Consider the following 72,089-nt stretch of genomic DNA (forward strand, 5'->3'; position numbering starts at 1 on the left):
GAGGAGTGATCTGTAGAATCATAGAGTAAGAAAAGTGCCTAAGTGGGAGAGGAGGACAGAAGGGAGTGGCAGGTGGACAAAAGCAGACTGACAAAAATACCTTGGCATATTTCTCTAATGACACCCAATCCTTAACCCTGTTACTGAGAGTGCATTTTTTTTTGTGGCTGATATATTCATCTATGGGTATGAAGACAGCATTCATCCATGTCTGATGTTTCTCTTCTTCACACTGACATACCAGTGCCCAGCCTGCTGTTGGATAATTTGAAATAATGATCTATCCCACATTCGTGATTTTATGAAATTTGTTCTATTTTTCTAAGATCTACACTTTTAAGATAAAGAACTTCAGCAAATTAGTGATGATTTAAAGTGAAACTTTTTAAAGCCAATGACGTATTCATATAGAAGCTGATCATTTCTCTTCCTATAGATGAACTATAAACCTACTTCTCTTAACCTCTTAAGTACTCTGCTGTTCATTTGACAAAAACCTAATCAATATATTCCAGAAAAGATTGATTTGAGGATATATTTTCTATAAAAGGGGAAATGTTACACTTAACTCAAGGTGATCACAAATCTGGAAACACAATCAGAAGTCAGCTACCCAAGTGACCATAACTGAGATGCCATTCGTCTGTCTTAGCAGGCTACAGCCATCCAGCAGCCACTCATCATACACTTTGGGGGTATATTGTTCACAAATCTAAAATTAACAAAAGGAAGGCTTTATAACCATCCTACCCATGCTGCATAGATGCATGTGGGAGCTGAGGAACTTGTTCTGTCTCTCTCTCTTTCTTTTTAATGACCCCAATGTACATATTCTGAACTGTAAATGGAAGACCTACACTAATTTTGTTATATTTTAAATAATTGCTATTTTAATAACTGTACTTACATTTATTTTACAATAACAGATAAGACATATAGCTTTGCCACTTTTTAGGGATTTTCAATTCATGGTATATTAGCAGATAAATTATCACATAATTTATCTTTTAAAAAAATTCCGTTAGTATCATCTCAGAAATCCTCTGCATGCTGAGGGAGATTTTATATATTTATGTGATATCAAATTGAATAGTGGCTACTTTACTCCTTTTCCTGACACTCCAGTTAATAATCAATTATTTCTTAGTGATCTATGATTTTATTGCTGGGTACATTGCTGTATAAAATTGAGGATGCATTGTTTGAAGAAACTGCATTTATTAATATGTAGCCGAAAATAATTGCATTAGTTAATGAAAGATGTGGCTATGTTAGGTATGAGAGGTTAAGTTTTCCACAAATTTGTGTTCATTTACTGCAAGCCCTGGCCTTTCTGTCCTTCTTATACTCAATTAACTGGTATATAAAGATGCTCATCCCATTATTAATTTAGGGGAAAAAAATCTGAAAACCTTCTTTCCAGAGTTATTTTCAAAAGCAAATCATATGTGATTCTAATGTAGTTTACTTAAATTACTAATTAAAAAGACAGTATAAGATCTTATTTTTTCATAGGTCTACAATGTTTAGTGATTTATTTTAAAAATGTGCTTATTATGTATACTAAATTCCTCTTGCTTTTCAAAATTCTAGTCAATTTTCTTTCATTTTTTTCCTCAAAGAAAAAGATTTTGTTAGTCACCAATTTAATAAAACAATTTTAGAACTCCTCGTGGAGTGTAATTAAGCTTTTCCCTTTTCACATTAAGTAATACTGTGAGTTCAAACCCTAAGCCACAAGCACAAGTCTTAGAAAGAACTTCTTTTCCCTTATTAACTATAAAATAATTAGAGGTTGAGGAAAATGGCAACTGAGGGTTATGAGGGCAAATGGTGAAAAGAATTTTTTCTTTTCATTTCATTATTATAAGAATGACCTTTGAATGGAGGAAACTATTAAGGATCAATATATCATTAAATCATAAAATATTATTAAAATCTCACAAAACATGTATTTTAGCTAAAAAGTTCTGCTCTGCTCTTTCAGTTGCACACCTTTTGGTTCCTTGGCACTGTATGATATAAGTAAGTTTCTCTTTTGGGACAAATCTGCATAATGGATAGGATTGATATGTCAATATTCTCTAAGTTATGTTGCAAACACCACCTTCAACCCTTCAGTCTTTCTCTTGATTTTCAAAAATCTGAAGAATAGATAAGTAGAGAGAAAAAAAAATAATTTGCTGCCTTGTTCTACCAATCCAGAGAAGCCTTTCTTGGTTTAGGGTATCCAGCCTATGTTTTCATTCTTAACCATCCTCCTCAGGGGTCAGCCAGTTGTTTTGAGATGCCCAATTATTCAACATGTCCTGGCAGGCTTCTACTTCTGTCTTTTTCTTTCCACATTATTTAAGTGCTCTGTAACCTGGAACTTATGAAGATGGACAGCATAGAACAAGAAAGTCATATAGAAACTTTTAAACAAGGACAGTAACTCTTTCAGTCACTGCATGACAATTCCAGGAAAAGTTTTTGGTTTTTTTGTTTTTACTATTTTGTCATTTCGTTAAATAACAAACAAAAAAAGATCTCAATACTTAGGGAATTTGTCTTGGGCAAAAATGTAGTACTTTCTGCCAAACGATTCTGCACTTTAAGGACAAATTTAGTTTTCTACTACCATATTTTATTATGTCATATTTGTCACTAAAACATTCCAACACCAACATGTGTAAGTAATGATGGCTTTTTTCAGTGCTTCATGCTACTGTGTAACAATGATAAAATCAACTGGACAAATGTCTATCTTTTTTCTTTGTTGATCATTTCTGTACATTAATATTCTTGATGGCTTTGGACAGTAATCTTTAACTTATCACATTCTATCACAATAGCCTATACATTACTTTTTATTCAATCTTTGCTTTTGAAATTCTTCCATCTTACAGTCATGATTATTCACCATCATCATCATCATCATCTTCCACATCATCACCACTGTGTCCTTATTTAATAATTCCCCAATACCTGGGTCTCCTCTAATGCTTTGCATATTATTCCTCTGGTCTGTTATTAAAATCCAATATGGTACAACTGAAAGGAGGGCCAATAATCTCAAAGTGAGAACTTTACTTAGTGACATTTTAAAATTTATATTTTTACACTAACCAGTTTTTATTGAGTTCTTACTATGCAGTAGTTAATTTTGTTGGCAAATATAGAGATAAACACATTTTTGCCAGACCCCTTACTACTTCTACTTTAGTATAATTTAAAAATACTTAATGAAGATAAGAGATATAACAAATGAAATAGCAAAGCAGAAGAAGGAACAACTGATTTTGCCTCCGTGAGTCAGGGAAGCATTTAAGTTGAATTTGGAAAGGAGAAAAATATATCTTTAAGGCAGATATTTGGGGAGGAGGCAGAGGTAAAAGTAATTACTAAGGAGTACACAAGCATTAGTGTATGGATTTTATAACAATCTTGTATTGCTTAGAGGTGATTCTTCTGTCCTTGCAAAATATGTTCTAAAATGATGAAATTGGCAGGTAAATATACTTTAGAGTATATTGTATATAGTATGGAGATGAGAGACAGAATTGAGTTGTGCTTTATACTAATGATCACTGGACTGAATAGATTGAAAAAAGAAATTATTTTTCAGTACCAGAGGACATAATGAGAAGCTACTCTACTCACACATGGATCTAGCTGAGACTCAGATAATAATTTGTACACACAAAAGCACTGGTCTTTGATTATAAGAAGATGCCTTTTAATATACTTTTAATATGTAACTGATCCGTTAAACTATATTTAAATATTCCTGAAAAGCTATATATACCAAGAATAAATTTTACTCATGTTTAATAAATATTAACATCAATAAACTCATGTAACATAAATATTTCTAAACAATGGATTTTATATTTGCGAGTTGGAGACTTTTTATGCCATTGATGAAAAACTTTCTAAATTTCAGTGCTAATCACTCCTCCCAGTTCTTGACCATTGTGCTGTATTAATAAGAAAGAAGTATGGGCACTGGCATATAACAGCTTTGTTTTTCAAGGTATCTTTATTTTCTGCATTGTTGAATATCTTTAACAGCTTACAACTTCTTCTAGATTTTACTATTTGTCAATATATTGAAGCAGTATTTATCCACTGCTTGTAACTGAAGGAAACACATAGCTAGGTTCAAAGATTCCCATTAATAACCATTCTATGCTTCAAGTATTCTCAATATTGGAGTGATAGCAATGTACACTTTCCCCTTCACATAAGTTCCTAGTCTCTGAGCCTTAAACAATTTAAGTGTGTGCCAAGCATTTGAATTTTAAAGGAATAAGAGCTGGCACTGAATACAATGCAGTGGGCAACACTGCCACAAAATAAAGCATTTAAATTTAAAAATAAAGCCCATCTGGCAACTGCCAGTACCAACAGAAAGGAAGCACAACAAGGAGAACAAGACAAACTCCTCAAAAGAACGGGAAAAAAAAAACATGGTGATAGAATTTGGGGGTTTGTGCTTTCATTCTCATTATATTTCCTTTTGGAGTGGGGGTAGCTCTAAGCAGAGATTTAAATATTGGCTTGAGGAATATTTTTTCATGTGGAATGTCTCCAGGGAATTTCTGACTGAGATCCAAATTCAAGCCTATTGTAATCTCCTTGCATGGTGTGACATATGGAGCAGCAGATTTGTGCAGGATGGTGTTGTGCAGATGTAGGATGGTGATGATGCTACACCGTGAAGCTGAAGAGCATCTAGGGGTATTCAAAACTATCAGTTTCACTCCCTGGTTTGAAAAAAGGTAGAAAGATATTCAGTTTGAGAATATGATTGTGCCTGGAGGAAAATAACAGAACATATATTGAAACACTTAATAATCGAGTGGAAACTGAAACCAAGCTAGGCTAAAAAGAACTGGATAGATAACAAAAATCAGACTTGATATGTGTCAGAAATGAGACGCAGCATTTGAAAACATGATACTTTGTCATACTTGATCTCATCGATAACTTATTCAGATTGTATACCAAATTGGAGGAAAAATGTTGATGACTTAGAAGGCCAGTAAGGTAGAAGCAAAATTAAAAACTTAATATGAAAAGAGAGTGTTTGAAAAATTACCTTCTCAAAAAATTGAGTGAGAAGATATTATTTAAATACTTAAAAGTATGAGAGTAATTTATATAAAACTATATAAGTCTATGCAATTAAAAACAAAGAGAAGACTGTTTAAAAAGGGGTAAAAATAAGCCATTAGATCAATACCATAATAGGAAGATGGCACTTGATGATTTTATGACATTCGTTCTTTTAAAGATTCTACTGTTTATCTGAGAGAGAGAGAGAAAGAGGGGAAAAAAAAGAAAGAGAGAATGCAAGTAGTTGTAGGGGGGAAGGGCAGAGGGACAAGTAAACTCCTCACTCAAACGGGAGCCTTGCGCTGGGCTCTCAGGGAGCTGGATCCCAGAAGCCAGAGATCATAATCTGAGCCAAAGTCAGACACAACTGACTGAACCACCCAGGTGCCCTGATTTTATGAAATTCTTAAGGGAAGGTGTGAAATTTGCTACTTGAAACAGTTTTTAGAATACTTGTCCAGCCCATCTATTCAATTCACCAAGTCAAATTGGATCAGAAATGGCTTTTAGACTAACAAAGCAACATTTTGAAGATATTTTCTTTCCAACTAGTTTTTCATTTGTTAAGCAATATTAAGTAAAAGCCATGAGCCAATTATCAACATAATAGTAATAATTATTTTATTTTACTTATTTATTTTTTAAAAGATTTTTCAATTAATTAATTAATTAATTTGAGAGAGAGAGAGAGAGCATGCACACATGGGGTGGGATGAGAGGAGGATTAGAGGAAGAGGGACAAAAAGACTCCAGACTGAGGATGAAGCCAAATTCAGGGCTCGATCTCATAACCCTGATATCATGACCTGAGCCTACATACATCAAGAGTCAGTCGCTGAACCAACTGAGCCACCTAGACATCTGTAGTAATAACTATGTTAATACCATAAATATCCATGTCAAGGTTTAATGTAAGGCCATCAACTTTTTTTTCTTTTGCTTTGCAATTAAACATTCAAAATGCTATAGTTTTCCCTTTGAGAATATCAAATTATAAGCTACAAATTCAAATAGTAATTTTATACTGTTAAAGCCAGAGAAATTCTTTCTGGGTTTAGTTTGTTTCAGTCTCAATATGAGTTATTTTCTGGATAGTTTAATATAATAAGTCTAGTACAGGATCTATGTCCCATGTTAGTGTTAGCTATTTTCATTTAATTAGACATATTTATTGAAGCAGGATCACATGGAGTCTAAGATGCTAAACTTTTACATACAAATAAGTCATATAGAGAATGAAAAGAAATCCTACCAAGAAAAATATGAAACAATAAAGAGTAATTGTGTAGTTTTTTAAAAAATATTTTATTTATTTATTCATGAGAGACAGAGACAGAGAGAGAGGCAGAGACACAGGCAGAGGGAGAAGCAGGCTCCATGCAGGGAGCCCAATGTGGGACTTGATCCCAGGTCTCCAGGATCACGCCCTGGGCTGAAGACAGAGCTAAACCGCTGAGCCACCAGGGTTGCCCCATTGTGTAGTTTTTTAATCTTAAAATGAGGAAAATCATATGTGCCAAGTCTTTTAACTAGTATTTTTAAAATTATAAAACAAGCATAGGCAAAAATATATATTACATGTCTGGATACCATTGTGACCCTTTATCCTTATGGAGTTCTTTTAACCTGAAGAGCTAAAATTTAAGTGAAAAATCCTTAGCATTATGTATATTTCTTTGTAAGTAACTTATTAAGGTAACTACTCCAATTATTTGCTTTTTTTTTTTTTGCAAAAATATCCAACATGTTTTCTGAATGAATCTCTTTTTATTGCAATTATGTCATGCATAAACAGATTGTGATATTTAAATTTTAACTACTATCACACATATCTAAATTCAATAGCAATTCTTTCACTTGGCAACTATTTATTCAGTGTACTTGTATGCTAGTCTCATTTTTAGGCATAGAAAATGAAGACAGAAATAGGCAAAACTTTGCCCTCATAAAACTTACATTTTAATGAGGGAAGAAAACAAACAAATGCATAATATAATGCCATGTAGTGATACATCTATTAAACCAATAAAATACAGTGAAGCATGAAATGTGATGGTAAGAGGCAGAGAAAGGATGAACAATTTTAGATAAGGGATTTGGGGGGAGGCTTGCTAAGAAGGTGACATTTGAGCAGAAGCAGGAAGGAAATATGACTGTAGAACAACAAATAAGGGAATGGGAAGGGATAAGAGAAGGCATCAGGGTCAGCAAGAAGTCATATTTTGTACAGAGTTGGAATTTCATTGTAATTCTGATGGACGACATTGACTGCGTTTGAACAAGAGCTGTAAGATCTGATTTACATTTTTAAATGCCCATTATGCAGCCTATATTGGTTTGTTCTGCAATATTCCTTGGAGTAGGACAGCAATAGTGGAAGTAGAGAAAGCATAGCCAAGAGAACATACTGGTACAAGGTGAAGAGTAGAATTGAGATGATTTCCATTTTTATGTCGTTCAAATTGATGAACGTTGGTGTCACTCACTAATAAGGAAAATACTGGAAGATCAGCTGGTAGGAAAAATAAAGAATGTGCTGCTAATCAGGGAATGTTATGTCTGAAGTGATTATTAGACTTTTAAAATTACATATGTAGAAGTAGAGTTGGTACGGTTAGAAATACAGATTTGGGAACTCTCACAGACTCATCTTCACTGCCTATCCTCTTATTTCAGCTGCAGCTGCTATAGTTATTCCCCGCAAGTTCAGATAAAACTTAACTAGCTCTTCATAAATTTTATCCAGGATCATCTCCAATACCAATAGGAACCCATTTAGTTCAGATAGGAAGAATAGGGGGTCTGGCACCATTCTAGGTGTATTTACTGGAAGTCGAGAACAACTGAGCTTTGCTGCTTTGTGATGATTAATTTTATATGTCAACTTAGCTAGGCCACAGTATTCAGATATTTATTCAAATGCTAGTGTAAATGTCACTGTGAAGGTATTTGTTAGGTAAGAGTAACATTTAGATCAACAGACTTTAAGAAAAGCAGACTGCACTCCATACATAGTAGGCCTCAACCTATTAGTTGAAGACATTGAGAAGAAAAAGAACAGAAGTCCCCAGAGCAAGAGGGAATTCTGTCTCCAGATTACCTTGGAAGTCAAGGTACAACATCAACTCTTTTCTTAGTCTCTTCCTTGCCAGCCTACCCTGCAGAATTTAAATTTGCCAGTCTCTACAAAAGCATGGGCCAATTGCCAATCTCTTTCTCACTCTTTCCTTAATGTTTCTTTTCTTTATAAAATTGTGACTAATACAGATCTGGGGGCCAAGCGTGATTCTGGAGGACCAGAATTTTAAGTATCAGTTTTCTGAATTAGTTCTGAGTTTCCCAGAATTTTTTTTTAATCTGATTATATTTAAAAGCACTATGACTCTTACCTCCAGTAGTAAAATGAGCACTAATAATCCATGGCATTAGGTGTGAATAGAGATACACAGAATATCATCACCATTAGATATTCCTAATCAAGAGTATAAAAGGCAAGTCTTTAGGTCATGACATATATATACCTTTGAAATTTACTGTCAAATTAATTAGGGCTTTAGTTTCACATGTGAAATGGGAATAGTGGTTTCTAGCTCAGTCATTATAAAAATGAAAGAATAAATGAGAAAACTGACACACAGTATACACTCACTAAATTGTTGTATTATCAAGGCAAACATTATGGCTCTTGTCAATTGATTATAGTCTTTCATTTATTGCTATCAATGAATCAACATTTCTTAACCATCTATATATTCCAAACAATATTCTAGTCATTGAAATTCATTGGTGAGGATGACTGACAATCCCTCTGTTCTCTTAGAGCGTAACTTCTACATTGGAAGAAAAGAAAATTCTTGAAAGAACCTTGAAAACACTGTATATATTCTATAATAAAGGCAAGAGCAAAGGCATTTTTGATGAGAAAAAATAATGGGCTTGACTTGATTGGAGTGGAGGACCTTTCGGGAAGTGGTAGATAGGAAAAAGTGGGGTTGTGGTTGAATATTCACAAGAGCCAAAGGAGCTAAATCATAAGACTTTAAAAGAATAACAGATTTATTAGAAAAATTTAGGTAAGTGTTAAAATTGTCACCTTACTGGACTTTATGGAATGCCAGGGTTGTGTGACCATCTTGAAATTTGGAAATATTTCCACTGAGTTTGTTCGCAGTTCTCAGGTTGCAACCTCAATTTTTTTGTTGTTTCTTCCTTTTTTAAAAACTTTATTTATTTGTTTGAGAAAGAGAGAGAGAAAGGCATTATGAGCAGAGGAGGGGAGAGGGAGAAGCAGACTCCCCACTGAGCAGGGGTCCTGATGCAAGGCTAATCCTAGGAAACCTAGATCAGGACCTGAGCCAAAGGTAGCCACTTAACTGACTGAACCACCCAGGGACCCCTTTTTCTGGTTCTTAAAATAGAAACTCATACAGATAGAAATGTTGCTCAGTGTAGTAGTGTAGTCATCTATTTAAGATTCCAAGTTTAAAATACCAGGTGTCCTCTACCTTTTTTTTTTTTTTTTTTTTTTTAATTTATTTTTTTTTTTAGTAGGCTCCATGTCCACTGTGGAACTCAATGCAGGGCTTGAACTCAGGACCCTGAGATCAGACACTTAATGGACTGAGCTACCCAGGTTCTTCTGTTCCCTACATTTTTACATAAATAGTTATTTTATTTATCCACAGTTACCTATAATTTGCCCCCCAGATTAACAGATATGTAACTATTAACCAAAAAAATTTTTTTAATCAAAGCCAATTTCTTCTTTTATTTATGTATAATACTTGAAATGTTTCAGGCATTTCACTAGGTTTGAATTATTATGAAATAGCATGATTTCAATTATTTTCATCACAGCATGTATAATTTGTTTTTTTAAATATAAACATATAGATATGTTTATTATAAACATTATTATTTATGTGTATATGTTTATATTTAAGTCTGATAATTTAATAGAAGTATCTGATAATTCATTAGAGATGATCAAGGCACCATGTCTTTGAATGATGAATTTTTAGGTTTATTCATTGAAACTTCAATTTTTTACCCATACTATCATGACAAAATAAATAAATAAAAAGAAAGAGAAAAAGAAAGGGCCACCATATTTTTACTTTAATTAAGGATAGACAAACTAAATCTAAAACTAGGGTATACAATTTAACCAAAAGGTGTTTTAAATATCTTTGAATTCATTGGAAAAATACTCTACATTAAAAAAAAATAAGAAGAAAGAAAAATGAAGGTAGGGATAAGTTTTGGATAAGAAACATTGTTTTGTTGGACTTTCACAAAAAGGATAACTAATTACTGCATCAAATAATTCTGATCTTTGTCACAAACTATAGCATTAGAAACCAAAGCAATCCCCAGTGTCAGCCTTAATATGCACTTGACTTTCCAATCACGTTATTAGCATATTTTACATTTATTTGATAGAAATAAATAACTTGCATTTCTTTTCTCAAGGGACCTCTGCATTTTTTTTTTTTCAGTAAGGCAGACATTATTATAAAATTGAATTCCACTAGACTCTTGTGAACTGGAATTTTTATTTGCATCAGAGTAAATTTTCAAATACTAGGGAATTTTGAGGTCCTTATTCATTTCTGTTTTTCGTCCTAAGAGGTATATTGGCCTACTTTTTTATTGCATTTTCATTTGAAATTTGTAACATCAAAGCAACAAATGTTCTCTTTAGAGTTTGTCTGTAATTCACAGACTCTTCCCCACCTTGGGAGATTTAGACATCACAGAGCATAAGGCACCAGGAGCTGCAGTGTAGAGCTATTACATACACTATCAGATCTTCACATTGAAGTCCATGTAAGCAGCCCCATTTGTGGACCTCTTGACTTATAAATAATAAAGGGGAAGATTGCTAGTTTTGTTCTTATATACTTAGTAAATTACTAAGCACTGTTCTCCTTTGTGTAAAATTGTGATGGCTAGTGACTAACATTACTTTGCTGTAAGAAATTATTCTTAGTTCCCATGTACTGAATATATGGATTACAGGATAAAAAATTTTAAAATCAGTAAATTACATTCAATATAGTCAGAGTATTTCAAACAATAAAAATCAATTCTGTGGTAGTAAGTAGTAATGAAGCAAGTTTCTTTTTATTTATTTATTTATTTTTGCAAGTTTCTTTTTAACAGTAATCTAGATATTAGTTGTATAGGAATTGATTTTTTTAATCTTTTAACTAACCAAAAATTTATGACAAGTAATGAAAATTTATTTTCAAAATTCATAAAAAAGAACTGTTTCCATTAGAAATACTCCTTTGTTCATAATATAACAAGTAAATAAAGCACTAAAAAGACCATTGATCTGCTTTTAATAAGAATTATATTGGAAAACAAATACCAAGTACTTCTCGGATGAACATCTTTATATCTCCTCAAAATAAAATAGTAAAATTATATCATTTAATTGTCAAACTATTTACAAGTCTATATAGCTGTAATATTAATGTTATTTGTTTTAAGAAAATGTATGTCTTAAATATTCCACATGATTATGAAGTAAACTATAATTTTTAAAAAGTGATAAATTTAGTTGAGGTATATCATCCATAGCTATGAAAACTGCATTTTACTTCATATGGTTAAATACATAATTTAAGGGGCACCTGAGTGGCTCAGCTGGTTAAACCTCTGACTCTTAGTTTTGGCTCAAATTTTGATCTCATGAGTCCTGAGATGAAGCCCTTTGTCTGCTTTGCACTCAATATGGAGTCTGCTTGAAGATTTTCTCCCTTTGTTTAAATTATACATATTTATAATTGAAAATACTCATGGCAACAAATATTAAATCATTAGGTATAAAAGTAATTTGCCATCAAAATCTAATTCAAGAAATGTTAAGTATCTATAGTTGAACTGAGTATAATATGAAAGAAGTATTCTAATTATTTGTAGTAAATTCTCCAGTATTCTCCTTTTCTGAAAACTAATATACTATAACAGAAGTTCAACCTTAGAATCAAAAGTACTCTTAAAAGACTTAGAAATGACCCTTTCTTAAGATTTAAGAATGATATAAGGAATATTTAGGCAACAAATTATACAAAAATGGTTGACAAAAATTATAACTCTTAATATTGCTATCATTGTTTTTAATTTTTTAAAGATTTTATTTATTTATTCGTGAGAGACACAGAGAGAGAGGCAGAGACATAGGCAGAGGGAGAAGCAAGCTCTCCGTGCAGGGAGATATGGCACTTGATCCCAAGACCCTGGGATCATGCCCAGAGCCAAAGGCAGATGCTTAACCTCTGAGCCACCCAGGTGTCCCGCTATCATTGATTTTAATACAGCATTATGTCCAAGTTAGAAAATATGTGTCTACTGTCAAGTCTGTGAGTAGTTATTATTTTTTTAATACAGGTCAATTGCCCAAAATTAGTATTGAGAATTTGTGTTTCTATAGAAGTTGAATTCCTCTGAGTTGATATTTGGTCTCAATGATGTGTATATACACAAACACACACACATGCAGTCACACATACATACACACAAATTTACAAATATATTAAATTAGCCAAAGATAACATATGTGTACATGTAAGTGTATGTGTGTGTATGTGTAAATATAGTGCACTTACATCGTTTTGTTAATTTTGGTATATTAAAGTAGCTGAGGCTCAACAAAGATCCATAAATAAGATGAAGAAATTAAGGGTGATTTTTCCCAAAATCTCACATACATTGGTTGTCAAGAAAACTGCAAGAGAAAGAAGGTATAAACATATTTTGCCCATATCCAAATGTCAGTGTGTGGATGCTGCTTTTATCTCCTTGTAAAACTCTCTACCCTTTTTTTGCAACTCCCTTGGGAAATTTATTATTATTTTTTTTTGTACTACTTTCTTTAAACACAACTTTAACTGTGATGGTTTTCCCTTATGATTGCATTCTTTATTACTAAGAAGCTCTCAGTAGAAGTTAAACTTAACTCAATATTAGATATATATACAAACACACACATAGTAAGAAAGCTTGATTTTCCCAAACTCATATTCATTGTCCTCCAAACCTAACTTTGAATAGTTTTGAGCAAGTGAATGCTTAATTACATAAAGGAACTAAGAATAGTAAAGAAATTCAGGTATGGTCCAAGTTGATGTATTCTGATTTTGAGGGCCTTAAACAATCAGGGATGTCCTCATTAAAAAAGAAATAATTCAAAATTACTAATTAAAAATATGCACAAGGCCTTGGAAAGAGCTCATATAATCAGGAGCTATGAAGCTTACACTTCAATAGATTCACAACATTATCTATCTGTGACAGTTTTTTATATTCTATTCAGTAACTGATAAGAATATTATTTATCATTTCTCACATCTTGTCTACTCACTATTGCTGATGTCTTTATGATGTATCACAATAACACCAATAATCAGTGATTATTCCTGATCTTCCTGCATCACTTGCCTAAACTGAACACGTGAGTACAATGATAGAGGTATGGACGTACTTTTGGTTATATCAACTAACCACTGATACTTAGAAGTTTTTGGATATAACCTGCAAGCATGAAGAGATTTGGGATATTTGTACTATTCTAAGATACTTCTGAACTATGTCCCAAAGAACATTTTGTAAACATAATTAAATTAGGATGCTAGGGTTATTTATTTTTAATCTCTAGAATTATGTCACAATCTCTTCTCAGGCAAATAGCGTTCTTTAAATTGCTCTTCATTTTACCATGTTTCATATTTATTGTTCTTAAAATTTTTCCTAAAAACATAATCTTTTACTGTTTCTTCTCATTGATTTTTCAGACCAAAAGTAAAAATGATGATTTTGTTTTTTTTTTTTTATGATTTTGCTTTTGAAGGATGTCAAATGATCACATAGTTCTTCAGCAAATTAAACTCTAAATTTGAAATATATTTTTTGAAAGAAATCTCTTCTAAAATGTAAGGATAGGTCTTTGGAACATATTTATTAAAGTTTGAATACAGATTAAACTCTGCAAGGTTAAATGACAAGGTTAAGTGTCTAATTTTGCAGCCCTTTTATACCTGGTGAGTGCTAAGGCTTTCCTAATGATAGGATTAAATATGGTTTCTAGCTACAAACAGTTGCTTGTCATTCCCTGTAGGTTAGCCTCTATATTCTGTGCTTATCACAAACAGAGAGGAAATAACTTTCTAGGCCTTTTGTGAGTCATTTAAAATGCACGGACTTTAGGGAAATCATATTTTCTTGAAGGAAATGAGGCATGACCAATCACACAAAACGTGAGAAAATCCCTTGATAGATGACCTTTGCCACATGTAAAAGAAACTGTTCAGTGGCTGAGGTTTCATGGATTTCATGCATGGAAATCAGATTTTCTGGCCACCAGTGCTGTTCAGTAAATAAATAATCCATCATTGTGTCAAACAGTTGAAACATGGAGATACTGCCCTTGCTATATGAATGGACATTTCGAGTTAGTAACTTATATAAACTGTTTGCATGTCAGCAGTTGTGTAAGCAGTGTTCTAGTTTTCACTAAGTAAAATAAAATCACTTAGCTTTGGTGATGTTAACCTAATGGTGAGAGTGTTCATTTGATTCTGCGTACACCTATGAATTTACTGGTGTGTGATGAAGCCATTAATATGAGAGTTTTCATGTGGATTCTGTGGTGTGTCACAGGATAGTGCTAAATCCTTAGTAGACACTTCCAATGACAATATTAAATAAGCCTACATATTATTTCAATAAAACCAATTACAAAACGTTTCCTAAAATATGTTGGCATGATTCTCCCTGAATTCTGTTATGTTTACATTTTTAGTACATTGTATTATTACAATAAAGTTGGTTAAAAATGATCCTTGACACCTAAAGATTATCTTTAATTTTCATTGGGCGTCATATCTACTTTAGGCTATATTAATCATTTATTTTTACTGATGTAGCTAGTTTTAGTTCTTATATTTTAATTCTGTATTATTTTTGTTTAGTATTTATTCAACTGTATTTGCAAAATATCAACACACACACACACACACACACACACACACACACACACATTCTTCATTTAGGTCCCAGATCTATTTCTATTAATGAATCACTTCAGGTTTCCACTTTGCTTCTGTTTTTCCTAATATAGGAAGAAATATCAAAGTATTTCAACCATGTTCCTGGCATTAAACACATTTATATTGCTTTTCAGCTCTCTTCCACACTCACCTTTGATATTTAAAATACGTTTTTGCTAAAATGTCAGGCCCCTTCCACAACAACAAAAGAGTTTCTCTTTCCTATCTTATCTTCTAGGTATTTAAATGGCTCCTCACTTACAATAACCTTTTTTACTCTTCTAGAAAACAATGGGCATTCTTTTGCTTTGAGCACAAGAAGTGCTCATTTCTTTCTAAGCAGCCTGTCCAGCATTTTGAGAAAATTCTTCTGAAATTAGTCTATGAAATGGGTATAAAATAAGATATAAGGAAAAGCTACCTGAAAATGGGGAAAAAACTGTAAGCATTAAAAGTACTATATGTTTTCATTCCAAATGACTTAGTCAAAATTTTTATGATGTTTTATCAAAGATACGTACTATAGTTGTGCTCTAATTTAATTCTGTAAGAAAGTCACTTTTAGAAATGTTTTCAGAGATATCTACCAGATTAGATTTTAGTCAAAATAAAAGTTGAATTTGGTTTTTAACTATGTTATAATAAAGATTGTTTTGCTTTTCATCTGGCACCTGTTTAAACTCTAAAGTCCTTACACATTGTTGGTTTGGGTTTTATTTACTTAAAAAAAGGGGGAACCCAAAGACTATGAGAATACTACTAAATCTAATAAGTAAATTAATTTAAAAACCTGACTTTAAATTACAAGCCAGGTAATAAAGCAAGGAAACTTAAACATGACTTCATTTATGTTCTTGCTTATATTTTAAAATGAATTAATCATAGGACACTTGTTTTTCAGCTTCTTAAGGTAAAAGTCCAACCTAGGAAAACTCAACATATTGTGAGTATTCTTAAGAAAATCTGGAGTTTAAGACAGTCATTCATCAGTAATATTGTTCTATACTAACACTAAAAAAAATCCACATGTTTGTGGATCACCTCACTTGAAATATGATTTATTTTTAAAATCTATCATTCATTTGCCACAAAAGGGATTTATGTCCAGGTAGCACAAAGTAATTGACAATATCACAAGGGTTTGCTTCAGTGGACATATAAGTGCTGCTCTACAGGCTAGGAGAATGAAAACTAGGAAAGCCATATTCAGTCATTCTGGAAGTGAAAGGATTACAAAGAACATGCTATCAGTGATTGCAGCCATATCTCAATATCAAAGAGAGTGATTCTGAAGACCATGTCTGTGGGCACCTGAGAGCTGTCGGAGACCTTAGATGCTTCAGGACTCAAGCGGGTGATTCTCAGGTGGGGCTTCCAAAACCACAATTTGTATGTGTACAACTGCCTTTAGAAAATAAGGATTCTCTTTTGCCTTCAGAATCTGACCTGAAACATTCTGCAATGGATCATGAGAAATGAACTTCTAGTTTCTCCCTTGAGATGGTAGAAGAGATGAAGGTGAGTTGACACAGGACATTAAAAATAGTCCTCAGTGTTTTAGTGGCTATATTCTATATTATGGATTTCCATGATTTTCTTAGTTAATGTTATTTTTTGGAAATATTGCCTCCAATTTTGCTAATTTAACTACTGAATATATTTATACATTCAATATCAATAGTTCTAGTTTTATATATACTTACAAATCTATATCTAAGTAGTTATAAATATGTATAATTTAAACATTTGACTTACAATCTAGAAAAAATAATAATCTAAAAGAGAACACAAGTTAATTCAGGAAATAAAATCTAGTATTTAAAAGAAATGCATAACAACCTTAATTTTCAAAAATTTGGGTTTGGGGTAATATGTGAATCTCCAAATAATTATCAAAATTTAATAATTCATTATTTCATATATCCATTTATCCCAAACTAGTAGTAAAATAATCTATTCCATGGAGAATACTGTGAAAAGTACACAGAGAGATGAAAATGTGTTTTAAGGTGAAATTTCTGTGATCTAGACTTGTGGATCCAACCTACAAACCAACTTGGTGAAATATGACATATAGTTTGCAATTAAAATAAAAAACAAACAGAAAACCTCAATGGAGGCGATGTGGCTAAATGTATCAACTTCCCGGACTGATATTTTAAGGACATAATATTCCCAAATGCAGAGACTAGAGCTGAGCATATTATTAGGCCAATATACAGATTTAAGTAAGTATTGTTAAAAACAATACAAGTCTAAAATAGAGTTGCATTTGCTAAACCCTGCATCAACAAACCAAGACTTAGCTTTGGCTGTCCCAGAAACGGAATCTTAAACCAGTCAATCAGGAATTGCCAGATCAGCACTAGCTAGGTAATCTGATAGACCCCTGCCATTCCCTCAAGGAAAGTAACTTTACAATAACCAATTCACTTTTTTGCCAATATACCTTCTTTGTTCCCACTCCCTTCTATCTATCCAAGTCTTTAATTTTGTACAGCTCCTTGGAGCTCCTTTCTATCTGTTAGACTTGATATTGCCTGTTTCCAAAATATTTTTGCTCAAGTAAACTCTTGAAATTTTTATTACACTTCAGCTTACCCTTTAACAGTATTAATTATATATTTTGATGGGAAATTCTTCCTATCTTATGGAGAAAATTCTGTGTAAAACTCTTAGATAAAATTGTCAGGGGGAAATTTTCTTCTCATATAAATAAAACAAATAGAAATAAATATTTTTAAAACATTTATTTACCGTTTCTTGGCTATTCAGAGTCCTATTTGAGTTTTTGTTAATAATCTTTAAATTGCCTAAAATTTAAAAATGCATTTTGAAAGAATTAAGTTGAAAGAAGCTTAGATGGTCAGTGATATAAATATATTCATCTCATACATTCTATTAACTTAGAGAATTAGATATTTTCTAAAGATATTAGAGAGTGATAGTGAGAGAGATATTAAGAGAGTATTTAGAATGTTATATTTCAAATGCCATGTTAATATAGCCCTTAGGGCCACAAATGTCAGTTTTATTCCAAAGTCCACCCATATTTTTAGTCATTTTCTGTCTTAAAAATGCACTTTCCTTCTAGTTTCAGACATACGTTTTTTTAAAGAAAACAACCTATTTTTTCCTTTTTGATGTAACAAAAAAACAAGTATCTTTAGACTGTGACTATATAATCCTCAGCATGAGAAGCAATCCCTTCATTAAAAATAAATAAATAAATAAGGAAGAGACTGTATCTTACACCCTGGAGAAATCCTGAGTGTGGTTTGATACCCAAGAAGAAAAGCCTTTGAAATGAATCTAATGTCACGTTATTGAAAACGTAGCTGCACAGATTAACTTTTTTCATTCTGCAATGGCTTACAAAGCTTCAAATGCCCAGAAATCTCCTAAACCAGACCATTTAAGGAATCTAAATAAGCTTGCATGGTTTTAAGCTTTCCGACTTTGAATGCTAGCTTTGAAGTTTTGCCAGAACCTGACTGCAGAAGAGTTGCTTTTAAACTGAATTCATGACACTGGAATTAGTGTTGTAGGTTCAATATGTCTAATAATGATTTTGACCACGCTAACCATAGACAGGCATCACATATGGTAACTCTGAATTAATAACTCTCCAAAGATAAGATGTGTAGCATTCTGGCTAAAATATTTATTTATTTTTCATCTTTATACACTGAGCTTTGGATAGTGTCCAGTTTAAAGAGCCAATTGCTTTCATGGCACATGGCATTTGTCCATGGATAAAAGAACATGGAAAGAAAAAGAAAAGAAAGAAGCTTATAAGGCTGAACTACAAATGTCCCAATATCATATTCCTTTACCCCCCCCCCCCACGCTTCATTTTCTCTTTTATTAGCTGAAAACCTACAGCAAAATTCTGGGCAAAACTCCACTGGCAAGTTTCCTTTTGCCAATTTCTAACTATGATCAATTCTAACTCCTGTCTTCTCTGTACCTTTACATGAGCAAATTTCTCCTTGTAACATGAGGTTAATAACAAGCCTTTTTAATAACAGCATATACACTTAATTTAATTTGAAAACCTGCATTTTGCCACTGGGGGGGGGGGAAGGCTATCATGTGGGTCTTCCCTCCCATCCTAAATTTGATTTAAATTTCCAACTCAACTTAAAAAAGATAATCCCAAGTCTATCTCTTTGGAAGGTACTGTATCCATTCCACATAAGGAGAGATTTATTATTATCTTCAATTCTCCAGATTTTCCAGGAAAACATCAGTGCTGTTATTAGTATATAAGTCTGGTATCTCTCACAAAATTTAGAGTTAAGAATGTTGCCCTATAAGTTTTATGATTCTGCCAACTAAAATATTTGATCAGTAGTTCTAATAAAAAGAAGCAAGTAGATATATTCAGTAAGTACATAAAAATAAGCTTCAGAAAACAAATATGCATGTGCATAGAGAAATAGATAAATATCTCAAGTAGCTATTTCAAATGTTCATCTAATTTTTTTTTAATTCTTTTTTAAGATTTTATTTATTTATTCACGAGACAGAGAAAGAGAGAGAAAGGCAGAAACACAGGCAGAGGGAGAAGCAGGATTCATGCAGGGAGCCCAACGTGGGACTCAATAACCTGTCTCCATGATCAGGCCCTGAGCTGAAGGCTGCGCTAAACCGCTGAGCCACCTGGGCTGCCCCTTTTTTTAAATTCTTGAGGCACTTCAGTGGCTCAGTCAGTTAAGCATCTGACTCTTGGTTTCAGTTCAGGTCATGATCTCAGTGTCCTGAGATCAAGCCTTGTGTCAGGCTCCAAGTTCAGTGGGGAGTCTGCTTGTCCCTCCGCTCCTCCCTACCTTCTGTCTCTAAAATAAATAAATAAAATCTTTAAAATCTCTTAAAAATAAGTTTTAAATTCTTGATGTAATAACTTTTTGCATATTATTTTGTGAGATCTACTAAATGTGACCCCAGGTAAATAAACATGTTTAGTATTTCAAATAATAATTTTAATCAACTATGAGTTTCTACTGTGTCTTAAAAATGTTTTATATATTTGATCTGAAAATATAGTTAACAAATGTAAGAAAGATACCATGCATTGATTTCCTATGTAGTTACATTTATGCAAGATGTCAAAAATAATAAAATTTAAGGGGAACCTCTTACACTATTGGTGGGAATGCAAACTGATGCAGTCACTGTGGAAAACAGTATGGAGGTTCCTCAAAAAGTTAAAAATAGAATTACCCCACTATCCATCAAATGCACTACTAGGTATTTTCCCAAAGGATACAAAAGTACTAATTCGGAGGGATACATGCACCCTGATGTTTATAGCAGCATTATCAACAATAGCCAAATGACCAAAAGAGACTAAATGTCCATAGTCTGATGAGTGGATAAAGAAGTTGCAGTATGTGTATATATATATATACACACTCATATATATATGCACATATATATAAACATATATATATGCAATGAAGTATTACTCAATCTTAAAAAAGAATGAAAACTTGATGTTTGCAATGATGTGGATGGAGCTAGAAATTATTATGCTAAGTGAAATAAGTCGTACAAATGCCATATGATTTCACTCATATGTGGAATTTAAGAAACAAAACGAATGAACATGGGGGTTGGGAAAAGAGAAGAAAACTAAGAAACAGACTCTTAACTGTAAGAGCAGGTTGATGGTTGCCAGAGGGGAGGTGGGTGGGGGAAATGGGTTAAATAGGTATTAGAGATTAAGGAAGGCATTTGTGATGGGCACCAGGGGTTGTACGTAAGTGTGAATCACTACATTCTACACCTGAAACTAATATTACACTGTATGATAACTAATTGAGATTTAAATAAAAACATGAAAAAAATAGTAACATTTGTTTATGTTTTTACTTTTAGCATATAAACATAAAACTTAAGAAAAGTACATATTTTTATAATTCTTTCCAATCACACTTCTACATCCTCAACTGCTTAAGTATTTTTAATGGAGATTAGAGGACAATTTTAATAAGTTTATTGATTTGCTGAAATACTAATTTTCAAGTGAATTTTTAATATAAAATTATTTATTTATTTATTTATTCATTCATTCATTCATTCATTCATGAGAGACACAGAGAGAGGCAGAGACACAGGCGGAGGAAGGAGAAGGTTCCCCGCAGGGAGCCTGATGCAGGACTTGACCCCAGGACCCTGGAATCAAGCCCTGAACCAAGAGCAAATGCTCAACCACTGAACTACCGAGGTGTCCCAAAAAACAGAATTCTTAAATAATAAATAAGTAAGCTGTATCATAACTTTTTAAAAATATTTGTAAAGTATAAAATCAGATGGGATAGTTTATAGTGAAACTATATTGCTGATTAACAAACATAAAAACCATGCTAAAAGGAAATGAAACAGAGGTACCCAGGTGGCTCAGTCAGGTAAGCATTCAACTCTGATTTTGGCTCAGGTCATGATCTCATGGGTAATGAGATCAAGACCAGAGTGGAGTCCTGCACTTAGCATGGAGTCTGCTTGAAATTCTCTGTCTCTGCTCCTCTCTCTGCCTGGTCATGTGCTCTCTTGCTCTCTTGCTCTCTCTCTCTCTCTCAAATAAATAAATAAAATATTTACAAAAATAAAAGGAAATGGAACAACTGCAATAATTGCCAGTTGACTTTAATCAACAATCAGCCAATATGAATATTTTCTGCCTGTTAATGTGGACCCTACACGGAGACATACAAAAAATAATAATTTTTATGTGTTCTTGAACTGTAAGTTTCCTTCCTTCTTTTCTTCCTTTCCTTATTTATTGTTAAAAATCTTTTAGAAAAGATAGGTTAATTAAATATATATATTATATATATAATATATAATATACATATATTGCTTAGTGGTACTGCCTATTCTTGTCTTTTAACTCATTCAACAGTTACTGAACACTGAAAACCATCACAGCTTTGGTTTAAGTGTTGGTGATATTTAGATGAAAATGAAAAATGTCCTGAATGTGAGGATTACTCAAGTCTACTGGTTAGATGAGTGCAATATAGTAACACAAGTGCCATAACAATAGTGTACTGTGTTTGAATTTTATGCAAATTTTAATTATGCAAATTTGAAAGAGCATCATATAAAATATTAATAAAGTCTTACTTTATGCAAAACTTTAAAATAGGGTAAATCAACCTCAAATTAAAAATTCATCAAATGAGCATAATTTTAAAATTTATAGGCAGAATGAACTATGAACTTGGCTGTCTATTGAACTTGGCTATCTATTGATGCATGGTTGTGTCAATTTTAATTGTTGTTGTTAAAACAACAATTGTTAAATTGTTAATTGTTAAAAATTATGTACCACTTTTTCAGAAGTAGATTTGAATTATTTGAGTTATTCCAAATGAAATTTTCCAGTTTATCTCTCAAAACAAATACAAATCAGATCAGATGATACATAAAATGTATTGTTATGAAAGTAAGAACCTAAGCCTAAATAAGGCTTCTATAGAATGCTTTGGGATGTAACAATGATTTAATTAAACTTCAGAGTTTGTGTACAAGTTTTCTAGTTAAGTGAGGTAGAAAAAACTGCCATGCTGAAAAATAAGTGTATACAAACATGGCATGTTGAAGACTAAGCATGTAGAATGACTTCTACTCAAGAATTAAGAGAGTGGTGAACAAATTAGGCTGGTCAGATAAACAAAAGATACACACACACACACACACACACACACACACACAATGATCTGGATATGCTATACTGGCGATGATGAGTTGTGGAGAGACTAGGTTTTTACCATAATTTCTCAATATAAAACCTTATAACTATTCATTTTTAGAAACGGTCATAATATCAAAAGGCTCTACTAGATCTGTTTCCTTATAATTGAATTTTTCACTAAAGGATAAAATATATTCCTGTGATATACAAGATTGAAAATGATTCAATCCAAATTAATAATAAATACTGGTGGAGACTGTGTAACAATGTTTCCTCTCATTGGTGCTTAACAGGGTAACTTGCAAAAAGTAAGCAAAGTATGTTTTGAATTGAATCACATCTTATTTTATCAAATAAATCAGTTGTAATTTACTTACTCCTCCGTTTCCAGGTTGAACATTTCCTTTCCTGCTTGTATATATAATTAAGAATTTTCTTTTCTTTTTTTTTTTAATTTTTTTTTTATTTATTTATGATAGTCACAGAGAGAGAGAGAGAGGCAGAGACACAGGCAGAGGGAGAAGCAGGCTCCATGCACCGGGAGCCCGCTGTGGGACTCGATCCGGGTCTCCAGGATCGCGCCCCGGGCCAAAGGCAGGCACCAAACCACTGCGCCACCCAGGGATCCCCTAATTAAGAATTTTCTAACACTCAAAGATCTCAGTCTCAAATTTCAGATCTATAAAATTCTTGCTTTGCCTATTTCAAACTCCTTTCTTCGATAAAAAGATTATTTTGTAAAAGTATAAACTTGTCTTTGCAAGTTTAAAACACATAATGTAATGTGACTTATAACCATTAATCTGGTTTGTAGTAAGCACTCAATGAATATTTTAATATATGAATAGAGAAAATCCTATATGGTTTTGTTCTATTTTTTAACTCTTTGCTGACAGATGTATGTTAGATTCTAAATTATCTTAGCCAAGAAGGCATTAAGTCATTATCTCCATTTTCCACTTTTTTTCTACTAATTTTAAGATATATTAATTATATAATTGGGGACTTTCTGCTTCAAGCTTTGGTGGATGAATTTGTTTCAGATAAATCTTTGTGCTGAAAACACTTGAAAATTTAATAGAAAAATAAATCTGTTTGAAGTCATCTGAAACCTACCAAGGCAGTGAGAATTTAATCCCAGAGAGAAGGGGAAATCCAGAGAGGAAAGCCCAGTACTTAGTATTGCTTTTGCCTTCAAAGCATGTACTGATTCAAACATAGCTGAAAAGCTTCACAGAGTTTATGAAGACTTACCTGGTTGATAAAAAAAAAAAGGAGGAATTTAATATGTGTCTTAGAGGTGGGACCTTGGTTTTAAAAATACCCAGTTGGGGATGCCTTGCTGGCTCAGTGGTCGAGTGGCTGCCTTTGGCTCAGGGCATGATCCCAGAGTCCTGGGATCAAATCCTGCCTGCATTGGGCTTCCTGCATGGAGCCTGCTTCTCCCTTTGCCTATGTCTCTGCCTCTCCCTCTTTTTCTGTATTTCTCATCAATCAATAAATAAAATCTTTAAAAAATAAAAATACCCAGTTGGGGCTCCAAGGAGCTATTCCTATGAGTGAGGGATTGATACCACCTAATTAACATAAGCTCAATTTTTGATCAGATTAAGGACATCTCCTAGCCTATGGTGTATTAGAAGCAAAACTAAATTGCCTCTGGGGGAACATAACATCAATAAGATTATATCTTCAATTTTTCATGGATAGCATGCACCATTCATTAAAAAGAGCAATTATGAAAAATACAAAGGGTCACTAAAAAGCAGGAGGGAAAACAAAATAGAAACAGACACGTTGAAGATCCATACTAAAGCTACTGGATACAAATTTATTTATTTATTTATTTATTTATTTATTTATTTACAAATTTATGTATGATCGTGATTATTAATATGTTGAACAAATTAGAGACAGGTTGAGAATTTCAGCAGAGTATGAAAAAAATCAAGTGAATATGCCAGAACAACAAAAAAAGTATTAATAAAATTAAACAAAATGGAATAATCAGAAACAAAGTTTCCTTCCTTAGAATCTTCCCTGCTCAAAATAGCTCAAATCTGAAAAATACACATAAAACAATAGTTTTCAAGAAACTGGATTTCAGGCAATGAAGAAAAATTATCCCTAAAGACAAGAAACAATTTAGATGTACCCAATAATTGTCCAAGGTTACAGACAACTCTCAGGTTATAGTCTGAGAGTTTCAAACTATATTGTGAAGAGGGGTTCCCTTGAGAAGGTGGAGCTAATAACTCGGGAAGACCAAGGAGAATGGAGTTTGCAGAACAGACTCCTAGAAGGAAGGAGGAAGCTCTGAGAAAGAAAGGTGGAGATCTCTAGAGGGTCATCTTAGAGTATTCAGCATGAATCATCTAGAGTAATCAGGGCACGCAGGTCTAATTGCTTAAGACAAAAAGAAAAAACTCATAAGTAACAGCGCCTAGTTGACATTCACATAGGGTCAGGAATAGTGTTAGTTTTCACTAAACAGACTAGAAACCTCTTAATTCATGTGACATTGAAAATAATACCCAGATAAGTCGGGGATTCCTGGGTGGCTCAGCTGTTTAGCGCCTGCCTTCAGACCAGGACTTGATCCTGTAGACCTGGGATCGAATACCACATCAGGCTCCCTGCATGCAGCCTGCTTCTCCCTCTGCCTCTCTCTCTCTCTCTCTTTCTCTCTCTCTCTCTCTCTCTCTCTGTCTCTCATGAATAAATAAATAAAATCTTAAAAAAAAAACAGATAAGTCTTATGTTATATTTGGAAAAAAATTAGCTTTAAAATAAGTACTGCTCTGGTGCTGCCCAACTGATAATAAAAGTGAGAGCTGAAAGCATCAAACCATTTCCAAGTTAACTTAATTGCATTCTAGAACAAAGCTCAAGATTTATAGGGATACAAAAGCATCAGGCATATAACAAGGTAAAAATCACAATATCTGGGATCCAATGCAAAAATTACCAGGCATGAAGAAAAGGCAAGAAAATGCAACTCATGATGAAAAGTGAGTTAATTGAAACTAACCCAGAACTAACACTATAGATATAAGTATATGTGGGCTATATTCAAAAAGATAATTACCAATAGGAAAAAATATAAAAGTACTAAAAAATTCTAGCACGAAATCTATACTGGCTGTGATATTTTAAAAAGGCAGTGAATAGAATTAATGGCAGATTAGGGATTACAAAGAAAATAATACTGAATTTGCCAACAACAGATAATCCAAAATGAAATGTGGAGAGGAGGGGAAAAATTTAGAAATGTAAAGAGCATCACTCTTCTGTAGAACAACTTTAAGTGCCTTAATAAAAAAAAATAATAATAATCTTGGAAAGTTATACAAATTCCATAAAAACTATGAAAAATGGTCCAATTATTTCAAGGAACTCCAAGCACACAAAGCATTAAGAAAACAGTTCTGAGGATAACTATAATCATGTTGCTCAAACCCCAGACTGCATGGGAAAAAAACACTAAAGATGCCAGAGAAAAACACATTGTATGTTCAGGAAAATACAGATGAGATTGACAGCCAGGTTTTTAATTGGAAAAAAAATGCAAAAATGGAGATAGTGGAGAACCACTTATACTACTGAAAGTAAAAAGAAAAATGACTCAATCCAGAATTCTTTTTTTTAATTTATTTATTTTTATTTATGATAGTCACACACAGAGAGAGAGAGAGAGAGAGAGAGAGGCAGAGACACAGGCAGAGGGAGAAGCAGGCTCCATGCATCGGGAGCCTGATGTGGGATTCGATCCTGGGTCTCCAGGATCGCACCCTGAACCAAAGGCAGGCGCCAAATCACTGCGCCACCCAGAGATCCCATCAACCCAGAATTCTATACAGAGTATAAACTTTATATAGAAAGTTTTATATATATTTAAATATATATTTTATATATTTATATATATTTTAAAATAGAAGCAAATGAAGACTTTTTAGACTTACAAAAACTAAAATATTTAATTTCCATCAGACCCACAGCCCAATAGCTATTAAAGAAAGTCCTTTAAGTAGAAAAAAAAAAAGTGATACCAAAAGGAGATGCAAATCTACACAAAAGTGATGCCAAAAGAAACAAAGGGCACTCTCTTTGAAAATATAGCTGACTCTAAAAAATGGTGTACTGTGGGGTTTATAATATTAAATGCACAATGTATGGAAATGGTAACATAAAGGCTGCAGGTTTCTTTCTTATATATTTTTTTAAGATTTTATTTATTTATTCATGAGAGACACAGAGAGAGAGAGAGAGAGAGAGGCAGAGATACAGGCAGAGGGAGAAGCAGGGTCCATGAAGGGAACCCAACGTGGGACTTGATCCAGGTCTCCAGGATCAGGCCCCGGGCTGAAGGCTGTGCTAAACCGCTGAGCCACCGAGGCCCTAGGCTGCAGGTTTCTTATTCTATATTGCAATGCTAAGATATTAATTGAATGTAGATTGATAATTTAACTATAAAAACTGTAAATCTTAAACCAACCACTAAAATATCAAAACAAAATTTATAACTAATAAGTTGAAAGGGAGGATGAAAATTAGAAAATACTTAATTCAAAAAAAAAACACAGAAAGTGGAAAAGAGCTAAGAACATGTAGATAGAAAATCAACAACAAGATAACAGACTTTAACCTCACCATATCAATAATCACATGAAATAAATTACTTAAATGTTCCTAATTAAAAGTCAGATGTAGAATGGAGAAATGAGCAAGACCCAAGTACTTGCTACCTAAGAAAGACACTTTAAATATAAAAATGCAAGTAGGCTATAAATAAAGGTATGGAACAAGATACCATATTAACACTAATTAAAAGCAAGCTGAATTTGCTTCATTATTCATTATTGTATGTATAAGGATACAAAATTAAAAGATTAGAAAAGATTTATTTATTTAATTCCTCAAAAGAGATAAACATGAATTTGACTTAAGTATAAAGAGAAAGAAATTGATTCATAATCACACAATGAGAGATTCTAACACTCATCTCTCAGTGAATATTAGTAATAAAACAACAGGGATCCCTGGGTGGCGCCGTGGTTTGGCGCCTGCCTTTGGCCCAGGGCGCGATCCTGGAGACCCAGGATCGAATCCCACGTCGGGATCCCGGTGCATGGAGCCTGCTTCTCCCTCTGCCTATGTCTCTGCCTCTCTCTCTCTCTCTCTCTCTCTGTGACTATCATAAATTTTTTTAAAAAAAGTAATAAAACAACAAAAAATAATGCATTAAGTATATAAAAAAACTGAACAAATATGACCAAGAAATTTATGTAATTTTTAAAATAATCCATGAGGCAAAGAGGTCTAAGAGAGATCAGAGAATATTTGGTAATGTTCTGAAATCAAATCATAATAGAAAAACTACATATCAAAATTTGTGGGATTCAGCTAAATTCATGCTTTGGAGGAGATTCACAGACTTCAAACCATACATCGGAAAAACATTGAAAAAATAAAAATAAACCATCCATGTGTCCATGAAAAAGTTAGAAAAAGAATATAAAATTAAAGAAAGCAGTAGGAATAACTAACAAAGATAAGCACAGACATTAGTGAAATAAAAACAAACAATGATAGAGTGGATGAACAAAAGAAATGTTCATTCTTTGAAAAGACTAATACAATGATAATCTTTGGCAAGACTGATAAGAAAAAGAGCGGAAATATAATCAGCAATAGCAGGAATAAAAAACTGAACATTAAAAATTTTAGGTTCACTATAATCTATTTTCTATGAAATGCCTAAACTAGACACTCATGTCCTTTCACACTGAATTTTTATGAAATATAGACCACTTTGTAAAATATTCTTTCAAGACTCAATTTTCTACTTTGTTCTTGGCTAGGCAATTTTTAGTAAAGTTTAATGACCCTTAATTTTTCTGAATTAATGATCCTTAATTTTTCTGAACTTTTCTTAACTATATGTGGACTGGCTTCTGAAATCAGTAAAAGTTCCCTTATCTTTTTTTCCATAAAAATTTATTACTTCCAAAAAATATTTATTATTTCCACTTACTTTTAATTTCTAAAGGAAGGAACTATAGCCCTAACAATGTTTAATACATTTAAACAATTAAGCTAGGTCTTTTTTTCTTTGTTGTGTATCATTAGGAGTTCATGAATTCTTACTTTTTGCTTTGTACCAATAAATATTAAGTCTTTTTAAAAAAGATTTATTTATTTATTTTAGAGAGAAGGGGGAGAAAGAGAGAGAGCACCAGTGAGCAGAGGGGCTGAGGGAGAGGGAGAAAATATAAGCATACTTTGCTGAGCACAGAGCCCTATGTGGCTCACTCCCACGACCCTGAGATCATGACCTGAGCCAAAACCAAGAGTCAGGCACTCAAAGGACTGAGTCACCTGGGAGCCCCAATTATAGTCTTTTTTAAATGCTCAGGTTGTCTTCCCATATGCCAATGAGAGCTTCTTCAGGTTGACTCAAATGTCGCTTTCACGTGACCACATTAGTCTTTGACAAATTCCTTGATTCCTGGGAAAAAGACATTCTAGATTCCTCTAGTACATTCATATCCTTCCCTAGACCTGAAATCAGCCATTTCCCCAAAGATCTCTGATTCCTTTAGTGAAATTATATTTAGAGACCAAAAGTGGATGTTCTTTGCCATTGGGTTGCTATTGATTCTTGCTCTTTTTAGTATATACATAGAAATACATATTTTAGAAATAAAATATAAATCATAAGTTTATACTGGTATCATTAATTCAAATGTAGGATTATAAAGTTTTTCTTGACCTATCTGATTTTATGTTTGTATTTCTTTTTCCTACATTGATTGAAATCTTGGTTTTAATAATATTAACATGTAGTCTACTTCCTCTATATAAACACATAAAAGTTTCAAAATAATATTTATGTTATTACTACTCATTGTATTGATTGTGATTTAAGATTTCTCTCTCTCTCTCATCCTTACCCTATAACTAACTAGAAATATATAGTCAAAATGCATTGTCTTAAAGTCACTTGAAATAATTCTTTTCTTTGTATGGTTATGTTACCATGCAATTACTATTTAGAAAAAAATATTGTATCATTTAGACTTTTTTAATGGCTTATAAGTTGAAAGGGATATATTTGTTCATGTAATTAAAAAAAATAAGACAAGGCACAGACTGGGAAAAAATGTCTGACAAGATATATCTAGTAAAGGACTATTTGCCACAATATACAAAGAACTCTTAAAATTCAATAATAAGAAAATGATCAACCAAATTTAAAAATATGTAAAAGGCCTAAACTGACACCTCACTAAAAAAGATACACAGGGCAAATAACCCTATGCAAAGATGCTCCATATTATGTGTTATCAGGAAATTAAACAGTTAGATACTACCACATACTTATTAGAATGGTCAAAATCCAGAATTGCTAACACCACGAAAATGCTAGTGAGGTTGTGGAGCAAGAACTCTCATTCATTGTTATAGGAATGCAAAATGTGTGACTACTCTGAAAAACAGTTTGGTAGTTTCCTACAAAGCTAAACATGCTCTTTCCATATGATCCAACAATCATACTCCTTGGTATTTACCCAAATGAATTGAAAACTTTGTCTATAAAAAACCCTGCAGACAGATTTTTTAGTTGCTTTCTTCATAATTTCCAATGTTTGCAAGCAACCATAATACCCTTTAGCATGTGAATGGATAAGTGGTGGGACACTCACACAATGGATTATTCAGTGCTAAAAAGAAATGAGCTACCATGCCTTGAATAGACATAGTGGGGCTACTTAAATGAATATTACTTTGTGAATGAAGTTTTATGAAAAGGCTACATTCTGTATGATTCCAACTAACATTCTGGAAAAGGCAAAATTATGGAGACAGTAAAAAGATCAGCAATTGGCAGGGATCGGTTATGGGGAGGAAGGAATAAATAGATAGAACAGAGAGGATTCTTAGGTCAGTAAAACTTTCCTACATGATAGTATAATAATGGATAAATGCCATTGCACATTTGTCCAAACCCACAGAAAATACAATACCAAGAAAAAAAAAACTTAATGTAAACTTTGGGTGATAATGATGAGTCACTGCAGATCCATCAACTATAAAAATGTATCATTCTGGTATGGGATGTTGACAGTGGCAGACACTGTTTCTGCAGGGGTTATAAGAGATTTCTTTATCATCTTTATCTTTATGATCAATGTTGCTGTGAACCTAAAACTGCTCTAAAAATAAAGTGTATTTTAAAATGTGAAAGTTAGTAATGCTTGATCTAATGTTTAAAATGGTATCACCAAGGACTTGACCTTGACCTATATTTCTTTGCTTTCTGAGGTGTTTTGTCTCTAATATATTTTATGGTGGCTTCCTCTGGAATCTTCTGTATTTGTAAATTATAGTGGCAGCTTGAGTCTTACGTTCCCACAAAAATAGAGAGTAAAAGAGAGATAGTTTTTTTCCTTAGGGACTCATTGACAGATTGGGGAGGAAATGTTTCTTCCTTAGAAACAGAATGTTTGGGATACCTGGGTGGCTCAGTGGTTAAGTGTCTACCTTCGGTTCAGGGTGTGATCCTGGAATCCTTGGATCAAGTCCCATATCGGGCTCCTGTATGTAGCCTGCTTCTCCCTCTGCCTATGTTTCTGCCTCTTTCTCTCTCTCTTTCTCATGAATAAATAAATAAAATCTTAAAAAGAAAGAAAGAAACACAATGTTCTCCCTGAAATTCAATTGCCCTAAGTTTTGTGTACATCCCTGAGCGAATCATGGAGACAGCAGTATAGGATAGATTAATGGACCAAGATTAATCAAGGAGAAGAGGATAGAAAACCCAGCACTGATCATTTGTGTAAGTGAATGGTTCTTCAGAATAAATAAAAAGTTAATAGTTGCATTTTCTAAGTTCTTATTTCTTCTTGTGAATTTTAGTTTTCATCTTGTTTCCTTTCAGCTTGAATGGTTTCTTTAGAATTTCTTTAAAAGTATTTTGTTCAAACTCTTATTTTTTTACTTATCTAGGAATGTTTTTATATCAGTTTATTTTTGAAGAATAAATTTGCTGGATATAGAATTCTTAGATGATTTTTTTGAATCAGTATTTGAATGCTGTACATTATTCCATTGCTTTCTGGCTTTGTTCCTGATGAAATATTAGTCATTAATCATATAGATACTCCTATACATGATGGTTTGTTTTGTTTTGTTTTATTTTGTTTTACTAGTCTTCTCAAGATATTTTGTCTTTGGTTTTTAAGTTTGACTATGATGTTTTTAGAAGTTGATTTCTTTGTGTTCCTTCTCTTTGGGATTGGTTGAAATCCCTGGATCTGCAGATTAATGTTTTTCTTCAAATTGTAGACATTTCCAGTTATTATTTTCTCACATAGTGTTCTCATCTCTGTTGGGAACTCCAATTACATTTACACTGGTATATGTGACCTTTTCCTATAGGTCTCTGAGGCTCTTTTTCTTTTCTGTTCAATCTATTTTCTCTTTGGTCATTAGATAGTATAATTTCTGTTTCTTGATTCTGCCATCTTGAAACTGCTATTAAAATTTCACCAGTGAAATATTTATTTAAATTATTGTATTCTTCAATTCCAGAATTATCATTTTGTTCTTTTTAATAATTTACACACACAAAAAAATAATTTACACATCTGTATTGAGAATCTTAGTTGGCTCATTGTTGTCATACTTTCCCCAAATTTGTTAAACACAGTTCCATTATTGGAATATGATGGACATATTTATAGTAGATTCTTTGAAGTCCTAGTACACTATATACTACATCTGGGAATATTAAGAGAGAGTTTCTATTGATTGATTTTAACCTGAATTTGGGTTACAATTTCCAGTTTCTTTACAGATATCACACTTTTTATTGATAACTGGATATTTCAGATAATTTTTATAGCAACTCTGGGTTCTGAGGGCATTTTTGAAGGTTGTTGTTATTCCTTTTTTATTTGTTTCTGTGTTTCATAACTTGCCTAGGATAAATCTAAAAGATGTATCTCCTCCAGTGTGGGGCCCCTGAAAACTCTACTCAATTTTTCATTCGTTTTTATTTTTCCTTTATTTTCCTTGTGTTTGTTGTTGTTGTTATCCTAATTGGCAAGCCTAGTTTTAGATATTGACCTTTATGTCCATAGATTAGTAGTTACTGAATGATTTGAGAGAGATTGTGTTTAAACATTTAGAGCTGGCAGTTTTTCCTAGCTTTAGGTAGTGGCCACTGCTGGCTCCATTTTCTCCAGGGGGTGAGGCAGTATGGACAGAGCCAGCCACCCCATACCTCACCATCTGCAGCTCATTGCCTCTTGCCTCAGCACCCAGATGCAGGCCATCAGATGTGTGGTGGTAGGAGATGGATCTGTAGGTAAAACTTTTCTACTGATCAGTTACATAACCACTGCATTTCCTGGATAATATGTCCCCACTGTTTAGGTATATACTTGCCAATATTATGGTAGATGGAAAACTGGTGAATCTGGGTTTATCAGATACAGCTGGACAAGAAGATTATGAGAGATTAAATCCTCTAACCGATCTGCAAACAGAGGTATTTTTAATGTTTTTATCTAAATTCTAGTTAGTTAACACATAGTGTGATATTGGTTTCAGGAGTAGAGTTTAGAGATTCTTCATTTACATGTAATACCCATTAAGCATCACAACAAATTTCCTCTTTAATACCCATCACCCATTTAGCCTTTTCCTGGCCTACCTCCCCTCCAGCAGTCCTCAGTTTGTTCTCTGAAGGTAAGTGTCTTATGGTTTGTCTCACTCTCTCTCCCTTTTCTTTACCCTTTCCCCTATGTTAATCTGTTTTGTTTCTTAAATTTCATATATGAGTGAAATCATGTAGTATTTGTCTTTCTCTAACTGACTTATTTCACTTAGCCTAATACACTTTAGCTCCATCTATGCTGTTGCACATGGCAAGATTTTATTATTTTTGATGGTGGAGTAATGTTCATTGTGTAGGATACCTGAGTGGCTCAGTTATCCTATCTGTATGTCTTAGCTATCTGTATGTCTTCCTTGGAAAAATGTCTGTTCATGTTTTCTGCTCATTTCTTAACTGGATTACTTGTTTTCTTGGGTGTTTAGTTTGATTTCTTTATAGATTTTAGATACAAACTCCTTATCAGATGTGCCATTTGCAAATATCTTCTCCTATTCCATAGGTTACCATTTAGTTTTGTTTCTTTCTCTGTGCAAAAGCTTTTTATCTTGATGCAGTCCCAATAATTCATTTTTGTTTTTGTTTCTTTTGGCTCTGGAGATGTGTCTAGTAAGAAGTTGCTGTGACAGAGGTGAAGAGATTGCTGCCTATGCTCTCCTCTAGGATTTTGCTGGTGTACTGTGTTACATTTAGGTTTTTCACCCATTTGGAATTTATTTTTGTGTGTGGTGTAAGAAAGTGATCCAGTTTCATTCTTCTGCATGTTACTATGCAGTTTTCCCAAAGCCATTTGTTGAAGAGACTATTTTTTCCACTGGATACTCTTTCTTACTTGTTGAAGGTTAGTTGACCATATAGTTTCTGGGTTTTCTATTCTTTTCCATTGATCTGTGGTCTGTTTTTATGCCAGTACCATACTGTCTTGATGACTACAGCTTTGTAACATAGCTCTAATCTACAGCTTTGCCTTTCTTTTTCAATACTGCTTTGGTTAGGGGATCCCTGGGTGTCGCAGTGGTTTGGCGCCTGCCTTTGGCCCAGGGCGCGATCCTGGAGACCCAGGATCGAATCCCACATCGGGCTCCCGGTGCATGGAGCCTGCTTCTCCCTCTGCCTGTGTCTCTGCCTCTCTCTCTCTGTGTGTGTGTGACTAACATAAATAAATAAAGAAAAAAATTTAAAAAAATAAATAGAAGAAAAAAAAAAGATTGCTTTGGTTATTTGAGGTCTTTTGTTGTTCCATACAAATTTGAAAATTATTTGTTCTAGCTCTGTAAAAACTGCTGATGGTATTTTTTTTTAATTTTTATTTATTTGTGATAGTCACACACAGAGAGAGAGAGAGAGAGAGAGAGAGAGGCAGAGACATAGGCAAAGGGAGCCCAACATGGGACTCGATCCCGGGTCTCCAGGATCGCGCCCTGGGCCAAAGGCAGGCGCTAAACCGCTGCGCCACCCGGGGATCCCTGCTGATGGTATTTTGATAGAGATTGTATTAAATGTGTAAACTGCTCTGGATAGTAGAGAAGTTTTAACAATCTTTGTTCTTCTAGTCCATGAGCACAGAATGTTTTTCCATTTAAACAGATTATTCTTTTAACTGATGTATTCTTAATTTGTTTTTCTCTTGTGATTCCTGCAACTTTTGAAAATGGTCAAGGAAAGTAATACCCTAAGTGTTACCACCACTGTCCCAGTACCCCCATCATCCTGGTGAGGGCTAAACTTGATCTCAGATGAAAAAGACATGATTGAAAAACTGAAGGAGAAAAAGTTGACTCCTATCACCTACCTACAGGGTTTGGCGATGGCTGAGATCACTGCTGTAAAATATCTGGAATGCTCGACTCTCAAACAGCAAAGCCTCAAGACAGTGTTTGATGAAGCTAATTGAGCAGTTCTCTGCTCCGTTCCCATCAAGAAGAGGAAGAGAAAATTTCTGCTGTTGTAAATGTCTGGGCCCCTCTCCTGCCCTTTCCCTCTGGAAATTTTGGCACACTTTGTTAAAAAATGATGGAACCTTCACAGTCTATGACAAATTTTTGTTACAGATTAGTTTTTCCATAAAACCATTTTGAGCCAAAAAAAAAAAAAAAAAAAAAAAAAAAAAGGCCTGAAGCCAGTAAGACTTATATGTTGTGTGTGTGGGTAAAAAAGAACATTCAATGTTTAAGTCATTTACATAGTTGTCCTGGCCTTTACTTGCTACTGGACCTTTTTGAGAGTCCTATGTTTATATTCACAAGCTCATGATGTGACAGGAGTTTAAATAGCTCAGGGCCTTGGTCCATTCTCCAGGAAGGCCTTTTTGGTTCTACTGCAGAAGAATGCTAGGAATATGTTTGCCAAACCTAAATGTAACATCTGATTAGTGGAGCAAGACAATGTCTATGCCTCACATGCTACTTCCAAAATATAATTTTCTCAGGAAATAATGAGGCCTTTTGTCCATGGCAAAGAATCTACAGGACCTCATGACCTACCTTGCCTAGAACTTTTACATTGCCCATGTTGGGAGTGGGAAGGTGGGATCAGCTCTAGACCTGAAGGAAGAGATTCTCATTTTTCTTGCCTCAAGTTCAATTATTTTCAAATATAAATGCTTTTCAGATTGTTTGGTAAATTGCCAAAGTCTTGAAATGGTTGTTTTAATCATGCTCATTTGATAGCTACTTTTTGAGGAGTAACTTATTCATCCATAGCCATAAGTTCCCTACAGTCTCTTTCATGAGCATAATAAGCAAGAAATGATCAGAAGCTCATGAGCAGAAAGAATAATTAAACATATGTGTTTATTTTTAAAACAGTACAAGATCCTCAAAATAAAATAATTCAATGACCTAGCCATATTTTTGGTTTCTATATGAAAATCTACATACTCTAATTAACTTCCTATTGTTACATTTTTATAAATTTCAGGCTAGAATATTTTACTAAAGTAATTCTTTATTAAGGAACTCCTTATGTGTATTTTAGCTCTCCATTGTTTAGATCTTAAATGGTAAATCCTTTATTTATTTAATAAAATTTTACTATTTTTCTAATATATGCTAAATGTTGTTCTATGAAATTAGAAAACAACAGTGACAAAGATACATATTTTATATTCAGGGAAATCGTAATCAAAGGCAGAAGCTAAATATTTGAACCCTAGTAAAATATTAGCTGGTAGCACAGAAGGTACATTATTTGACCTTCACAATACCTCTAGTAGAAAATTTTCATTTCACAAATGGTGTTCTGTTGCCTTTGCAACCTTTGCCTCAACATACTTTCATGTAAGCAGCATCTATTGGTCCCCTGTGTGTACAGAGAGTAGCACAAAAACCTATAAGGTTTTAGAAAGCTGCACCAATAAATTTTCTGGGAGTCACTATCTTTTCTCAAAGCCTTCTTTCTTTCCCAGAGCTTTCAGTACACCCCTCCCTTGATTCTTCGGAATCCCCTAAACCTTGGTGTTTTCTAAAATCTTAATTGAGTACTTAAAAAAATAAAAATGAAACTACATCTTTTTAAGACAAAAACATTTCCAACCTTTTGTGATTAATACCAAGAAAACAGAAAATCTTCATAATAATCAACTAAACAATTGTTCATTCATTGTCATTTCCAAGGAAATAAATGTCAAAGTGTGCTTTTATAGTGAAACACCACTGCAATAACCTATAAATTCCCCAGTGAAAGCAGCTCTATAGGGTAGATTCATGATGGGATGAAATGAAAGAAACAGGATTAAGCAACAGTCAACTGATATTAAAATGTCAAACACAAGGTGAAAATAATCCTTTGATTGAAGATAGTACAGTTTGTGGAATTCACATGTTTTCACAAGGATGAACAACTATTTCAATAAAGATATTTTCTTTCATTTACTTGACAAGATATTGTACTGTTGAGTAAGTTGAGAAAAAAAGAAAAGGAATACTAATACTTAACTCCTGCATAAATTAAAATAGGTTAATTTATGTGATGATGATAAACTAACCTCAAATTCTCAGCAGCTCAAAACCACAAAAAGTTACTTATTTTTGTTGCAGTTTCCACGCAGGGTGGTGACAAGGTCTCTGCTCATTATAGACACTGAGGCTGATGGAAGCTCAGTTTCAGCACTTGCTTTCACAATCACCAAGGCACAGGGAGGAGACATAGTAAATTGCGCATTGATTGTTAAAGTTTCTATCTGAAAGTGACATGCTTATTTCCTTGACCAAAAATGGTTCATGGCACTTCCTAACTACAAGAGCAAGAATGTGAAGTCCTTCCAGCTACCTAGAGGTACAACCAGAAATTTTGTGAACAGTCCTACCTACTACCTCTGCTCTTTATGCAATCTCCAATTTAAATTAGACATCTACTCCTGTGTCATTATAAGAAGAGATATAAGAACCAACAAGTATAATGATAAAAATATAAAGGTAATGACAATAAAAATGTTAATAATGTCTAAGTTTTATGAATTTGTTTCTTTGTCATCATTCTAAATGTTTTTCTAAGGTACAAGTATTGCATTTAATTCCCAACTCTATGAAGTAGGTAGTAATGTTATTATCTTCTTTCTTTTACAGGAGAGAAAACTGATGTACAGAGAGGTTAAGTGACTCACCCATTATGTATATTATATATATATATATATAATATAGTTAAATATAGTTAATATAATTAGTTATTATACACACACACACACACACACACACACACACATATTAGAGCCATAATTAGAACCTAAGAATCTCATTCTTCAGCCTGTCCTCTATAGACTATAGGACATAATAACCTGTTTGCCATAGTGCTTTTATTTTCAACCTTTATTTTCAATTTACAAGATATGTCTTCACCTAAAATCTTGCTTAGAAAGTTGTTATAAAACTAATCCAAATGAAGCATCTTTTGTTAAAATGGTGAGAAAAAGCTGGAGTCCATACCACTTGGGACAGCATGTCCTGTCTTCCAGCTACAGATCTAGAAAGCTGGCATTAACATAAAAATACTTGACACTTCTTTATTTGCTAAAAATATGACTAATTAATTTGACCCTTCACATCTTCATACCTTAGGTAAATTATCTATTTTTAACACGTGTTATAATGACATTAAAAAACAGAAAAACCAAGTACCCTGAGACACAACGTCAGGAGTCTTTTGTCAGGCTAAAATTGAATAAACTAATTTTTTTTTATTTCTAGAGTTCAATATTTTAAAAACTTTTCTCAACTACATGTATGCAAACAAATCCAGGATTAAGAAAACTATAAAGGGAGGAATGGACAATGCTCCATAAAAAGGATGAAAAGCACTATCCTACCAGTTAATTATTAGCCAGCTGGGTAATCTTGTTTAATTCTATAAAGAGGCCAAAAATCACAGCTATCTGGCAGCCGCCAGCAGAGAAGGAGAGTTTGAATACCCTCTATACTCCATGAAATCCATGCACCTGTCGAAAGTATTTGCTCTTCCAATCTTAAATGTGCTTCACGTTACTTTTTATTCATTGAGATGATAAAAATACTAAGATATATATTTTTCTAACTTCTCTATTATGAATTTCTTTCTTTTAAATTGTCTAAATATAAGAAACACAAAGCTGATATTTATAATATTTCTATTCAAGGATCCCTGGGTGGCGCAGCGGTTTGGCGCCTGCCTTTGGCCCAGGGCGAGATCCTGGAGACCCGGGATCGAATCCCATGTCAGGCTCCCGGTGCATGGAGCCTGCTTCTCCCTCTGCCTATGTCTCTGCCTCTCTCTCTCTGACTATCATAAATAAATTTAAAAAAATAAAAATAAAAAAATATAATATTTCTACTCAGAATACAGCATTTAACATTAATAGTCATCACTACATATTGTTTTAAGGAAACAAATAATTAAGAACAAACAATTTTAGTTTCTAGTCACCAATAAAATAAATATTTGGCGTTTTTACTACCTTTAAAATAATTAGGTAGTAATATGAAATATGAGAAATAATTTAAATAACTACAAAAATAAATACCTAAATACCTATAATAAATATATGGATATTCTACACACCTCTCTTTCCCACACACAAACACAGAGCCACTTTCATTCACTGAACACTTCCATTTTCTATTGTTCTCCCTTAACTAACCTCATGCATATATTAATGCATTTCAGCTATACCACATAAAACTATTTTTTAACCTTCATAGTTATAACTGTATGTCAGTAAGCTTTTAAAAGGATAAAATATTTCAAATTTTAGATTATTTTCAACTGTACTATTATTGAGATTAATTGATGAATGTAAATTTGAAAAAGCATTTTAGGATTAGGCAGTGAAATTGATATTTCAAATGTATTTGTTCTACCTATAAAGTTAAATTAGAAAACATGATAAATTTACTGTTGAAAACCAGTATAACATAAAGTATTTTCTTTAAAGTGCTTTTATATTTTTTAAAACCTTAAAATATATCTCTAGTATAACTTCTACATATTCTCTGTGTCTTATACTACAGGGTGTGCTATTGGACACAAAACTCAAAGCCTCTTAATTTTTAAAGAAACCTTAAGTGATTAGTATGATTTAATTAGAATTTTTTATTGTCCTTGTAGAAGTTTGACACCAGACATACAACACAGTAAACAATTCTAAAGAAATGAAAAACAGACAAAAAAAACCACAATCATTTTAGACATTGTTGATTTTCAAATCTTGTCTTGAATTTCCCATCAATGGGACTTTTCTCTCAAGTTGTTCCTTGCTTAATGATTGTCTCATTCTCTAAAACACTTAAAATTCCTCATCCCCTTTTTATTACAACCATGGTACTTAATATCATATTTGTGTTGGGCAATGAATTTCCCCAACAAAATAGTTACATTTGTTTAATCAGGTTACTTACCTCCCAAGAACAAGAACACTGTTTATATTCTCAATGCTATGGCTATAAAATTTGATATTAGATTTATTTTTTATATTCCACAAGAATCTTCCATATATTTGTTCCTCTATTATAATGGGACATTTCTATAAAACACTATAGACAATGATATTATCATCACTGTTCCAATATGCTAAAAGGTTCCATTGCTGTTATGAAAGACTCACCTGCCAAGTTAGAAATACTTCTGTTTTAACAAATGTCTTTCCTGCTATCCAAATGGTCACAGCTGCCACAGTAACAAATGCCATCCTTCCTCAGTATCTATTTTTCTAAGTCTCTAAAGAGTAACATCTGAACAAGAAATAAAAGGGGTAAAATCACATAGGGCCTGATTATATTCTTGGAATGAGTTCTATTAGTTGTAACTGAAGAGTTTAAGTGGAATGGGGAAAAAAAATAAAATTTCTCCTTAATATAATTTTTTCTCTATATATGAGTATTATTGTGTTTAATTTCTGAAGATTTCTGCTCTGGGATAGTAGGGCATTTTAAACCAAATAATTTCATTTGGCTTTGAAAAGTGCCCTGTTAAGCATAATAGAAGTCTAGCAGATTTTCTAACTCCCCTTTGATTTATTATGTAACCTTAAAGTTCTTTAATATCACTTTTTTTTGTAAACTGACCTCTCAGTTTCGTTGTCATACATGTTTCCTGCTCTCTCAAAGGGAGGTGATCTAGATTAATGAGTTTGAACTCCACAGATTAATACTCTATAAGTAGAAATCATTTTTCAATTGGTATTATTTCACTATTTCAATTTTCTCAAATCACTCGGGACCCACACTAACCTAGAGGGATGACAAACAATAAGATTAAGCTAGAACAGGCATGATGTAAATTCTCACACAACTTTCAGAAAAGTATGACTACCAATGTTGTTAGGATTAGACTAGGACCAGTTTACTGCTGCCAAAGCAGAAAGACAATTTGTTCCTTAAAGGATCTTACAAAGCTCTTTCCCAAAGGCTTGCCCTCTAACTAAAATCATGCCCAGGAGATAAATGGAAGCCAGTGAGATACAGAATGTTTACTGAAGCCAGTAAGATACACTGCACAGAAGCGCAGAATGATTACTGAAATTTGATCAAATACAATCAGACTACCAGAGCATTGAGACCACATTGGTGATGCAAATTAGTCTAGAAGGGTGGTGTCATGACTGTGACAGTCTCCCATACTATCAAGATTTGTTAAAATTGAGCATGTGGTCTAGAAATGTAGGCAGAATATTGTCAGAAAATTAATGAACAAATTCAACAGTTGGAATATTAATATTACATGTGATTGAACATATATTAAATGTTATTCATGATAATACATGTATTTTAGAAGAAAAAACTCAACATTGAGGTTTTCAACTGTCTTTAAAAGCTTCAGATGCTGTAACCCTGTTCTTTTAGGATAGTAGTATGGTAGTGATAGTACTAGGAGTAGTAGCACTGGTAGTAATAATAATAATCTGAAGCAATTGGTAACTTCCAAATGATTGCAGTAGTTTATACACAGTAACTCGTGAATGGGAAAAAGCATTAACTTTTAAAGATATACCATAGGGGCACCTGGGTGACTCAGTGGTTGAGTGTCTACCTTTGGCTCAGGTCGTAATCCTGGAATTCTGGGATTGAGTCCCATATCAGGTTCCCCTCAGGGAGCCTGCTTCCCCCTCTACTTATGTCTCTGCCCCTCTCTGTGTATCTCTCATAAATAAATAAATAAAATCTTAAAAAAATAAGGATACACTATTAATAACAAGTAACATTTATGATATTGCTTACGACATTATGAGTACATACCAAGTGTTTTAAATACAGTGCCTCATAGCAGTGAGGTACAGAAAGGAGCATATCTCAAAAGTGCATGATATTCACTAAAAGTTGATCCAAGAGAAATTTGACTACCACTTAAAATCACAACATCATCAATAAAATAATCTAACTTCCATATGAATATATGAATATATTCATATATATATGAATATATGTGAATATGTATGAATATAGGTGAATCTATATGAATATATATATTCAATACAATAAAAGTACCCTGAACAGTTGTTTGACTTCATTCAAACAGTTGTTTGACATACATTCAATATATGAATATATATATGAATATATATTCATAAGGAAAAGGTTAAATTAACACAGTTAAGGGATAATAAGAATTGTGTAGCAAACATTTGAATGAAGACATATGACCACCATAGAGTTTATTTATTTATCATCATATGATCATGTGAATATTCAATATAATAAAAATGCCCTGAACAGTTGTTTGACTTTGCAAGTACAGCCTTTGGGGCACAACTGACCATTTAGTGTGCTTTCAGGGTAAAAATATTACTGAAATCAAATTACAAACTTGTATTTATAATATGCTATGTACTGTAAATTTCTAGGAATCTACACCTGGGAGGAAAAGCAAAGTACATAAAAAAAAAAATAGAAAACAAAACAAGTCAAAAAAGTCCAAAATACACACACACACACACACACACACACACACACACACACACACACACAAAGAGAAAACTTAGTATTTAAGTAGTGGTTAAATAGCAATAAAAGCACTGTCGAAAAAACTGTAGACTTAATCCCCCATTAACTGATATAAGAAATTGAATATCATTCAAAAGCTAAAGGCAATCAGGTAAGTATTATCAGAAAAGAATTTATGTAAGGGATTTAGAAGAATTCACATGTGAGAAGACAGGAGTGTTATTAATGATCAAAGAAGTTTCATGTGGCAATATGTCATGCACACTAAAAATATAAAAGAAGACTTTTATTTATGTATGGTAAATGGGTGGTTTTTGAACTGGTGAAAAAAATGATTGGAGGGCAGCCCGGGTGGCTCAGTGGTTTAGAGCCGCCTTAGACCAGGGTGTGATCCTGGAGACCCGGGATGGAGTCCCACATTGAGCTCCCTGCATGGAGCCTGCTTCTCCCTCTACCTCTGTGTGTGCGTGTGTGTCTCTCATGAGGAAATAAAACAAAATCTTTTACAAAAATGAGTGGATAACATTACAAAATACTCTTGTCTTGAAAAAATGTATGGAGAAAAATAAATGCTGGAGAGTGTGTTATAATGTTAGGTTTTACATGGAGAGAAAAAAATGCAGTGGATTTGATTCCCAGTTATCTCTTAAAAGAATCTGATCTGTTAACACACACAAAATTTCTAGGCAAGTATAATGATCAGGAATTCTGTTCAAAATCTACACATGAAAAACAAAACTTAAAATAAGATTGGATGATTTCATGCAATTAACTATCAGATAATAAGATTGAACCACTAAAGGTAATACATGGAAGAAAGGGGGATGAATTAAGTTTTAAAGGGTTGGTATTATTTTGAGTAATGAATAATTTTCTGGAAAATAAACTTTTATTTTTATTTTTTTTTAAAGATTTATTTATTTATTTATCATAGACAGAGAGAGAAAGAGGCAGAGACACAGGAGGAGGGAGAAGCAGGCTCCATGCCGGGAGCCTGACGTGCGACTCGATCCCGAGACTCCAGGATCGCGCCCTGGGCCAAAGGCAGGCGCCAAACCGCTGAGCCACTCAGGGATCCCCGAAAATAAACTTTTAGAGTGTAGTGTAATCTGATAAAGTTAATAACACTAATGATACAACCTATTAAAAAAGATGTGTTGAATATCTTCTCTTACACACACACAAGCTAGACCTCAAAAACATATGAATGAATTTTGGAAGATTGCCTTCCCTAAAGTACTTTTTAATTTAATGAAAGAAACAGATATGCATCACCAAAATAAAAGTCAGATTTTTACACTGTTCAAATATTTGTCATAACAGATATTGATTGATTTGGAGATGATTTTTAACTTCATCTATAATTGACATACAGGTTTAATGCAATTCCTGACATTTCAGAAACTGTTTAATAGATATAGCCAATATTATCCTAAAGTCTCTATGGAAAGACAAGGAACAAGAATAAACAAAGCAATTTTAAAAAATAAAAATAAAGTGGGAGAAGTCAGTCAACTTGGTTTCAAATTAACACATAGCTACAGTAATAAAGACAGTGATATTGGTCGAGGGATATAGTCATAAATGAGTGAAACAGAATGAGGGATCCCTGGGTGGCTCAGCAGTTGAGCGCCTGCGTTCAGCCCAGGGCGTGATCCTGGAGTCCCAGGATCGAGCTCCACATCAGGCTTCCTGCATGGAGCCTGCTTCTTCCTCTGCCCGTGTCTCTGCTTCTCTCTGTGTGTCTCATGAATAAATAAATAGAAAATATTAAAAAAAAACAACAACTATAGAACAGTCTTCCAGAACAGCTATAACATTTTGCATTCTCGGGATCCCTCGGTGGTGCAGCGGTTTGATGCTTGCCTTTGGCCCAGGGCGCGATCCTGGAGACTCGGGATCGAATCCCACGTCGGGCTCCCGGTGCATGGAGCCTGCTTCTCCCTATGCCTGTGTCTCTGCCTCTCTCTCTCTCTGTGTGACTATCATAAATAAAAAAATAAAAAATAAAAACATTTTGCATTCTCACCAGCCATGAATGACAGTTCTTATTGCTCCACAATTTCATGAATATTTGCTGTTTTCCGTTTTCCAGATTTCAATTGTTCTAAAAGGTGTGTAGTGCTATCCAATTGTTTATTTATTTATTTTATAACTATTTTTCTGATGACATATCATGCAGAATAGCTTTTCATTTGTTTGTCACATGTATATCTTCTTTCTTGAAGTGTCTGTTGAAGTCTTTGGTTCATTTTTAAATTAGAGTGTTTATTTTTTGTTGTTTTAAGAGTTTTTTGAAAAGCAGACTTTTATAGATGTGTGATTTTCTTTTTTCTTTTTCTTTTCTTTTTTCTCTTAATAGAGGGGAAGGTGAGCTGGGGGAGAGAATGAGAAAGTGAGAGAGAGAGAGAGAATATTAAGCAGGCTCTATGCCCAATGTGGAGTCTGAGGCTCAGGGCTGCATCTCACAACCCTGAGATCATGACTTGAGCCAAAATCAAGAGCTGGATTCTCAACTTACCAAGCCATCTAGGAACTCCTATATGTTTCATTTTCAAATATTTTCCTTCCAATCTGTGATTTTTCTTTTTTTTTTAATTTTTTTTTTTATTTATGATAGGCACACAGTGAGAGAGAGAGAGGCAGAGACACAGGCAGAGGGAGAAGCAGGCTCCATGCACCGGGAGCCGGACGTGGGATTCGATCCCGGGTCTCCAGGATCGCGCCCTGGGCCAAAGGCAGGCGCCAAACCGCTGCGCCACCCAGGGATCCCCCAATCTGTGATTTTTCTACTCATTCTTTTGTGACTTTCATAGAGCAGGAGTTTTAAACGTTAATGATGTCCAGCTTATTTCTCACATGGGTCATGCCTTTGGTACTGTATCTAAAAAGTGTTCATACCTAAAGTCATCTAGGCTTTCTTCTATGTTATCTTAGAGGAGTTTTATAGTTTTATGTTTTACATTTAATCTGTGATCCATTTTTAGTTAGTTTTGTGAAGAGTGCAAAGTCTGTATCTAAATTACTTTTTTTCTTTTCTTCTTCTTCTTCTTTTTTTTTTTTTTTTTTTTTGCATGTGGATATCCAATTGTTTCAGTAACATTTGTTGTTTCATCACATTGACTTTGCTCCTTCATCAAAGATCAGTCGATTATATTTATAGAGTTCTATTTCTGGGCTATCTATTCTGTTCTATTGGTCTGTTTCTCTTCTGCCAATACCACATTGTCTTAATTACTATAGCTTTATAGTTAGTCTTTGAACCAGGTAGTATCCTCCAACATTGTTCTTCTTCAATACTCTGTTTGCTATTCTGGGTCTTATTCTTCTCCACATAAATTTTAGAATCAGTTTGTCAATATACACAAAACAACTTGTTGGGTTTTTACTGGGATTGTATTGAATCTTAGATCAATTTGGGAAGAATTTACATCTTAACAATATCAAATCATCTTATCCATGAACATGGAATATCTCTCCATTTATTCAGTTCTTCTTTGAAATAAGACTTAAGAATCTTGAGGTTTTCCTCATGTAGATATTATACATATTTTATCAGACATATCTATTTCATTTTTTTTGGTTACTATTCTATAATAGATGGTATTATGTTTTTAATTTCAAATTCTTGTTCATTGCAGGGATATAAGAAAGCTAGTGACTCTTGTGTATTAATCCTGAATCCAGCAACATTGCTATAATCTCTTATTAATTCTAGAGGGTGATTTTAATTCTTTTGAATTTTCTTCATAGATAATAGTGTTATTATTTATTTTCTTGCCTTTTTGTATTATCTAGAACTTCCTGTACTACCTTGAAAAAAGTAGTGAAAGAGACATATTTGCTTGTATTTGATCTTCTTTTTTTTAAGATTTTATTTATTTATTCATGAAACACAGAGAGAGAGAGAGAGAGAGAGAGAGAGGCAGAGACACAGGCAGAGGGAGAAGCAGGATCCATGCAGGGATCCCAATGTGGGACTCAATCCTGGGACTTCAGGATCACACCCTGGGCCGAAGACAGGTGCTAAACCACTGAGCCACCCAGGGATCCCCTGTATCTGATCTTCTAATCTTAGTGGAAAGCTTTGTATTTTTTTTAACTATGAAATACAACATTAGTTGTATTTTTTGTAGATATTTGTTATCAAGTTTATAAAGTTATCCTCTATTACTAATTTACTGTGAATTCTTATCAGAAATATATATTAGATTTTATGACTTTTTTTCTGCATCTTTAATATGATCATTTGGGTTTTTTTAACTATTGATGGGATGGATTGCAATAGTTGATTTCAAGTGTTAAATTAGCTTTATATACCTGATATAAATCCCACTTTATTATGGTGTATATGTTTTATACTTGTTTGCACTTTATTTGTTAATATTTCAATGAGAATTTTTACATCGGTGTTTGTGAGAAATATTGGTCAATAGTGTTCTCTTCTTGCAATTTCTTTGTCTGGTTTTAGTATTAGAGTAATGCTGGCTTCATAGAATGAGTTAGGAAGTAGTCTCTTTTATCCTCTGAAAGAAATTATAGAGAATTACTGGAATTTCTTTCTTAAATCTTTGGTAGAATTTACCAGTGAACCCATCTAGTCCTGGTGCTTTCTTTTTTGAAGAGATATAATTATTGAATCAATTTCTTTTATAGATCTAACCTTATTCAGATTGTCTATTTCTTCTTTTTTTAATTTTTTTATTTTTTTATTTATTTATGACAGTCACACACACAAACACACAGAGAGAGAGAGAGAGAGAAAGAGAGAGGCAGAGACACAGGCATAGGGAGAAGCAGGCTCCATGCACCGGGAGCCTGACTTGGGATTCAATCCCGGGTCTCCAGGATCGCACCCTGGGCCAAAGGCAGGCGCCAAACTGCTGCGCCACCCAGGGATCCCTGGTCTATTTCTTCTTATGTGGTTTTGGCAAATTATGTCTTTCAAGAAATTGGTTTATTTCATTTGGGTTATCAATTTTGTGGGCATTGAGTTTTCAAAGCCCAACTGATTTTGACAAAGATGCAAAAGCAATTTGATGAAAAGATAGCTTCCTCAAAAAATCATGCTGGGGTAATTAAATATCAATAAGCAAAAATAATAATCCTTACCAAGTTCCACACCTTGTACACAAATTAAGTAAAAAAAAAAGGATCATGAACATAAAGTGTAAAAATTTTATAAAAACACATTGGAAAATGTTTTCAAGATCTAGGTCGAGTAAAAATATTATCAGACTTGATGTACAATTGATTGTCTACAAAAACAGAAAATGCATAAGTTTGATTTAGTTAACATTAAAAATATTTCCTCTATAGTGTTTTTGTCAGGAGAATTAATAGATAAATACAAGACAGGGAGAAAATATTTCTAATTACATATCCAAGAGACTAGTAACTCAAACATATCAAGAACTCTCAAAACTCAACTGGAGAATAAAAACAAATAATTCCATTAAAATGTGGGCAAAAGACATGAAGAGACATTTCACTGAAGAAATAAATGAGTAAAACTTTATAAAATTTTTATTAACTAATTAAAAAATAAAGTGAAAGATGTTAACCATTATTTGTCTTTATGTAAATGCAAATTAAAACCCTAAGATTAAAAAGCGAAACCTCAAGAGTTACTGTCAAACACTTCTTGGAATGGCAAAGAAAAAAAAAATGACCACCCAGTACGTGAAAATACTGGGTCACTCATATATTGCTGTTGGGAATCTAAAATGGTACAACCACTATAGAAAACTAGCAGTTTAACATGCAACTGCCAAGTGACTCAGCAACTACACTCCCGAGAACTTATCCAAAGAAAGGATGACTTACATTCATCCAAAAATCTATACACAACTGTTTGTATATCAGTTTTATTCATAACAGCCTCAAACTAGAAATAACCCAGATGTCCCTCAACAAGCAAATAAAATAACTAAACAAAACATGAAATACTACTCAGCAATGAAAATAAATGCATTGTTGATCTGAATAAATCTCCAAACAATTAGACCATGTGAAAAAAGCCTATCCTCAAAGGTTACATGCTGTGTGATTTCACTTGTATCACATTCTCAAAATGACAAATTTATGAGATAGAGAAAAGACTAGTCATTGCCAGGGATAAAGGAGGGGTAGGGGCAGGTAGGAAGCATGTGTCACTACAAAAGGACAACACAAAAGATCCTTCAGTGATGTGAATATTCTGTATATTGACTATATCGGTGTCAATATCTCAGTTATGATACTGTACTATACTTTTGAACAACATTACCAGTGGGGGAAAGTAGGTAAAAGGTAAAATCTGTCAGTATTATTTCCTTAAAATGCATGCAGGTCTGTAATTTTCTCAAAACCAAAGCCTAATTTTAAAAAATGAAAATAAGGTCTTCATTTTTATTTTATATTATTTTTTAAAAGATTTTATTTATTTATTTGAGAAAGGGAGAGAGAGAGAGAGAAGTGCAAGCAGGCAAGAAAGGGAAGGGGCAAAAGGAGAAGCAGGCTCCCTGATGAGCAGGGAGCCCTACACGAGGCTCAATCCTAGGACCTCGAGATGATGACCAAAGCTGAAGGCAGACACTTAACTGACTGAACCACCCAGGCACCCTCTATTTTTAGACCAGGAGGTTATGTGTAAGAAAACCCAGAAAAGGAAACCATTTGTGGTCAATGTTCACATTTTAAAAATACTGATTTTTATATGCCCATAAAAATTTTGTACAGCTTGCATTCTTCTAGAGGTAGATTTGAAGATAAACCCTGTTCATGTACCCTAGATTTTTGTGAAGGGTAGAATTTACGAATTATGAAATTGAGTAGTTAGCTGAAGCTACTTCCAATAAAATGCTGAAGGTGTGCCTCTTGTTCTCCTGATTGCTTATAATAAAATGCCAGAAGAGAGAAATGAATTAAAGATGAAATTTTAATCAAAAAGGAAGCAGAACTTAAAGATTTGTAAAATTGTCAGCCTATCCATATTGAAAAAAATGAAAAAGTCTGCTCAGAAGAGAACACTAACGGTGTGGCTAACCAACCTTTCCTAAAGAGATTAGTCAACCACTTCCATGGAAGCCAGAAACTATTGTTCAAGAAGAGGAAGAATGAGTTCTCTCCAGAGCAAGGCATTTCAGAGATCCTTAGCGTTGCCACTCTCATCACAGGCCCAGAGTACAGGGGCGGCCACAGGGACTGAGTGATTCAAAGGAAGAGGCACAGCCTGTGGGGACTAGGGCACATAAAAGACTCTGTTTCTCTTATTTGGCCTTTATTTTGATTCCTTTACCTGACTGGGTCCTGTTTACTGTTTATGAGATCACCAAGAAAGAAAATGTGGAACCTCGGTGGGGAGGAACCAACTATATATAGATATATATATCTTTATATGTATATACCTTTACATATATCTACATAAATATTTATATATATCTTTACTTTGATAGACCCTGTGATATTTATAATCTTAACAACAATCCTAAATAGAAGGTTTAATTCTTATTTGTCCAGAGAGGATAGTGACTTTCAGGGAAATTAAATAAGTTGTAATTTAGGTCACAAGAGCCAGGATAGCAGAGCTGGATTTGAACCGAAACTGCTTAATTCCAATTTCATGATTTTTAGGCCCCACAACATAGGTTATTATTATTCAAGCTGACAACAAAAGCAATCATTTACTTATCTATTTTCATATTGGAAGAAATCATATTCTACTTTATTATTTTAAAAGTTAATTATCTTTCATTTTCTACACAAAGCAACAAAATGTGAAAAATCAGGGATTTTAATAGTAGCATCCACAGTACAATAAATAGGTCCATATTAAGTTCATAAGAGAGATGATATCTCCAATATTCTTAATCATCAAAATGGAGAATTAATGTTATTCCCATATTATAGATGACATAATGGACTCAGTATATCCTGCTTGAGGTTATCATATTTTTAGATAAACAAAGATCTAAAGAATAGAAAGTTAAAAGGATAAAACATCGAAAAGAAATTTGGGATTTCCTTTTTGTCACTAAAATTATATGTAAATTTCTGTAAGTTTTAATGAGACCATGAACTTAATTTCAGAGTGTGAATATTATATTTCTCAGAACATGTTTAACAATTAGATTTATTTTCTTTTCAAATGTGGAATTTTTACATTGCATAGGACCTAGTTAGGTAAAATTATATAAGCATAGAAATTTCATAATTATATATAAGTAAAAACTATTGTTCAAAAATAGGATAATAGCATTCTAAGGGTTCACTTTAAATGAACCTTTACTTTTGTTTTCTCCCTTTATTTACCTGCTAACTTAGGCTAAGGGCAAGTTTCTCCTCCCCTACCAATTTTGTAATTGGTGGCACATTAAGTGCTGTAGAAAGCCCTTATAGGAGGTTGCTTTTCTAAAGAGGCAACCCATTATTTTATCTTGCCCCAACACAAGAAAAATATGTTCCTCCATTCATCAATAGGTCTGAAATCTCTCTCTCTCTCCTACACATTCAGAGCTCCCCACCTGGTTTAGTGTGCACAAGAGATATGCTCCCATTAGGTGTCAGTTCCTTTCATCAGGGAGACATGGGCAAAATGTTGAAAGCATATTTTTGCCACCATTTGTTAATCAAAAAATAACCATAATAAAGCCAGATGAGTGTGTTACATTATCAAAAAAAAGCAAACAAAAATTTGGAAATATTATTCACAGAAATTTGTAATTATTATTATTATTATTATTATTATTTCAAGATTTTATTTATTTATTCATGAGAGACACACAGAGAGAGAGGCAAAGACACAGGCAGAGAGAGAAGCAGGCTTCATGCAGGGAGTCTGATGTGGGTCTTGATCCCAGGAGCCCAGGATCACACCTTGGGTGGAAGGGAGGTGCTCAACCAGTAAGCCACCCAGGTGTCCTCACAGAAATGTATTAGATATTCAACTACACATCTGCATTTTACTTTTGGGAGATACATATTAATATTAAGAGTTACACTAAAGTCAGGACACCACTTTTTCATTTATATAAATCTTTCACAAGTCATATCACTCAAATCTTCATTAATTCAGGGATATAATCTATTTAAGATTAATTTGTCCATATTCTAAATGCATAATAATTGTTTGAGTAAACTTTATGTAACTTTATTATGTTAATTTATCATTAAAATTATAAAAAATTATAAAGACATCAGTAAAATTTCATAAACCATTAACATTTTCACCAAAGAACAGAATTCTGAGAGTAAAAATATTGAAACTTTCAGCACTGTTTTACCAACTAAATATTATATATATTAATGTATACTTTCATTTGCTTTTCAAATGCTATTTAGAATATGGTATCAAAATAAAACTTATTTTAATACAAAATAAATTTGTCAGAGATTACTTTTCTAAAGTGTTGTTCTACATTTTATCTTTTCCCCAGATTTTGAGCCATTCTATGATACACACTGGAAACCAATGATTAATATATAAATATACTTCATATTGTTTATTTGTTACCAAATAAAAAATGTACAAAGCTAAGAAAAAATCAATTACAACAGTGCCATTCTGAAGCTTGTTCAGTTTATCAATAGAAAACATTGTTTCTTTAACTTTTTAAATTAACATATGCCATTTGCTGAAGTTTAAGAGCTAATTATTTATCAAATATCCTTTTATTAGTCATTGCCAATGCCTTTCTTTAAACATAAAATAAACCCATATTTTAAGAAAAACATGAAGATAAATATGTGTCTAATTCATCTACTTACAAGGATGAAATAAGAGGTCATAGGCAAAGTGCTTTGATAGATCCTTCAAGTATAATAGAAATGGATTAACATTAAACATAATGGCAAAATACCACCTCTTTTGAGCTTACAATGGTTAAAAAAAATAAAACAGGAAAAGACTCTTTATAAAAGCATGAACACAGTTTTAAAAAACCTTCCCACTTTCTACTGCAGAAAACATAAATTATATACTTTGCAACCAGCTGTAATGGTAGGCATAGGCAGCTGGTCCAATTTACTGTATAGTACTATTGTACATATTGTTTGATGCACAAATTACTTATAATTTCTAGAAGTGCATCTTTGCAGTTTGATATTTTTAAGTAGCACTCCAACAACTTGAAAAGTTGTAGACTTTTGGAGAGGCTAATTCTGAAAAGGCTTTACCATTGCTGAGTATGTTTTTTCACACCATGGTTTACAATAGTCCATTTTATATGTTCAAAAAAGTAAACAGAAATGCATGATGTTTTCCATATGCTTCAGGAAAGAACTTAGAAAAATTTTGATGATTTCTATGTTCTGATTCTTAATGTTAAATCTTTTAGCTGTGTCCAGTGCAAAAATAAATCCACACCTCAAAATTCTGCCATCATCATAATTAGAAAAAAGAATTCAAAACTTCAGAGAACATTGAATTTGGGTCAAGTATATCGGAAAAGAATTCAAGAATTTGAGCAAAGAGTTATTAAAAGAAAACTCCTGGTTTTCTCAAACCAAAGAGGAAAAGCAAGCACCTAGATTAAACTCAAAGGTCACTTTACCCACTGTGAAATTGTTAGAAGAGTGAAACAAGCACTTTTTTCTAAGTATCTGAATTTTTCTTTTTTATGTTTCAATGTGTTGAATCAAGAGGATAGAAGGTTAAAAATCTCTTTTCTCTCTTATAGTACCTTGTCACTGCATGCCAAGTGCCCTAGGATGGCCTCTTCTGTCAGTACAAATCCTGTGTTTTCTGGCTTCTACAGCCCCTTGGACTGTCTGCATACAGTTGTTGCCACCGAACACTACCCAGATCTATCTGTCCATGAAAGTGTGGGTTCCATTTTTGTTCATATACTAGCTTCTCCAATATGTGGTCCTTATTCTTGTATCTCTATTGTTCTCCTGCAATGATAGTCACAGATGGTAAGTCAATAATGGTTCTGTAAAAGTAATATAAACTGGCATTGAATGGACTCTAATTGTAAGTTCATTGAATGATTATGAATGATCTTTTCCCTAAAAATTTCCTTTGATATTTAATGCTCACTGCATTTTCCTTTGAAAATCATGGTAGACTTAAATAAGGATTAACTCATTATAACCCTTGTAGATCTCCTCCACTGATCCTGGCCTTGTGTTCTAGGCATTTTATCTTTATTCCACCTTACATATTCAGCATTTGTAAAATATTTTAAGTATTGACATTTCTTTTACCTTTACTCCTTTGTAGGAAGTTCATAGTAACACCCAATAGACATAGAAATAGAGGGCAAATCTACACAATTATATCCAAATATCTATATAGTAATGAATCTCACCTTGTGTATAAGGTTTCAATGATATTTTACATATTATGTGGTTTGTAGATTGCTATTTCTAATACAGACATCTCTCGGAGCTTCAGATCCACTGATTGAGTTATATACATGGTTTCTCAATTTGATTCCTCAATAACATTGTAAACTCAATTTAACCTGTAAGCTCTGATTTCCATTCCCTAGATCACTCTTTCTTATATCTTTTAAATATCGGGAAGTACAACTACAAAACATCTAGTTTCAAAAAAAAAAAAAAAAGGAAATAAGCCTGTATTGGTTAGCTAGGGTTGCCAAAATAAAGTACCATAGATGTGGTGGCTTATACAACAGATTTATTTTCTCATATTTATTTTCTCATAATTCTGGGATACGGAAGTCAAAGGTCAAGAGGTCAAGATGTTGAAGTAGATGATCCTCCTGAAATATCATCAGAAAGTCAATAGCAGCCTAAGGCTATGTCACAATCATTTACCTTACTCCATCTCACACATAGGCATTTTATCATCTCACATCACAAGAAGATGAGAGAGTGTAGTACTGGAAGATGTTTTTAGAGAGAGTACACACATAACTTTTATTACCATATGTTATAATCATGCTATTTTACTATTAGTTATTGTTGCTAACCTCTTAGTGTGCCTAATTTATAAATTAAACTTCATCGTATGTAGGAATAAGAAAAAAAACATAGTACATATAGGGTTCAGCATCATCTGTGGTTTCAGGCATCCAATGGGGATTTTGGAACATATCTCCTTCAAATAAGGGAGGACTACTGTGTCTTCCTGTTTCTTAATATGAGTTCCCCTCTGTACCTGCATCTTCTTCTTTTTTTTTTTTAAAGATGTTTATTTATTCATGAGAGACACACAGAGAGAGACAGAGACATAGACAGAGGGAGAAGCAGGCTCCCTATGGGGAGCCTGATGTGGGACTTGAATCCAGGACCCTGGGATCACAATCTGAGCCAAAGGCAGACACTCAACCACTGAGCCACCCAGGTGCCCCTGCCTCTTCTTCTTATAAAGACACCAATCACATTGGATTAGGCCCACCCTAATAGCTTCACTTAAACTCATTAAAGACCCTCTATCTCCAAATACACTCACATTCTGAGGTACTGGGGATTAGAACTTCAACATGAATTTTGACATAATATGTCCTTAATCTCTTCCTCATCCTCACTTCCCTATCTTCAGCCACTGAACTCTGTTAATTCTACCTATTAAATATATCTCTAATATGTCTACTTTTCTCTATCACATTTCACTAACCTAATCTATGATTGTATGAAGTTTCAATTTTATAAACCCTGACGCTGGGACAAGGGTAAGGAAGAGAGCTAGTAGTAGAAAAATACTGGATACTGAGTCAGTGTGGGGAAAAGTGCCTTCAAGGTATCCCCTTCCTCTCATCTCTTCTATAAGGAACTCTGCCCAAGGGTTCACACAGAGATCTAGCATTGTGATGCCTGGGCTAGCAACGCAACTATTCCTAAGATCATGACTGTCCAGGGGAATCTGAGTCCTTGACTACAATTCCCTTGAAAGCAACTGTAATATTTTAGCTATACATTAAGTCTGGTGTGTGTGTGTGTGTGTGTGTGTGTGTGTGTGTGTGTGTGATGGGATACTGGAGAAATGAGGAGCAGCAGGATCCCATGAAGACTCCCAGGTAAAGCCTCTGTTATTGCCTATTGTCACACCTGAAAAATGACATAAAATATTTTAACCAGGATCTGGACTCCTCAAGTAGTAGTCAGGAGAGTTAAATTTTATAAAGTTAGAATCAGATTCCATGCATTCAAATTGTGACTCTGACATTTTCAAGCTCTGGATCTTGGGACAATATCTAAATTTCTGTACTTTACTTAACCAAATTAAATTTGGTATAACAATAACACATATATTTCATGGATTTTTGTGTGTCTTAAGTGAGTTAATGAAAAATTCTTAAAACATCACCTTGCATATACTGATTAGTACATGTTAGCAATCATCAGTATAAACATGATCATTATTACTATGATATTTAAGAGGAACATAACTAAAAAATATGTATGCTAAAATTAATTTAATCACCTTATAGATTCAGCTTATAAATATGTATGTTTCTATAGACAATTTAGAAGAACAATAAAAAGAACAAATGGTCATGATGCAGTGCAAATTACCTTATTATGTCATTAAGGGAAGGCAACATAGGTAAATATTTCTATATGTAAAAATGGGATGCCTATGAGAATATTAAATAGTAAACACTAAATTATGTAAAACGGACATATTTTTCTATCTTAAAGATGAAACATGTAAAGGTCTTATCTTCTCTCTCAAAACATTAAAAGAGGGTTATCTATCACCATCTGGTGCCTTGAATCAAAATAATCAGTATGCTGAATACAAATCATAAAATTACCTTAACAATTATGCTGTCTATCTCTGGGTTAAAATGTTCTGGACAATAAATGAGGTAATAATATGAGGCCTTTAATCATAGGAGTATGATCAGTACAACACTTGGCTGAATATTTAGAAGAATTACTCCATTACCTAAGTTTCGATCATCCTTTTTCTTTTTTTTTTTAAAGCTCTAGCTCTCCACATATATTGTGGCCTTTCCATGAAAAGAAATATTTAAAATATTCATTAAGTAAAAATTCTGAGTAATAATTTTGTTAAAGTTAAGTGAAAAGCATAGAACAATCTAATAAATGCATATTATAATAATATGGCCCCCCTGAAATTTCTTACCACGTACAATTTCAGAAAAAAAAAATTCAGGATGGAATCAGTATTTCTAACGCAGGCCAGCCAACATTTATTTAACAAGAGATATAGGAAATCTGAGGTTGTTTGTAAATAGATGTTGGCAGATCTCTAGAGAATTGTGATTACTCTAAAGCTTGATAAAACCTGGTAACCCTGAATACTATATGCTTACGTAATTGATAATGGCTGGGTTTTATTAACTTAGTAATAGGATTGAAATGTGTATAATGGTTCTGCACATCTAACCCTTATATAGATTCTGTTTGTATGATTTAGCAGCAAACATCAGAATTTTTGGTTTTGAAGTCATAACTTGAATTAAGGGGGTTTTCAACTTATTCCTAAAACTAAATCTCAAAAAGCAAGCGCATTTCACTATTGACAATCTTTAAAATTAAGTAGTGTAATCACTTTCATTTAAGCATATCAGAGAACCTTACTCTACCAGAAGGCATGCCTTTATTGTCTATTATCTATTATCACCATCAGTTAACAATCTGCCTATCTTTTTTTCCATTCCTTTTCATGTGAAAAGACTCTCATATTACACTATTGTTTTTGCCTGTGAAAGTGGTGTTTCTGCTTAACTGCAAGGATAAGTGGTCAAACAACCTGGTTAAAAGTCTAAGCAGGTAGTGACAAGCTAAAAGATAAAATATTGAATCCTGAGACTCCATTTGTAATGAATCTATATCCCACATGCCAAAATCATTTGGCTACCCATAGTTTAAGGGATCCAAGAGAACACTTCAAAGAAATAGATACAAGGGAGGATGAGTCTTTGAACTAGGAGATTCTTTTAGAGTGAAAACACGAATTGCCAAAAAACCACAGATGTTCACCACATGAACAGGTGAAAAAATACTACTCTTTCAAATATATTTATCAAAGTCTTTTCTGCCTTTCTGTAATTTCATTTTAAATGGGCCTTACTTTTCAGCTGTTCTCTGCTTAAAAACCTTAATAAGTAAAGACAGATTGTATGACTTCATTAACAATAGTGAGCCAGAATCTCAAGGCCTTTTCTGGGCCTCTTTTCTCAGCATATGTAATTTTCTAATTGCTGTTCTCTAAAGCAAGAACTGCAATTAGAAAAATGTTATCTGAGGACACAACTCAACTGAACATTATTTGGCATTTCAATTTGTTTTCTAGCATTGAATCATTGTAATGGAAATTCTACTTGAAAATTTGGTTTGTCATAATCACCTGCTTATAGTTTATCTGCATGTATGGATTTCCTTTTTCTAAATCTTCAATGGCCCATAAGCATATTCATTAGCACTCATGAAAAGTTCATCGGGAATGTCCCTAATAAGCAACTAGTGCAAGAAGACAGAGGAGCAAAATTCATGTTTTTAAATACATTCATTTATTTACTTATTAGCAGCACTGCGGAATTATTAAGATGGTTTGTGGAAGATTAAAGATGAGTACAAATTCTTTGTGACTTCTGAGAGGTGGAGTCCAGTTTCCTTTCCCTTGAATTGGTGCTGTCCTCAGTGAACTGTTTGGTCAAAAAATACTGCAAGAATGCTTTGAGACTTCTAAGTCTTGCAGCTTTCATTTGGGCCTTTTGGAACATTTGTTCATTGAAATCACTTGCCAATTTGTAAGGACACACATGCAGACCCATGGAAAGGCTCATGTGAAGAACTGTGGCACCCAGATGACACCCTCTCTGAGCTTCCAGCTGACAGCCAACATGAACTTGCCAGTTATGTGAATGAGCCACCTTTGGAAGTGAATTATTCAGCCTCACTTAAATCATCCCAGCTGATGCTGCATCAAGTAGAAAAGCCATTCTGTCAAGCCCTGCAGAAAGTGTAGATTTATGAGCAAAACTAATGATTGCTGTTCACTTTACATTGCTATATTTTGAGATTTAGTAATTTGTTAGTAATGCAGAAATAGATAACCAGAACAAGAAGAGTGGCTTAAATAAAATTATGCAAAAAGGAAGAAGAGAGAGGGGTTTTAATTTTTCTTTTTACTTATTTAATATGTTACAATTTTTTAAAAGATTTATTTATTTATTTATTTATTTATTTATTTATTTATTTATTTAATATGATAGACACAAAGAGAAAGAGAGAGAGGCAGAGACACAGGCAGAGGGAGAAGCAGGCTCCATGCCGGGAGCCTGACGCGGGATTCGTTCCCGGTACTCCAGGATCACGCCCTGGGCCAAAGGCAGGCGCCAAACCACTGAGCCACCCAGGGATCCCCTATATTACAATTTTTATTACTATTCTCTTTAGAGTTTAATTATTAATAAACATTCTTGTAATCTACCAATCAAGATGTTTGTAAAACTTAAAGATTTTTCTAAATTGCTTGTACTGATTACTACGCCTTGAAGAGACCACTGCAATAGCTTCCTAACAGAAGTTTCTTTAGAGAATTTCCTCTATCCTGGTAATTCTTAGTAATGAGAACTAAGAACATACATTAATTTGGTCAAAACAACATCACTCTACATAGGCTAGAAAATAAATATGAAATAAGGAGAGTAATGATAATGAACATTATTGATATAGTAAGAGAACACTAGTTGCCTCAGACTCTCTCTCCCTACACAGTAGCTGATAATATAACTACCCAATTACTTGGATCTGAGTGATATTTGAGTCTTTCACATCACTGAGACCTTGAAATTCCATTACCATGGGTTCTATCCAAATTATAGCTCATACCTATCCACTTATCTCCATTTCTTTTGCAAACTCCATGGGTTAAGTCACTTTCTTACCTATACAACCACAAAAATAAAATTCCCTAATTCCCCTTTTCTTCAATAGAACCCATTCTCAAATGAGAAGCTAGAGTGATTACACCTAGTTTATATCGCTGAAACTCTACAGTGAAAGGAAAATGACACTAAGTGTATATTCCTAAAACTCTACAATGGAATCTCTACAGGTCTTTGTAAGACCTAATCTCCAACCACTTCATCCAGGAACCTGTTTTGACCACTTTCTATCACTCGGACCCTATAGTAACTACACTACCATCATACTTCCTTCCTTTGCTACTTCAGAGGATCTCCTTAATGTCTTGAATACCCTAACCTGGATCTTCAAGTATCAGGCCCTTCTTGTTTCTTAGTTCTCAAATCTCAATCCAAGTAACCCTGACCACTGCGGTAATCGACAGTTTTTGGCCTCTTGCAAGCTCATTCAATATTAGTTTCTTCATAAACTAACTGCAATCCGAGATTCTTTTGTTGACTTTTTTTAACTTGTTACCTAATGAATATCTGTCCATATCACCTTATACAAAAGTGCTGAAAAAACAGGTATCACATTCTTTACTGTTCTTTGTTGTCCCAGAGCCAAGAAATATCCTAGCTCATGGTAGGTTTTGCATAAATATTTGCTAAATGAACAAATGAATATTTCTTATATTTGTTTCTATAATATGTTTCTCAAAGGACTTTGAAACACATAATAGGCATAATGCCATAAATTCTAATTCTAAAGAAACATAATTGTAAGAAACTTTATCTTTTGTAAATGGCCCAGATACACTAAATTATTCTTTACCAAGTTATGTTAAGCAAAGATAAGGACTAAAAATGAGCCAGTCTCTTCATTTTAGACCCACTCTAATTTTCTGTGTTTTTTATTGTTTTTCACTCAAATGCATTCACTCGAATAGGAAAATGTCTCAAATGATCTTTTAAAAAAAAAGTACCTCAAGAAGAGAAAATGTAACCACAATAACCAAGAAGAATGGAAAAGATATATTATAGATGAGACATGATATTAGTATTCTTTTAAATGGCCATATGCACTGGGAAGTGAAATAACTTTGAAATGATTAAAAACTTTTAAATATCAACAAATTTGTTTTCTGAGGAGACATAAAATGTTTTTCCAATTTCCCTCATTTAATACAAGGTAGAAAATTGTGGAGCATCAAATTACTATATTTTTGGAGTTTAAAAAAAATCAAATTTGAGTCCTGCTAGAATGAAAGGTTAAATTTTCAAAATTGGTGGTGAAAGTTTCAGTGCTGAAGGATGTTGGAAATTTTTACAAAGTCTCTCATCCACAGAAGTTTTATATTAACGTGTAACTTGGTTCTAAATATTTTTTTTATTTCTAATATTCTTTAGAAAGTATTAACTGAATTTGTTTCTAAACTTAAAAAAAACCTCTTCCGTTCAGAAGTATCTGTGTTAGTAATATATAACTTTTATATAGATCTAAAGTAGAGAATTTATTAGACCACTGTTACTGCCATCTGGCATCTCTTATATTTGTACCAATAAAATGAAAATTGGTAAAACATAAAGATTTGATAAGTCTCTCCCCTACTTCATACCTCCTAAAAGCATAAATAAGTACCATAAGAAACTTGAGGAAAAAATTCAGCAATAGTTTGTAACATTTTTAGTTATCGATAGAAACATATTTCAGTAAATGTGTCTATTGAATTTTCTATCTTTAGAGCAAATCACGCAATGATTTAATCTTTCAAAATAAAGCAGAGTATTGCTCATCTTGAAAATGAACATTTAATAATAAGAAGGATGAAACAAAAGTGAAGATAAAGTTAACAATTACTAAATGTTTACCATGTGTCATGCGTTAAATTATTTTCATTAATTTATTTCAATAATTAGATTAATTAATTTAATCCTCATAATAATCTGATAGGGTATAAACTACTTTTATACCCAGACAGTAGTGCTAAGAAATGTTAAATAACTTTCCTTACTCAAGTCATATAGCCAATGCATTGAAATTAGCATTCAGACCAAGGTGGGTAGGCTAACTCCTCAGCACAAGTTCCTGATTATTGTACTGTGCTGCCTCCCAATGGAAGTTTTAGGTTTTCAGCACATATAGGTTTATCCATTATAGCACACTTAGAAGATCAGGATCTTTGGAGTTAGGCATAAATGTTCAAATACCAGTTCTGCCACATACTATTTTTTGTCATTTTGAAGTTCCCTAACTTTATGAGCTTTATTTTTCCATCTTCAGTAAAAAATGATTTTTCCCACCTCTCAGGAATCATTATAAGAATGAAATATTTTTACATAATGAGGTGTCCAGCATTGTGCTTGACATGAGCTTGGTGATTAATACGTGTTAATTTCCATTCCTTACTTTTTAATATGACAAGGAATGTGTATAGAAGTCAGAGTGTGTGGCATAGTCATCACACATGAATTTAAGTACTAAGAAGACTCCTAAAAGTCATTTATTAAAATAGAGCTGACTTCCTAAATAATCTCAATGCTCTTTTGGCTGAGAGAAGAAACTGTCACTAGCTAAAGGAATATACCGAAGGTTGTCTCATAGATTTTACTCGGAGATATCATTCACAGAGAGTTGAAAAATGTTTCATCTATATTTGGAAGTGAGTTCAAGGTCATAATAAATTATGATTGATAGCAGTTCTGGGTTAGTGACAATGGTTCCTGTTCAGAACATTAGAATCTCAATAGAAAATCATGCAGTGGACTTGCATGGGCATAGAGATATAATGAGACTACTGGGGATGGCTGTGCTGAGTGTGTCCAGCAGAAAATACCCAGTGTACATGGTGACTGAAACTTAGTCAGTGTTCCATGTGCCAAACCCTCCAGTTAAGCACTGGAAATAAACAGTAACAATACTATAAAGAGTAAGATCAGTGAATGCTCAAATATATGCTCGCCATTCTCTAAACAAACAAAATCACAGGGTGACCAGGGACCCAGAATGTGACGACCTTGTATATATATATTTTTAAAGATTTTATTTACTTATTCATGTGAGACACAGAGGGAGAGGTGCGGAGACATAGGCAGAGGGAGCAGCAGGCTCGATGCAGGAAGCACGATGTGGGACTGGATCTCGGGACTCCTGGATCACGCCCTGAGCCAAAGTTTTTGTTTTAAATAAATTACCAAATTGTTCTTAAGAAATGTGATCTTTTACTTAACCAACAGTAAAGCCTTGATATGCTATTATTCTTTATCTTCAAATACTTAACAAAAGGTAATATATTATAATATTAATTATGTTCTATTATTATATTAATCTTTCTTCAGAAAGAACCATTTGCTTATTTTCCTTTGAAAATTACCTAATCATAAATTTTACCTATCCTGCTATTTGGGTGTTCATTTTTTCTTAACGGTTTAAAAGTATTCTTTCAAATTGGTTCTGGAAAAAAAATAAAGAACAAAAATCTTAGCTACAACTGGAAGCATTTTATAAATTAAACACAATACATGCATAACCCATATGAATGTATGGGATATTATCAATGCTACAAAAGTCTCTTTTTTTTCATCTTCTTCCATTCATTTTGGAAGGTAACCACTATTTTGATTTCTATCACTACAGAAAGTTTTTGCCTGTTTTTGAACTTTATATAATTAAAATCATATAATGTCTGGCTTTTTTTGATTCTTCATTTTTATGGTATTGATCCAAGATTTTGCTAGAAGGAATTATTTTTTTTCACCATTTGTAGAAGCATTAGTTCATCACTCTTACTTTATGGACTGACTACAATATATTTATTTTATATTATACAATTTATGGACATTTCTTTCCAGCTTTTGATTATCTTGAATAAAGTGGCCATGAATATTTTTGTATGTATCTTTGGGAACATATATTTACCTATTTTGGTTGTATGTCTACAGAGGAGGAGAATTATTGTTTTTTAGGATTTGTGTATCTTCAACTTTAATACATGCTGACAGTGTTTTCAAGTGGTTGTACTCATTTACACTTCTAGTAGCAGCTTATGAGAGTTCTGGTTGCCCTATCTCTTTGCCAACAAATAGTCATCTGGTGAATATTTATAATTTATTGTAGTTTAACTAGGTACTTCCGTGATGACTAACGATGTTGAACAATATGTTCACTGTTCACTATTCATCAGGATATTCTCTTTAGCAAGGTAATTCTCAAGTCTTTCACTTGTATTTCTATTAAGTTACTAGGTTTTTTTTCCATGTGGATTTGTAAATTCTTCATAAAGTTTTAATAATATGTATTGCAAATATCTCCTCCCATGTTGTGCTTTTTCATGGTTGTACTGGTTCAGTTTTGAGAACCAGTGATTTTTGATGCTATAATGAACATTCTAGAAAATGTAGTTTTTCAAAATATTTTCTTCATACAAGAGTGTCACATTTATTGGAACAGCATTTAACAATTTATCATCTTATAAGTATTTCAATGTCCTTTTATTCTTATTTGGTCATTTTCATTTTTAATTGTATGCTTTGTTAATCACTCCCCCTTTTTCTTTTTTTTACTCCCCCTTTTCTTGATTAAGCTTTTAAAGATTTACTTTTTTATTATTTTGTATTTATTAAATACTTTTTCTAATTTATTTATTTCTGTTTTCATCTGTACTTACAGTTTTTCCATCTTCCCTTACATTTATTTTGGCCATCTCTCTTATTACTTTTAGTTGAATACTAAAGTCTGTTATTTTAATATTTGTTTAGAAAATAAAAGTGTTTAGGACATAGGTCTTCATCTGAAATCTTCTGTAATTGTGCTCACAGATACTGATATATACTGTTTTCATTATATTTATTTTTTGACAGTAAGCAACTTAGGTATTGCTTTTCACTTTGTCAACAGGAATTTTTTAAAAAAGGAGTTTGGATGTTCTTGTTTTTGTTTGGATATCTGGTAATGTTAAGAGGCTGGAATTTTTTTTGTTAATCTTTTATAGACATTATTTTTTTTTAGAGCAGTGTTAGGTTTACGGCATCATTGAGAGGAAGGTATGAAGATTTGCCATATATCCCCTTGCCCCCACACATTTATAGCTCCTCATCTCTATCTCCCACCAGACTGGTAGAGTCTTTACAATTAATAAATTTACATTGATACATCCTTTTCATCCAAAGACCACAGTTTACATTAGGATTCATGTAAACTAACTTGTAATTTAATTGCAGTATGGCCAGAGACTATGGTATATACTATTTCTATTTTTATAGAATTTCTTGAAGAATGAGAATTATCAGGGTCTGTTTCCATGCTTCACGAGCATGAGAAATAAGAGCACATTGTTCATGTTCAGGGCATGAAATATATTTGAAGGTGTGTGTGTGTGTGTGTGTGTGTGTGTGTGTGTGTGTGTGTGTAAAAAATCAAGAGTGAGATAAATAGAATGTTATACCTCTTTACTTATACCTCTTTATTAGTTTACAGTATTCTAAATGCTATTAACATTCTAATATCTTCATTTGTTCGTGTCTATATAAGCAGTAATGGAGTGAGTTTAAATTTCTTATAATTGATTTGTTTCCTACAAAAATTTATTTTTGTATTTACAGAAACTTTTAATATATAAATTCTGATCCATACATAAACCTTTATAATTGCCCATTGTAGATTTTTGTAGTTTATCATTATAGATAAGTTCTCTTTGCTTCATTTTATACTTTTTATATTAAATTTGATATCTCATTATTTGTTTTGATTCTCATTTATCAGGTAGTGTTTTTAACTTTCAAGTAGCTATATAGCACATAGAAGATGTCTAATCCACACTTTTGATCAAATATAAGAGTATTCAGTTTTTCAAAAAAGTTGGATATCATTTACAAATATTGATATATCAAATATTTTTGTGTTCAGACATATCTTATATATTTTGATATTTGTTTCCCTTTTTTTCAGTATTTTCATCAGCAGTTTCCAGTGTCCTGTTTTTACTATGATATATATCCACTTTTCATCCTCCCTTAGTTTGATTATTACAATCATTCTTTATATTTTAGGTTTTTAATTACTCCTCCTTTTACTGAAGAGAATTTTGTTGGTGATGGTACAGAATTCTTTTTTATTGTTTGATTTATTCATTGGTTCTAGGGTTATAGCTAGGAATTGGCATAGAAATGCCTTTACAGGACTGTTTTTAAAATGAAAATTATGTTGCTTATTTAATAAGTTAGTGAGGTTTTTATCTGATTCCAATTGAATCACTGTCTTGTACTAGGTAGTGTAGAATGCAGCTCTGCCCATCATGTGGCCACACCCAATGACTAGTGCCATGGCTAGTGGAAAAAACAACAAAAAGCAGTCTTTTAATTATGAACTGATAACCACATATGCTAATTAACAATGATTTATAGGACAGATACACAAGAAGCATGGATGAGGGTCATGACATTTAAGATAAATGAAAAAAATCACAGGTAATTTGAAATTAATATGTAACTGCTCTGTGTCTCTAACTCCATTCTCAACAGGCCCGTGTTATCAAAGTGAAGTTTGTTTTGGAAGACTGTATTCTCTCTTGACAATGCTTTTTAACTGACTGTACAGTTCTTACTGAAATACTTTCCTATGCCTTGGCTGCTTTATTTGTAAAACTGAATATTGATGACATTATTCTTACCAATTTGTGTGGGTACTTTTGGAAATGCTTTGTAAAGTTTTATTCAAACAACTGTGGCACTATTATCTGAATTAATATAACTTCTGGAAAAATACTAGCAAGGAAAGGAAGCCAATATTCAATAACAAAAGAAATAAAGCTTGTATTATTTTCGTTAGTAATCCAGCAAAGGTTATAAAAATACCCATGGCATATAATTCAAGTGGGTGTGTTCCAGCACACTGGCCTTAGTCACTCTTAACTTGAAGTCTAATGACCTCATCTCCTCCTACCAGTATTTTTTTTTAGTCCACCTGCTAAACTGCTGTGCAAATTTGTTCTTAGTTGTTAATCAGTTTAACCAATCTGGAGAGAAGATGAAAAATTTTCAGTGATGATTAACCTCACTCCTCTGTAGTTATTATCAAGGACATTATGCTCATTATTATTATTTTTAAAATTCTCATTTTAAATGTATTATTAATCTTTCCTTTCTCCAGATGACAAAAGCAAAACTGGGTGATTATTTAACAACCAAGCACCACCAGCTGGTACTCCAGGCTGGTGGAAGTTACCATGTGTTCCCACTTCATCCTACCATAAATCCTTTAAAATGAGAATGTGAAAAGCAAATTAAGTTCATAAATGTCTTTGGATATGAACCATGAAGAAACATCAATATTTTAATGCTATAACTAACCATCAAGGAGATGGGGTGGGAAATGAAGGATATCAAGAAAAATTGATATACATTAATTAGTTTAGCTAACTTATGTGACTTTCATTGTAAGTGTCCTCTGAAAGTGTCAAGATGCCAAACTTAGAATTTAAATGCAAATAGTGCATGTTTAGTAATGTCAAAAAAGATTAATCCAATTATAAAGATATAGAAGCAATGAAAAAATGAGAATGAGCAGCATGCATTAATTAACTTATTTTGGTCCTTTTTACAGTTATGCCACTGCTTTATTGCTTATTTTAGGACAATTATGCTTTATATGGATCATATAAAGTAATTTCTTTTCTTTCATTAATTCTAAAGTGTAGACTCTATTATTAACTCATAAACTACTCCATTGACTCACCTCTTCTCCTCAAGCACTCAGGGAAAAGATGGTTAATTTTAGATTTGATGCCTTAAATCATTAAGTGCTTCATTTACAGAATTAAAACTTCCTAAATTACAAAACAAAAATGTAATGAAAATGTTTTAATTTTGGAAAATGATAAAAGTAGGCTGTAAGCTTTTTTTGCATTATTCAATATATTTTATTAAATCAGGAGAAAAAATGAGTGGGAAATATCAGAAAGGGAGACAGAACATGAGAGACTCCTAACTCTGGGAAACGAACTGGGAGTGGTGGAAGGGGAGATGGACGGAGGGTGGGGGGTATGGGGGTGTGGCGGTGTGTGGGGGGGTGACTGGGTGACAGGCACTGAGGGGGGCACTTGATGGGATGAGCACTGGGTGTTATTCTATATGTTGGCAAATTGAACACCAATAAAAAATAAATTTATAAAAAAATAAAAAAATAAATCAGAGAAAGAAGAGTGACATTTTGAGTTATAGATGAACTATAGTTGCGACTTTGCTGGGAAGATAAAATAAGGGAGGGTCTGAGACAAATGTGAAGTGCTCCTTAGACAGCAGTTAACTTTCTTACTGTTTATCTCACTAATACTCCCTTTTTTTTCTTTTTAATTTTTATTTATTTATGATAGTCACACAGAGAGAGAGAGAGGCAGAGACACAGGCAGAGGGAGAAGCAGGCTCCATGCACCGGGAGCCCGACGTGGGATTCGATCCCGGGTCTCCAGGATCGCGCCCTGGGCCAAAGACAGGCGCCAAACCGCTGCGCCACCCAGGGGTCCCATACTCTCTCCTTCTAAGCTCCAATTCTCCTCTTAGGTCTGACTTAGGGAACTGATCACTTACACGAATCTCTCTTTTGAATTACAGCAGGAAGAAAAATGATCTAACCATTCTTCTGTGTCACTACTCTCATTCTCTCTATATCTTTCTTTCGCTTTGCTCCTCGAAGCCGCTGGAAATTTGGGTGGCCATAGCACAAAGCAGGAATAGGTGATCCCTTTATCCTTTCCACCCTTGGGAGGGAGGTCACACTGCCTTTGAGAGTACTCTGACAGGGTTGTGGGCAAACATGAATAGTTTTAACACTCAGCTGGCTCCTTGCACATAACTTTGTAATGTTTTATCTTGATAGTTACAATTAGGAAGAAATGGGAAATAATCTGGTATGGTGTTATAGCCTCTAACTGAGAGAGAAGGTGAGAGGGCAAAAGATGATCCAGACTGGTGTCATGAAGGAATAAAAACCTGAAGGCTTCTATGGCCAGTTTGACCTCATGTAGATGCTCTGACTGGTGTGGAATATTGACTATCATGAATGCATAATTTAAATATTCAGTACCTTTTAGCAATTTAAATCATCATCTGGATATTTCAAGTCTGCCGGAATTCATTTTATTTCTAAAAGATGAAAACAGAAAGTAAGTAATTTTATAATGTTAGATGAGATAAAACAGACAACTTTAAGATGAAATTATTTTTAAACATTCACTTATAAGTTGTTTGAAATTCAGAGCATCAATTTTTCCCCCAAATAAGTTTATAAAGTCAGGTTATATTTCCAAATCATCTAAAGGCCTTTTGAGGGCCCTGTCACTTCATCTCTCCACTTCTCATTCCAAGTACCATTTGACAATTTTCCTTTCATAGTCCCTGCATGTAATTTTGGTCCTGTCCCAGATTAGATCTAGCGTTCATTAGCACTTTTTTCTTATTCCTATCCAAAACCACTGACCTTGGAAACTTAGTTCTCATGATTGACTGAGTTTTTGCTTTGTTCCTTTTGATAAAATATTTTTTATAATATTAATCTCCCTAAGACTTTAACACTAGCTCTTAAATGATATTTTGCTGTTAACCTTTCCCAATAAAAACAACATTTGTGGAATAGCGCTATAAATCATTCATATGTATAATTTCATATCATTATTATAACCTTCTGTGGCTGGGACAGTTTAAGAAACTGAAGCACAGAGTAATTAAATAGCTTTCCCCAAATCACAGCACTAAATACTCAGAAGACCTGGGATTTGAACCTGGGTAACTCAGGTCTCAAATCTGTGTTGGGGAACATTTTTAATCACTTAGTCTTCTTGGTTCATCATATAACTTTCCTCTAAACTCCTTGTTTCCATGTTACGCTCTCTGATCCTGGCCCCACTGGAATGTCTACCCATTACTCCTTGTAGGACTCCCTGACATGCTTATAGCTATCCTATCAGTGTTGTCTCCTCTCTATATATACCAGAGGCAAGTCAGCCCACATCAATTTGGCTTAGGAATTTTTCCTCCAATACAGAAAAAAAAAATCTGCCTTTCATGAACTTACAAAGGGTAATAACTGTTCTGGAAACAAACGGCAGAGCATGATAAGAATGATATTAAAAAACTAGACAAAATGTTTTTCCTTGAGTAGTGCAACTGAGACACTGCCCTTGGCCCCATGCGTGGGTAAGAGGTAACCCATCGAACAATGTAATTACAAATCTTCTTTGGATCTCACCAAAACTTAGTTTCAAAATCTACTTTTTAATACTGCTGGCTAAATTACTTGAACTCCTTTGGCTTAGACAGGAGTTACTTTTATGAGGTAAAATAAGATGGTTGTATTTGTGCTAAGAAAAAAAATGACAAAATTCTATCAGTTCTACAATAACTAGAGTAGAAACAGGGTTTGTAATATATTGAAATAATCCAAACAAAAGCATTTGTGGTTCAACATTGGATGGAGTACAGTTAGAGAGGGAAAGGAGTATTTGAAAGTAGACTCCACAGGATTTAATAGTCAATATGTATTGTTGATTTCAATTCCTTAATTTAAGCTGAATTGTTTGGGTGTTGAGAACGAGTTCAGTTTAGAAACTATTTAACTGGAGGTGAGTGGTTAAGAGTGAGAGCAAGAGTGAGTGAGCACATGGGAGAGAGAGAACGCTAGTGACAGCCAGAGAGTAAGAGAGCAGGCTTAGCCTGAAATAAGAACATTTTAATTTTACCTTCTCGATTTCTTGCTACTGAGCCTGCTTGCCAACACCTGTCCCACAAAGACAGATTCATTTAGTGGCTGGGCAGGTGTATGCACCTTCTGTTCTGACCTGCACCCCTGGCTAACCTGCTGATCCTTTGACATCAGCAGACAAAATCAACTGAAGTAAAAAATTGTCTGATGATAAAACAGAACTCTACAATGCAATGACCTTGTTCTGCACATTTTTTCTATGGAGATGAAGGATAATAGTTATTGTTTATTGAACACTTACATGTTCAAACATAATATTTCCAGATTCTAATATATTATCTCATTGACTCCTACAAGACCCCGTAGGGTAAATGTTCTTCCTCTTATTATTTCGCAGATAAGAAATTGAGGCTTAAAAAGTTTTAATCAATTACCTAAACAACTATAAGTGATAGAGCCATTCCTCAAATCCAGCTCTCTTTGATTCCAAAGCCCAACATTTAAACATTATCCTAAACTGCCTCTCCAAATTTTTCCTGATTCCAGTAGGGTAATGCAAGATTACATCTCCATCATCTATATTATGATAGAATTCACACTCTGCAGAATTTAATTCCAGAAATTTTATGTATAGCTTGTGTAAGAAGTTCAGTTTGGCTTTAGCTCATTCTCTGAGATATATCAATCCTTTCTGTGAACTAAATCCCATCAATCCCCACACTGTTCTTCAACATACCATGCTCTTTTTTTATACCTCTTAAAGATTTTTCAACTCTACTTTGTTGCTGTAGCATTTTGCATAAAATTTTATCATGTACATATTATTATTATTTGTTCTTCCATTTTTTTTTAAGTTTTATTTATTTAATTGAGAGAAAGAGAGCACAAGTAGGAGGGGCAGGGAGAGAGAGAAACAATTTCAGGCAGACTCCATGTTGAGCACAGAGCTTGCCTTGGAGCTCAATCTCAAAACCCTGAGATCAGGACCTGAGCTGAAACCAAGAGTAGAACACTTAATCCACGGCACTACCCAGGTGCCTCAATTGTACTTCCATTTCAGATTCTCTCCTTAGACTCTGCACATCTCAAGAATCTTGTTTTATTCATTTCTGTGTCCTCTTCAAGTACTGACAGTCATTATGTTGGTACCGAATCACATTTGGAAAACCAAAAGCTAAAGATGCTCTACTTGCGGAGAAACTGTGAGATTCCTTTATTCTCTCCCTCTGTTTATCTAAAAAATGGCAGTTAAGACAGCTTAGTAGACAGACAAGGGTTAGGAGATGAAAAGGCTAGGTGGAAGCAAGTTCTAGGGCAGGTTGGTGCAGTGCTCTGGACAGAGTTCAGGGAAAAGAAAGAAGACATTCCTTTCACTGTGTTGCTTTTTCATAAATTAATCTTTAATTCGTTATACATGAAGCAAATGACTATTAGTTTTTCTCTTGAAATATCTTCCTAATTGAAGATAAAAGTGGTCTTAATACTGAAATATTTTGAGAGGAAGGATTACTGCCTGATAGTGGAATAACGAATGAGTATAATAGGAGAGACCAGAAGTAGAGCAAAATCACCTTTGCCTTTTTTTTTTGTTTGTTTGTTTTTGAAACAATGCAATCAATGTCAAGAATTTTTAAAAGAACACAACTTCAAATTTTTACTGGGCTCCTTCCGGTTCTGATGTA

General features: G+C 33.4%; 1 pseudogene; it reads left to right on the forward strand.

The window, feature by feature from the left end:
* The first annotated feature begins 33,186 nt into the window (after positions 1–33,186).
* Positions 33,187–35,419, forward strand: LOC112923129 (ras-related C3 botulinum toxin substrate 1-like; annotated as a pseudogene).
* The last annotated feature ends 36,670 nt before the right edge of the window (positions 35,420–72,089 follow it).

This window comes from Vulpes vulpes, chromosome 1 (assembly GCF_048418805.1).
Source record: "Vulpes vulpes isolate BD-2025 chromosome 1, VulVul3, whole genome shotgun sequence".
Classification (NCBI taxonomy): Eukaryota; Metazoa; Chordata; class Mammalia; order Carnivora; family Canidae; genus Vulpes; species Vulpes vulpes.